General features: G+C 43.4%; 1 non-coding gene across 1 annotated transcript; it reads left to right on the top strand.

The window, feature by feature from the left end:
- Positions 1 to 40,212: 40,212 nt before the first annotated feature.
- LOC104572545 (uncharacterized) lies at positions 40,213 to 42,165 on the top strand. Its single transcript, XR_015914086.1, has 2 exons — positions 40,213 to 41,661; positions 42,082 to 42,165. It is a non-coding gene; the product is annotated as an uncharacterized LOC104572545 (transcript).
- Positions 42,166 to 72,089: the final 29,924 nt, after the last annotated feature.

Raw genomic sequence — 72,089 nt, 5'->3', positions numbered from 1 at the left:
TTATCAGCTGACACTCAGGAAATTGGTGGGATTTATTGAATATCCTTGTATATATCCTTGTATATTGAATATCCTTGTAATATGTACTTTGAGTTAAAACTCCCATATGTTGGCTGCAGGACTAATATTGGTTCAAGCAAATTATACCTTGGTTTCACTAAATGCACATATCCATTTCAGTTGGACTGTTGTAATTTGGTAACAGATACCATATTATTTATTCTGTGGCATAGATCAGGTTATATAAAATTAATGGTTAAACTTCATTCATATGGACTGAATTAAAAAGTATTGGTCAGATGGAAAAGAGAGAGAGCGAAAAAGAGAAAGACCTGGCTTTGATTATATTTATGTCTCTTGCAGTATCAGTACAGCACAGCGATGAACAAATACTGGCTGTAGTTAGTATACATTATTTCAAAAAAATAAATAAAAAAAAGCTTAGCATTTTTGTTTGTTTGTTTTTCTCATGAAAGCTTTCATTTGCAACATACTGGTTTCTGCAGATAGCAGTTTAAGTTCAACTCGTTTTAAAATGTCCAATAATATTTATGACCCTTTAATATCACTGTTTTTCTTTGTCATTAAGAATGACAGATTCAGAGAAATACTCTGAATGACCCGGTCCTGCCATTCCTGTTTATACAAAATGGCCATGATAGTCATGGGGAATTTTGTACTATGTAATCTTGTTCATATATGAAGTATAGAAATCTATAGAGCTGTACTTGAGTGTTACCTAGTAGTGACATCCATTCCCTAGAGACATCTCAATCTATCCTCACCACCACAGTAGAAATTGTACCAGCCAAACCTCTGGTGAATTTGGAAGATAGACAGGGAGGTCTAAGAAATTAGTTTTGCTTTAGATAAGTGTTATTTTCCTCTCCTTTTCTTTTCAGATTACATCCAGACAAACTGCTACCCTGGCCTGCTTTCAGATCCATCTTGTCCCATCTCTCTGCAAAGTGCAGAATGTGAGGTATCATGGACTAGGACACCAGAACCACATGAGCAAGTCTTCCCTCTGGGTCACCTCACTCAAAAATTACTATTTCCAGAATATACTCAAGCTATCCAATCCTTGGCTTCAGAGCTAAAGGAAGAGCAGCTTGTTCTGGCCAAATCTGAAAAACGTTGAGGCGATGCTTCCCTTCCAGTGGTGTCCCCATTCCATTAGAGATTATTGCTATTATGCATGTCACTAAAGGGAAGGCACTTTCTCAGGCATCCCATATGCACTATGGGCATGCAAAATGTCCTCAGACTCGACTAGGATCCCACCATGCTCTGTCTTGTGAGCTCTGTAGCTTTAGAGAGTGACACATCTGCTTATCCACCCCCACACCTCCTGTCTTTAATGACTATATCAAACTGCAGTTAGGCAAGCAACTGCCAAGCTGGGGGGAAAAAAAAAAAAACCACACACACACACACACACACACCCTCCAGCTGACTAAGAGCACAACAGCCCATCTGCTGAACAAGTAGGCTGCTGAAATCACACTGGCATCTGAACTGACACGGGTGGCTTCTCAGATGAAGTGAAGAATTGGCTCCTCAGCATCCAAGAATCCTGGTTCAATTTATCCACGTTATCAGAGAGACCTCACAGGGCAACCACATTCTTCACGAATGGCTTCTGGAGTGAAGCTCGTGAAAGCAGGAGACGGAGGTTTCTTGGCTACTGGTCCACCCTGAGACAGTTGCTTCTGGAACACATCACAGTGACTGTAAACCTCAGCACTTTCAGAACAAAATGTAAAACATTCTTCCATTGACCTAGCTTTCCCACAATAACACCACATAAAATAACAGAGCAAGGAGAAAAAATACAGAGAGCTTTATGAGTGTACTTTAATAAATCAATAGGGGAGTTAGATACCACAGTGGTAGCTGCTGTATAAATACTCAGACAGGAAGATCTTGTCCTGGAAAATTAGAATAGGCAATTCCTGAGCCTGTTATTGTCCAGTTTCACTTGAAGTAGGGGAAAGTCTGTATTATTTTTTCCCTACTGGCAGACAAACGCCTGGTGTCTAATTCGCAGCTGGTATAAATAAATATATCTGCATCACTGGTGCTAGCATGACCTGAGACACTTGCCTGTATGATACAACCAAGACAAGAATCACAACTTGCACTGATATTCTTGATTATCCTCATCTGTGAGAATACTGTGCATATGGCTAAATATACTGTGCATATGGCTAACATTCAAAAAAAAATGTTTTTTCTTCAAAAGAGGGTTTAATTCAATAGGAGTTGGTTAAAATGAAGTGCAGGGATTCCATCAAGGGAATGCATTAAGGAAAACAACTGAAGAGGGAGAAATTCAGAATGATAAACCTGGAGAGCAGGGAAGTGAGCAGAAGATCAAGGATGTACACAGGCAAACCAGAGAGGTATGGGAAGGTCAAAAGACAATTAGAGAATCAAAGCATAAGGGATAGAGTTCTTGCAACAAAGTAGGTGATAATTTCAGGAAGTCACTGTGAGAGGCTCACACTGGCAAAAAAAAAAAAAACAGCAATAATGGTATGTGGCTGGGAAAGGAAGCTGTGAAGAACTGAGTGTAATTGAAAGTAGGAATAGAGCTGCAATGAATGAAAGGGGGAAAGAGAAATGAAAATTAGACAGAAGATCTCTAGGAATGGATTAGCCAAAGTCCATTTTTGCAGGCTGAAAGATGAAAGGACAGAAAAAGCTAGTCTGGGGCTTAATTGTCTCTGTCACAGCTAATGAATTATTAACCAGTAAATTAAGAAATTAAGTAAATCCTCTGTCTCAGCCAGCTCCTGCTTCTGACAGTCACCAGTGAAATTTAAAGTTCTTTTTACAATTCCTTTCCACTCCCTTATGTTGGCAACATATTGTAATTTGATCATTTCCTTCAGATTTGTTGGGAACCTCTCCTGACTCTCTTTCTGGGGTGAAATTCTCCCACCACAAGCTTCCACACTATGGAGGACTTTTCATAAAGCTGTCCTAAAGACTTACAACTATAGCAGTTGCTCCAGTTCTTCCACATGGCAGCACAGGCTTAAAGACTGTGTTATTACCATTTTATTTATCCAAAGCCAGTGCTTCAAAAGCCCAGCATAAAGATGTCAAGAAGTGGGTGCTACCCACAGACCACAAAGTTGAATCCTGTTTCCTCATTTGGAGAACTTCCCATCCAGACTACTATGTGCTTTCCAAAACTTTTACCACAAGCTCACCTATAGTTGCCCAAAATGACAAACACAATAACTGTTGTCATACCTTGAAAGATAATGGTCTAAAGCATTGTCCTAGTTTCAGCTATGATCATTGCATGACGCTGTCTTTTGGGTGATGCTTCTACATTGTTTTGCAAATAGAGGAGACAAATATCCCTTTTCCTGTATCCCTGAAAGAGGAAGTGGGTAAAAACTCACAAGGGTTGGAGGGGAGGAGAGAGAAGGGGTTTGCATTTTCCTTCTTACCTATTACTACTACACCATGAACAAGCAAAGTCTTAGCCGCTCAGTGCAAGAACTCCTGCAAGATAAGAAATCCTGTCTCATCCCCTATTTCTCTACACACAATTTAGCTATTGATGGTTCAGGAAATTCAGAAGGAGATTATATATTTTAAAAGGGGATAGAAACATTAAAAAAAAAATTAGAATTTTAAAAGCTTTTTAAAAATCTAAATCAAAAAACTTTAAATAAAAATGAATATTTTTTTCTACTGCTCATTTTGATCAGAAACAGCTTTCATTGGTAAGTGTTTGCATCAAACATTTACTGATTAGCTTTGGCTTAGCTGTAGGGCTCTATACCCCTGCTGACATAAGTGTAGTATGTAAATTATGTGCTTGGCAAATGTTTTGTGATGAAAAAATGCACAGAAGATACATTCAGCCGGTCCATGAGGTAATACAGACAGCAAAGACAAATCTGTGGCGTCCACTGCACAAAGGCAACCAGAATAGATCACAAAAAAAAAAAGATGCACAGTCAGATTTAGAGAACATGTTAAACATGAGACACATCTATCTGATGCATAAATATGAGCATAATTAACCCAAAGTAAGATCAGTATTAATGGATCAGCAAACACCAAAGGGAAAAATAAGAGGATCCTCTGCTGTTCTTTTTAGCCTGCTGGGATCTGCTGCAGCTCATGAATACTGTGTGTTTTCTTCAAAAGGGGAGAGCAGAGCCCTGAAGCAGTCGCTATCTGATTATGCTGACCAGAAACAAGGCATTGCTCTTATCAGCTCCAACTGTTTTGTAATTTTCTTTCCTCTTTTTATGAGGAGCAGTGCCCTTTTATATGAGAATAAGGAAGAATCAGCCCATTTTGTGTATCTGTGTAAGTACAGTACAGTAATGTGAAAGTAACGGGAGAAATCAAGTAGGCAGACATGGATGTAGGGATCCAGACATATCTTAGGAATAAGTGAGATGAGAAAATTCATATCAGTTGTGGCTACAGAGATTTTCGAATGGAAGTCTTGAAAAAGAAAAAGAAAAAAAAAAAAAAAACCACCACCACCACCACAACAACAAACCCTAAAGCTTCATTCTGTCATCTAATTTCGTATTGAGGTATCAATTCAAGCCTGAGCTTTGTTGCCTAGAAAACAGCACAGCTCCAGAAACTTTGCAAGGACAATCAACTTCTGTCCAATTTCAGCACTCATTTACAGCTGTGTGTGTGTGTGGGGGGGGGTCACCTTGTCTCCCATCCACTCAATAGCACTCACGTTAACTATATTTAATATATATGCAACTGCTGGTAAAGTTATAGGACAGAAAGCTGGTCGTTGTCCAGTTCAGCACTTAGCTAACCTCTCCGCCATCCTGGAGAACCAGGGGCACCTGGTGTGCACTGAAAGAACTAGCTGTATTAAATACAAACCTGCTCTATTGCAAATACCATATCTTTGTCCCTCCCCCACCCCCGTCTCTTCACGGAGCAGCTTCCAGTGCCTCAGTGTCTCCATCCTGGTGGGCTCGGTGCAGAGGACTCACTGTGTGCAGCAGACACAAGAGGGCAGCGCTTCCCCAGGCATCAGGCATCCACGGCGGTGAGCAGCTGTGGGCAGTTGTGGACTCGTCCTGGATGCAGGACTCATCTTCCTCCCTTGGGGGCAAACAGTAGAGACTATCGCTTGCCTCCCCAGGCAGGACATTGCAGCAAGGAAATGCAATGCTCCGCAGAGCAGATGCAGTCATTTCCTTGAAGAGCTGAAAACTACTACGGTGAGGTGCCTGTTGGTCTTACTGCACAGAGGTTCTCACCTGAGGGATGCTTAGGACACAAGGGAACAAACTGTGGGAGCCCATCATTTGTTTTCACAGCGGGGAGAGGAAGTTAGCAGATGGTTTTCCCATGAGCTGCTTTGCAGTCACTGTTATTCAAGGTATCCACATGTGATCCAAAAAGAGAACAAATTCTGCAGGTGTTAAAAATTATACAGGGTGGTCAGATCTAATATCAATTGCAAAGAGACACACGGTTACCCTGCAGTACTGTGTGACTAGCTATTAAAATGGCTGAGAAAAAAAATAATTTCTACTAATGCAAAGTAATGCACATAGAGAAAAAAAATCCTTAACTATCCATACTCAGGAATGGCTCTGAAGAAGCAATTATCACTATACTTTGTATATGTGTTTGAATAGAATTGTATTCAGTTCTGATTGTACTGTCTCATAAAGGATATAGTAGGACCGGAAGAGGTAGAGAGAAGGTGACAAGGATGATCAAAGGCATAAAACACCTTCTAAAAAATAAAAAGAAATAGCTATGAGGGATATAGCAGAGATGTATGGAATCAGGAATGGTATAAAAAAAAAAGTGAGGAAGGAAAATAATTCACTTTTTTTTTCAAGATATAATATCTCCAAGATACCCAAGGAACTAATCAGATGTGAAATTTAAAATAAAAAAGGTTTTGGTTTTGCTTGTTTTTTTTTATGCTGCACGTTGAATTAAACATTACCACAGACGTTTCCTACAGTCAAACATTGCATATGAATTCAAAGCAGAGGTTAGACAACCATGGAAGTCCACAAATCCATCAGCTATCAAACACATCAGTCCATCTGCAGTGTCCAGCTCAGAAGTCCCTATACTTCCTTGCACTGGACAGTGGAAATCTGTCCCAGGGGATCATAACGCACTTTTCTCACAAGCCTGGGCTTTTCTTGCACTTGTCTAGGCATCCACTTTGCCTAGCATTGGAAAGAACATCCTGATAAACATTTATTATGGTCCAGTATCACAGCCCTTCCGTCTTTGTATTATGGGAAGAAAAAATAGTTTGATTAGACTTCTGTATTAATTGTGGTCTGGACCCTGCTGTTTTGCTCCTCACACAAGCCATATGGGCCTGTTAAAACCGTATGACCAATTGTAAATATAATTTGCATAAATGATCACTCTCATTTGCATATAGTTGCTTCTTTTGCTTTCTTCCCTCAGGGACTGACAATCTGTTCCCACTGCAGTAAATTGGGGATGGGCTTGCACCTCAGTCCCTGAAAAATATAATTTCACTTTTTTCTCTCCTGCATGTTTTCACCTTATATCATACTTCTTTTGAGACTCATCTGAGTTTTCTTTTTACTGTATTTCTCCACTCTCCTGGTCTATCTTGCTCTTACCTCTTTTCAAGAAAATTCAGTTTTCTTGTTCAGTGAGTATTTGAATAGGCCCTGCAATGTGTAATAGCAAAGCAAAAAAAGAATTAAGAAACCCTTTATATATTGATATATATTGATAAATATATTGAATATATCTTGATATATATTGAATATTTATATTGAAGCTTCCTCCAACACAAAATATGTAAAATACCTGAAGATAATGTGCTAAACTGTTGGGTACATGAGAAATGCCTCTTGCTCAATCTAGCCCCTCATTTTCCAAATTGTATCAAAATTACTCAAATCATAAATTCAGGAAAAAGAAACTGGCAGGCACTTAAGGAGGTTGTTTAAGTCAACACTTTGCCTCAATAATGAAACTTTCCCAGTACAAGTGGAACAAGTGTTCAAACCAGATTTTGTATTTTGCTTTGTTTTACCAGGAAAATAGAAAAGAAAATTATTTCTTTCTGGTCAACTTAGTCCTTTTCTCAGTTTCTGATTCAACTGCCAAATACAACAAAACAAAGAATATTTTTTAAGGAGCCCTACCAAGATTATTATAAAGAAACAGCCCATTATTGGTCCTTTTTTCACTCTTCCTAGATAACAGGGCTGAGGAAGGTCAGAACACAGATCCTTCTTTTTTTCATCAAGATGTGGTCAGTCTGTGCTGACTCTATGACTGCTCTCTTCTGTGCAGTATGATTTTAGATCTGTCATTCAAAGATTATAGAAGCTGACCTGAAAATCTGATAGAGTCGCATAAATATGAAATTCAGACTAAAAACTCTAAAATTATCCAGAGCTGCCCATGCTTTCTTGGAACATATCACTATTATCAAGTGTCCACTGGGAAGAGGGATACCAATGCTCAGCTAGAGATTAAAAACTCTCACAGTTCTTAATCAGCAGCAGAGTGCTCTAGACTTGGTGCCCAACAGAAAGGACTCCCAACGTGGGGCTATTTGCTGGCTTTGCATTACAAAATCTTGGCATCAAGCCCCATGACAGATCATTGCAGCTGTATTTCCTGATTATCAGACATCCAGCACAGAGGAGATGATAAAGTTATTTGCAGTGGTGACACTTGCTCTTAATGACATAGCAATGATGTCTTGTTTGCTACCTTGCAAATGAGTACAGTTTAAGGGCACTTCAACCATAGGCACCACAACCAACTTCCTTGGCTTCCTTTTCCTGATCTTGGGAAGACTATGTGGTTCATGTGACTGTTATTACTTGTCTGAGGGATTTTATGTGAGACCGCAATTAAGGGACTGACTTCTACTAAATAATTGTTTCTGTGCTCCCATTCGTCCTTTCCCAATGATACCAGATGTGGGGCTGTTGTGTCAATACTTTGCTGTTTCCAAACATGCACATGCATCTCTAGTGAGACATTTCTCCATGGATGTGAAGCTCACGGAGTAAGAGCCTGGCCTCTCCTAAAACACATCAAGAAAAAGTCATGTGCAAAAACAGTGCAAGAAAGGTTCCAATTTACAGACGGCACAGGTGAGGGATGAAATCACTGGACCCTGGTCAAACAAGTTAAATGAGTCAAATACATGCAATGTATGGAGCAAATCCTATTTGGCTAATATCCAGCTGTATATTTTAACCAGAAACAATCCCTTCTCTCCCATTACAGGCTACAGTCATCACCTCTGCAAGTCTAGAGTCATATGTCAGTAGAGACAGTGAAAAGAGGCCAGCTGAGCTTCCCTTCTGTTTCCTCAAGATGCGTGATGCTGTGAAAATACCACAGGTAGTGTGAGCTGGTGCACGAACAGAGCTAACAGCACCATGAATTAAAACACAGTGTTCATTTTAGCTCTTGTGTTAGAAGTCTTGCAGAAAGAGGAAATCCGTAATGATAAATGGCCTCCCTCTGAGGCAGGGGAAGACACTATTAAAAGCTGGTAGTGGTTTGAGTAGTGTGGTCAAAATGGGACAGCGCGGTCAGCTTAAGAGTACCAGCTACATGAACCCCAGTCTCATTTTCAGGTCGTCTCCAGTCTGTGCTGCATATCTTCTAAGGGGGTGTTATTAGTTCATGATAATCACACTCTGCAGTTCCTTTACTGCTATTATAAAAATACTTGGGTAGATGTGTTATTTATTACGTGCTAGGAGGAAATGAAGTTGGTAGTTCTGAATGTTGAACAGCAGTTGGAGCTGAGCTGCACAGTTCCAGGTCCCAAGAACTTTGTCTCCTGTTTCATAATAATAATAATGATTTATCCCCTGTGCTATTAAGCTGTTTGAATGACTCCATGCAGATCTTGGGGCCAGCATTTTATTTCTGTCATCTAAGCTGAAGTTGAAACAGCAAGGGATGACATTTTCTTTTTCTTCCTTTCTTTTGTCCTTTGTCCCTGTTTTTATTTTCTTCCTTCTTTTTTTCTTTCACTCTCTTGCTTTCTATCTTTCCAATTCTTATTTTATTGCTGTCTCTCTCCCTCACCATATTAAATGGCATGTTATAAGACACGTTATGCTATGAATGCACTTCATTTAAAACAATCAAGTTGTTAAACTGCCCCTACACACAGAGAATTCATCCCATTTACATTCCATTTAATTTCATGACTGAAAATGACCATGCCAGTGTGATCCTGCATGCAATTTAAACTCTTTTTTTTCTTTTTTTCTCCTACTTTTGGAGGAGAATGTATGAGGGATGTATGTCTATCTCAGAAAGACAAGAACATGTTAGAAGCAGCATCTTTCTACCCCACATGGTGTAACTCGCTCCCATGCAAAATTTTTGACAATTTACACAATCCTGAAACCTTCCAGACAGGCTCCAGACAGAAGTGCACTGACTGTTCTGGTGTTGGAATCTGCCTCAGGAATTTATTACACCTAAAGGAGATTTTTTTTTTTCCTTACATCCAGGGTCAGTGATGTGTCCTTAGTTGTGCTGCAGATAAAGCTAAGCATTCACTTGCACAAGTCCCTGTGCTGGAATCGCCTTTGTATCCTTTATTATGGATCAACGAAAATAACTAAAGTTATTTTAAATTTGTTTAAGTCTATTTTAAAAACTCAGTTTTAATAAGAATTAATAATCTGGCATAAAGTGGTTAACAATTCATATTTCTAGCAATCCATTGAGGCAGTTCCACTGAAATGTGACCTCCCCCAAACAATGTGGTATCTTTTTCAGACCAAGCTTTTTGATTACTTAGGGTCCCATCCTGTATTCCTGAATATTGAAAATCTTTGTTGAATTCAGTGGGTCCAAATGTGAAATGAGAACTACAAGATAGGACTGCAACTATTCATTCAGCAGTAAAATACCTTGAGTTCAAATCTCTAAATTTTCACTGAAAATCGAAACCATGTTGTTCTTTTTCATCAAAAGTTTGTTTTGGTTTGGTTTACCTGTAATTAATCTCATAAAAACCTTTTGTGTACACTCCAATCTCAGTCAATCCATATATGTTCAGTGAGATCAGCTCATCTTAATTTCAGAGGTGGGATTCAGTTTGCAGATTAAATGTCTAAATGTATACATCTATGTTTATGTAACTTAGTTCCTGTTGCAGTAAGCAGGGGCTTGGGATATTATTTGGTTGCCCTGGGCCTCTGGAAAGAATTTCATAATGATGGTAGAAGATGTTAGTGGCCTTTTGTAAGGATTATTTTTCTCCATAAGAGAGGAATATGAATCCTTTCATTCTTTCAATGTATATGCCACCAACTGTGTAATGAAATTCCTTAAATTATGATAAAATTGCTCATTTCCTGAAGTGAACACAACAAACTAACAGAAACAGTAATTTTTAGTAGATTTGTATTCAATTCAATTCTCCAGATGTTCGCCTATAATCAGTTTAGGAACTAAAATCTCAGAACGGTGGTATTCACACAACAGCTGTTGCAAATTTTTCTTTTGAGTCACACCAATCTAGGAGTGGATTTGTTTACAGGCAGCCTCAGTGTTACATGAGGAACTGAATGATTGCAAAAAAAAAACTCTCAAAAAAGTTCTTCTGACCTTTTCAGTTTTGCTTTTTTATGTTGTATGAATGATTTTTTTATGGACTTTGTATTCTTCCCTATTAATTCAATTGAATACTCCTTTTAAATTTATTGTAAAAAGGCATTTTTTTAGTCAGTTTCCTAATAGGAATGTTTGAGAGAAGCTAAATTTTGAGTCCATTGTCGAGTATTTGCATCAGTTACTCTGATTCAAAGAGTATAATTAACAGCTGCAGTACATCCAGCAATGACTAGTAAAATGTTTAGTCTGACCTTTGGAAGGGTGAATCCAATTACTTAAGTAAGTAAGTGACCCATCTAGGCTACACAAACAATAAGACCATTCCTCCCTTACATTTTAAATCGTTGGGACCATGTTCTCCCAATACATCAAAGCATGATGGATTTTCCTAAAAGTTAGTGGCAATTGGTTATTTTTCTAGAACCTTTTTCTTTTTTGACAAGCTGTCCTATGAAAAGGAATACCTGTTGCCTATTTCCTTTTGCTACTTGAAACTATCTAGGCTTTTCTAGACTCTTTCTTTATTATCTCCTGCAGATCTACAGTTCATTCATATAGATTTGTTCTGTGGTATTGGAGTTACAGAACTGTGAAAAGGACAAAAATGTCCTGCATTTTGTACATATCCTGAATAACCTTACTACATAGAATTCCATCAAGTATTATACATGTCTACAAATATGCGCATGTCTACATGTTCAAGGAGGAGAAGGCGGATATGGCAGCTTAACAACTGGCTGCGCCGCTGGGCTTGGCAACAGGGTTTTGGCTTCTATGACCATGGGACTCTGTTTGATGACCACCAGCTAGTGGGGAATGATGGGACCCATCTTAGCAAGAGGGGCACACGTCTCTGCCAAAAAGCTGGCCAACCTGGTTAGGAGGGCTTTAAACTAGGTGAGAAGGGGGAAGGGGAGTGGCACACTGACACGGCAAGCAATACCGCACAGCCCAGGTCAGATGGCGTCCAGCGGGAGTATGCTAGTGGGGAAGTGAGGATAGGAAATGATCACAGAGGGTCCTCTTTCACCCCTCCTGGGAAACCTGTGGCCTCTGTTGCTTCCCTGAAATGCCTGTATACCAATGCGCGAAGCATGGGGAATAAGCAGGATGAACTGGAGATCTGTGTGCGGTCCCAGCGTCATGATCTCATTGGAATCACAGAGACGTGGTGGGATAGCTCGCACGACTGGAGCGCTGCCATGGAAGGCTATGTGCTCCTTAGGAAGGACAGGCTGGGAAGGCGAGGTGGTGGAGTTGCTCTTTATGTGAGAGAGCAACTGGAATGCATGGAGCTCAACCTGGGAGTGGAGGATGAGTGAGTTGAGAGCTTGTGGGTAAGGATTAGAGGGCAGGCTAATGTGGGAGACACTGTGGTGGGTGTCTGCTACAGGCCGCCTGACCAAGACGAGGAGGTTGATGAGGCCTTCTATAGGCAGCTGGATATTGCCTCACGGTCACAGGCCCTGGTTCTCATGGGGGACTTCAACTACCCCGACATCAACTGGAAGGACAACACAGCCAGGCACAAACAGTCCTGGAGGTTCGTGCAGAGCGTCGACGATAACTTTTTGACCCAGGTTGTGGAGGAGCCGACGAGGAGAGGTGGGCTACTGGACCTCGTGCTAGCAAATAGGGAGGGCCTAGTAGGAGATGTGAAGGTGGGGGGTAGCCTCGGCTGCAGTGACCATGAGTTGGTGGAGTTCAGGATCCAATGAGGAGGAGGCAGGGCTGTAAGTAGCCTTGCGACGATGGACTTCAGGAGGGCCAACTTTAGCCTCTTCAGAGACCTCCTCGGAAGAATCCCATGGGCTAGAGCTCTAGAAGGCAGGGGGGCCCAAGAGAGCTGGTTAGTTTTCAAGCGGCACTTCCTCCACGCCCAGCAACATTGCATCCCTGTGTGTAGGAAAGCAGGCAGAGGGGGCAGGCGACCTGCGTGGATGAGCCGGGAGCTTGTGGTAATGCTCAAGCAGAAGGCAGCGGTATACAGAATGTGGAAAAAAGGACAGATCCCCTGGGAGAAATACAGGAACGTAGTCAGGGAATGCAGAGATGCGACAAGGAAACCTAAGGCACGTCTGGAAGGCAAGCTGGCAAGGGACGTTAAAAAGAACAACAAAAAATTCTTCAAATACATTAACAGCAAAAGGAAAATCAGGGAAAACATGGGTCCGCTGGCGGACGGGATGGGCACCCTGGTTACAAATAACACAGAAAAAGCAGAGTTGCTCAATGCCTTCTTTGCTTCGGCATTTACCAAGGGCAGCCCTTTAGAGCCCCAGGCCCTAGGGACAAGAGAAGAAGCTGGTGGAGAGGAAGACTTGCTCTGGGTAGAGGAAGATTGGGTCAGAGAGCACCTAAGGAACCTCGATACCCACAAATCCATGGGCCCTGATGGGATGCACCCCAGAGTGCTGCGTGAGCTGGCAGATGCCATAGCTAAGCCGCCCTCCATCATCTTTGAAAGATCCTGGAGAACGGGGGAGGTGCCGGAAGACTGGAAGAAGGCCAATGTCACGCCAATCTTCAAAAAAGGCAAGAAGGAGGACCCAGGCAACTACAGGCCAGTGAGCCTCACCTCCGTCCCCGGAAAAGTGATGGAACGGCTCATACTGGCCTCCAAGCACATGGAGGACAAGAAGGTGCTCAAGAGTAGTCAGCATGGATTCACCAAGGGGAAATCTTGCCTGACTAACCTGATAGCCTTCTATGATGAAATGACCGGCTGGATAGACGAGGGGAGAGCGGTGGATGTCGTCTATCTCGACTTCACCAAGGCTTTTGACACCGTCCCTCACAACATCCTCCTGGGCAAGCTCCGGAAGTGTGGGATAGATGAGTGGACAGTGAGATGGATTAGGAACTGGCTGGATGGCAGGGCCCAGAGAGTGGTGATCAGTGCTGCAGAGTCTAGTTGGAGGCCTGTAGCTAGCGGGGTCCCCCAGGGGTCAGTCCTTGTTCCAGTCCTGTTCAATTTATTCATCAATGACCTGGATGAAGGCACGGAGTGCTCCCTCAGCAAGTTTGCTGATGACACGAAACTGGGAGGAGTAGCCGATACCCCAGAGGGCTGCGCTGCCATCCAGAGGGACCTGGACAGACTGGACAACTGGGCGGTGAAAAACCTCATGCAATTCAACAAGGCCAAGTGCAAGGTTCTGCACCTGGGGAGGAATAACCCCAGACACCAGTACAGGCTGGGGACTGACCTTCTGGAGAGCAGCTCTGCGGAGAAAAACCTGGGTGTCATGGTGGATGATAAGTTGACCATGAGGCAGCAGTGTGCCCTCGTGGCCAAGAAGGCCAATGGGATCCTGGGGTGCATTAAGAAGAGCATCTCCAGCAGGTCGAAGGAGGTGATCCTGCCCCTCTACTCAGCCCTGGTGAGGCCGCATCTGGAGTATTGTGTCCAGTTCTGGGCTCCACAGTATAAGAGGGATGTGGAGCTTCTGGAGAGAGCCCAGCACAGGGCCACAAGGATGATCAGGGGCCTGGAACATCTTGCCTATGAGGAGAGGCTGAGGGAGCTGGGCCTGTTCAGCCTGGAGAAGAGAAGGCTGAGAGGGGATCTAATCAGTGTATATAAATACCTCAAGGGAGGGAGTGCTGAGGACGGTCATGGTCTCTTTTCAGTGGTGGCCACTGATAGGACTAGAGGAAATGGCCAGAAACTGAAGCACCAAAAGTTCCACAGGAACTTAAGGAAAAATTTCTTAACAGTGAGGGTGACAGAGCACTGGAACAGGCTGCCCAGAGAGGTTGTGGAGTCTCCTTCTCTGGAGATCTTCAAAACCCGCTTGGATGCAGTCCTGTGCCACGTGCTCTAGGTGTCCCTGCGTATGCAGGGGGATTGGACTAGATGATCTCTAGAGGTCCCTTCCAACCCTAAGCATTCTATGATTTTATGTTGTTAAACTGTGAAAAACCTTACAATACAAATCTGCAGCAGGTAATAACATTGCCCTCATATTTTCACAAGGGGAGTGAGTCTAGAAGAAATACATTACTGTTAAATAAACTTAAATAATTTTCGTGTGGATAAGTTTTCATCATTAAAGTTTTATGTTATTGTTGCTATTATTTTAATTTTGGGCACATTCTTGCATATAGAAATAACTAGAAGCCTTTTTTAAAAAACACTGGAGTAATTAATTAAAACTAACTTGATGAATATCATCATCTGCACCCTAGTTTCTGAGTACTGGAGTTCTAACAACCTGTAATAACTCAATGACCTAAAGGGATATAAGCTTAATATGATGTATGAAATTCAGCAGGCAGCAACTGGAGCAATCTAAACTGATTCAATGCATGAAGAAAGTTATGTATGTGGCTTGTGTAATATGCATGTCTTGTATCTACATGACACTCTTAGCTTTATTCAGATAACTTTTCTGGAGACATCATCAATGAAGTAGCTTAGCTTCATTCAGATGTGATATAAATGACACAGTTATATACATTTGTGGTTGCTGATGAAGGCTCATTATAGCTGCTAGAATTGGCATATGTCACAGAAGAAGAGAGGAGATTTCCAAAAAAGAACTGGTTTCTGCTCTTTTCCTTCCTTTCCCTCATCTCCTTCTTTCTTCTCTTTGGAATCGGACCTCTTTCTATACTTCCATCCCCATATCTCCTCACTTTCTTCTCCTGTTCAAAATTCATCAATTCCTTTTTTTCCGCTGTATGTCACATCCGACCAACATTCCTCCAGAATAATCTCCCCACGATCCCTTTTTCCTTGCACCTTTGCCCTTGCAGATGCTCTTCCCATATCATATCCCAGCCTTGTTCATAGCCTCTACACTCTGTTGCTTCTTTGCTCCAAAATGACCATTCCAATTCTGAACAAATGGTATTATTTTTAAAATGGACATCCTGCTCAGGTAATGAGTATAGCTAAGTATTGTACACAGTGATTGCAGTCATTATCTTCTTTTTCCCTATTTTAGTGTTGGAAATGAATGGAGTTAAATGAATATTTTTTGATTAAACAAATCCTTGTTAAAAATGCTGATTTATTAAGCCTCAGAATGCCTTGTCTAAAAAATTTTGGATTTAGCAGACTTTTGATGTATCTCACGTGTTGTTTCTGCCAGACTTTGTGTGAACTCCTGGTGGAGAGCCACAAAACCAGGAATCCTGTTTTTCTGGCATTCTCTTCTCTGTGACAGGTCTGCTGAAGGGTGTCAGATAGGCCCTGAAAGTTTTTTTTAATCCAACATGAGAAGTCCTGTGGGAATGTACTCTGAGCCTGCGGGCTTTTAATTCTCAAATTTCTAATACAGAGGTTGAGTAAATGAAATAGCTGAACCCACTCAGGTCTCAAGTCCTGGGTGGGCCCCGTCAAGATACTCCAGCTCATTTCAGACTCTAAAGCTCATTTCAGACCAAACTCAAAATACGAACAATCAAAATTTGCCTCAGAATAGAAATCTTGCCAGCTCTAGTGTACCCCAATTTGACAAGGCTTGTATTACATGCACGAAATGGTTATTTTGCCCTTATGGTTGGTATGTGCAGTTATCGTTTACAACAGTAGTTGAGTGGTTAGTGGGTGTAATTTAAGGGCTGAATTGAAAAATCCCTGACTTGAATGGAAAACAAACTCTGATAGACATCAGTGGGGTTTTTTTGGATCAAATTCATATCCTGTTCATTCACTAAAAAAGGTGGCAAATTTTTCAGGATTCCTCCCTGTATAAGTTCACTTGGAAAACAGAAAGGGTGGGAGTATTTAATGAGCAGCTGGGAAAGAGAAATTATAGTCTAATGCTAAAGACTCTCTCTCTGTCCTTGAATAACCACTAAATAGTTCTATGTCTCAATTACCCATTATGAAATAGGGGTAGTAGCATGTCCCTTACTAAGATAGGAAGAATGGCAGTTCTGCAAATAAATTTAATTTTTAAAATGCTAGTGAGGGTTTGGTAGGCACTTGGGGATGTCTTTAATGATACCCTTAACTATGAGGTCTCGCCATTTGTCTATTAATGTGTTGCCTGACATTGGCAATCGACTCCGTCCGCCGAGGCGGCCAGGCACGTCCAACCCGTGCCCGGGCCAGAGAGCACAGACACCAATATGAGGATGCTGCAAATGGCGTTTAATATACGCAGGCTGGATCTTATAAAGGTAGCAAAGGCGGAAGCATGCCTATATAGCCAATAAGCGTTGCTCTTTACCTAATATGGCATATGCCTTAGTTCCCTATTCTTCCCGTACATCGCGAGATCTTCCGAGCGCCGTACCCTACATCTCCCCCTCCCCATGTTAATCTAAGTATCCTAAATATCACTACTTTGAACAAGCTGCTGATAGCGTACATTGTGACTGCCTTGTTTCTGTGAGCGTCGTAGCTGATGCAATACATAGTGGGTTATACATGACAAAATAGACATGCCGCAAAAGACACCAATCAATACCATAATGATAATCAACCCAAGCTTCCACAATCAATCCAATTGAAACAGGATAGTAATCATGCCCAGATACTGTTGCCTATGCTCTCAAGCCATCTCCAGTTTCCTGGGTTACGTCTTATCACCTGTAGCAGATCTGATCCTACGTTTTGAATGGCCTCCGACCTCTTGCCGATCTTCTCGTAGTCTTTTGTGGTCAGGCAACAAACTGTTAGGTTTTTGAATGTTCTGGACCGGCCTCCCCCCACCTGGAGAATCTCGAAGATTACGTTGATGGCCTCGTGATGTGCTTTGAGTATCTTGTTGACATCCCTAAGACCTGCCGCTATCTGTTGAGACAACGTGTTTACTGCTTTATTCGTCCGCAACAAGTGACAGGTCGAGCTTTGAATTTTGTATAGCCCTGTTGATCCTAAAATCGGGCCGAGGCAAGTAATATTAGCATTCACCAGGACGAGGAATGGTGCCTCACTCATATTACCCGGTAAAAAGACACCAGGTGACATGGGGGCAAAAAATTTTACAAGGGTTGGGGGTATTTTGTCTGGTGGTAGGTATGCAGCAGCCAGCAAGCATAGCGCGCTAGAGCAGGAAACGTTTCAGTTGGGGAGAATTATAGTACCGTTCGTCCATCTTGTACCTGAGTGTCTAAACAAGTCTTCGGGTATAATCCACTCCCTGTTTCCTTCATCATCCCCGCAGCTAAATCTTCCCACACTTCTGCCTATATTTATTGTATTATAACTTTCATAGGTGGCAGAGGGGTCTGATGTAATCTTTCTCTCCCATTTCTGAGCCTTCTGAGTGACTATCTCTAGGTACCCTGTGAAATTCACATGATGGGAGCGGTATGTCACATTAACATATGACCCATATGGTGACCATGATTCCCCATACACTGTCCCACTAGGCAGTATTGTGAGATTTGCTGCTCTTCATGTCATTAATTTGCATAAAGCGTTATCTGTTAGCGGAGCCGCAAAACTTACAAAAGCAAAGCATGTTAGTGGATTGTGTGGAAGGAGCGTTTGTAGAAGAATTGTTTGAAAGCGGGAACTGAGAGGAAAACTAGGGCCTCACATAGCTCTGGCATTACAGAGGCCTGCTTGGGGCGCCACACAGCCGCCACCCCTAGGATGGTTGGCATGCACGGGTTCAACTCCTCCATGGCTCCCCGGGCAACGCAATCTGCCCTCCTCGCAGCTGCGAAAGGGAGTAACGGAAGACGGAGCGGGGTGAAAGCTCCGCGGCCAAACTCTGTTGCACTCCCTTTGCTGGGCTGCTGATAAGCTGCACAGTGGCTGTCTAATGAGAGATATACGATAACAAGTCCGGTGCTGAGCCAGCAAAAGTGGCAAATGATGAACTTTGCTTGAACTTTGCTCATTATAATGTGAAAACCGTACCTCCATCTCAGAAGTTACCCGCCTCCGAGGTACGACCGCCCCTCACTGAGCATGCGCTTTAGATTTTCGGTTGACTGTACCTTTAAATGAAAGCGAGAAACTTTTCCACCAATCAACAACAAGGTTAAGTATGACTTTAGTCACTCAAGCTCCACCTGAATGTAAAGAAAAGTATAAAAGGTGAACTAAGGATGAAAAGTCTGGAGGGAAGAATTCATTGTAACTCCTGGGTCAGTTGAGAGGCTGAGCCCCCTTCCCTCCCCTTGCGCCGGGACGCTGCCTGAGGAAACTCGAGACTGGACGTCTTCTCCCATTTTCTGGGGTGAGTGATGATTGCACATTTGTACATCAGAGCTAGCTAAAAACCCCATGCTCTAGTAGAGAATTTCCTGTACTAACATCCGAAACCTGCTTTGTAAATGCTGCACTTGAATAAATCATACTGTTTGTGAACTCGACTATTTGTTTTGGGGGGGGCAATCGGACCTACAGTTGACAGACTGTTCGTGAATCCGATACCTTTTTTGATACCTCCTTCCCCCCCCACCACCATTACCACTACGGCTTTCAAACTGCAACATTTTCAACACAGGTTGAGATCAGGACTTTCCCCTTTTTCCACCCCGGTGGGGAGGCAATAATGGGATGCGCCTCTCGCCCTCGCCCATTGTCGGGCCTAGGATTCTGTGTTTCCTGGTCGACTCCATACAACCTGTATCAGCAGGATAACGCAGGATGGGGTCGAATCCTCCATCACTGAGGTGTATGGGTTGTGAGGTCGTCCCACCAGCCGTTCCTGTAGGGGAAAGCTCATAGTTGCCATGAGTTTTGAGGTTCGGTCTTATCCACCTTTTGGGTACCCATTTCACTACCTCCTGCTGTCTTACGGCCGCGTAGCCCCTTCCCTGGGTTACCAAGTTCCACCCAGACTCCCATATCCCTTTCTCTGGGAACCTGACCAGAACTGGGGGCCCATCCTCTATAGCTGCGACCGCCCAATGCTTATCCACTGGTGCCTTGTTCTCATTTCCACCAATGAAATGATTCAGCGAATATAGCGCTCGCATCAAAATTTCTGGTTGCTTCATACTGGGAATTCTTTGGGTATGACCTTCCCCCTCCCCAAGGATCTTGATTTTTTGTTTGAGGGTTTGATTTGCTCTCTCTACAATTGCCTGTCCTTGGCTATTGTGGGGAATTCCGTGCTGCAGTTGAATTTCCCATTTGTCAGCCCAGTCTTGCGTAGATTGTGCTGTGAAGCAGGAGCCGTTATCTGTTTTGATTATTCGCGGAACGCCTAACCATGCTATAGCCGTTATCCAATGCTGGTGAGCTGCACGCGCAGTAACCCTCTGGTGTTGTGTGGCTATGATCAATCCACTGCATGTATCCACTGTAACTGCTAACCAGGGTCGTGGTTTGAATAAAGGGCATAATGTGAAGTCTGACTGCCAGATTTGATTTGCCTTTAGGCCACGGGGATTCACCCCAGCACCCCATAGAGTCGATCGTTGGCAATACAGGCAAGTGGCTACCACATCCCTGGCTGCTGCAAGGGGAATGTTGCAATGCTTTGCAAGGGCTCTCGCTCCTATGTGGAGGTGCTCGTGTATAGCACGAGCTTGTGTTATTGTCCATACACCCTTGGCTGCTGCATCAGCTTTATTGTTGCCTTCCTGATAATATCCCTGTATACTGGCATGACTTCTCACATGGACTATGGAGGCTGTGGTGCTGCGCTGTTGCAGCGCCTCCTCCAGCATGATGGCTATTGGCATGCCCGCCCATACATTCTCCTGTGTGCACTGATATGATGTATTGAGTAGGCTATATGGATTCAGGTCTGTCCAGTTGCTTTGAGGAATATCTAACACCAGTGCATCAATTGATCCGCTGTCCCACAAAGCCAACAACTCTTAATTTGGGTATAATTAACAATACGCCTAAGTAGCATAACATATCCATTAGTGTTAAAAGTAGCATCAGCTTCTATAATAGCGTTAAAAACAACATTACCTCCTAAAAGCCACAATATACAGCTAATAATAACAGTAACACTTCTTCCTCCCATGTTGTTCTTCTGCAGGCTCACACTTTCCACAGCTAGGGTACCAGCTGCCTGCCTGCTACGTTTGATGTATGCGAGTTTGCTTCCAGCCAAGGTCTCGCCCATTTTTGCTGGCACCCATCTGGTTCCAGTATCTGTAACGATACAAGCATACCCTTTTCCCCAGGTTATTAAGCCCAAGGGTCCCGTCCATTTTCCCGTGTTCCAGTCTCTCAGCATCACCTTACTCGGACCCGACTTTACTTCTGTCAGGCCTCCCTTTAGCCCAGCCCTGTGTTTGACCATCAGAGGGACTAGGCTATCCTGGGGCAATCTCAAAATTTTAAAACATATTCTGCTCTTGCCAATTTTTCGTTTTTCGTAGCTGGCGTTTCAGCGTTTGGTTCATATGTTCCACTATGTCATGGTCCTCAGGATGTAATAGTATGGTGAAAAAACAATCTTTTAAATCGATTATTAAGATGTCCGAATCATTTTGAAAGGTTCTCGATTTCCATTTCTATTTATGTTTGCATAGCTTCAATTTGGTTTCCTCCCCAGAAATTGCTTGGGATTTCTGTATATTAAGGAGGCCCCCGCTCCAGTAGCATTGAGGCTTTTACAATTTGTAAGGACTGTTGCAGGTCCTTCCGTGTCAGTTGCACTGGAGCTTGGCCATCGCTTCATTCTTGTTTCCCATGCTGAAGTACTTCCCTAGTCTCTTTCCAAGGATACAAGTCAGAGTACGGCTCCCAGTCCTCCATCGGTGGGGTGGGTGGGCGGGGGAGGTGGGGGGGGACGCCGTAGTCTGAGTTATTCCTGACTTTCCCACTTTCAAATTCTGGACTTTCTTGTTGTGCTTATTTAGCCCTCTCTGCTGATATATATTACACAATAAAGATCTAAAAACCACACACACAAACAGCACAAACACAATTTCCATCCAGTGGCACGACCTCACGTAGCTGTGCACTCCACTAGTGAGTTCCACTGTCTCAATTGCCTAATCCCATCCTCGCTGCCAATTAGGTTGCGAATGGGTTTGGGATTCGGCAATAATCACACAGAACAAAGTGGCTACGGCTATTCAGGTGAAAGCACGTTAAAGAAGCAAAGTATGCCTAATTACTCGTGAGGTAATACTTGTCGGCAGGACACTGAGACTGAACATTCTCTTGAGTTGGCAGATGAGAGGGTTGCTGACAGGCTCCCAACTCAGCGGGCGTCCCCGCAGAGACAACGTGGGTCTCACTGTTAGGAGTCTCACCCCTCCTTTCTCTCTGCACTGTCTGTTTATGCCCGGTGCATCCTGCCACGTAGGGCCAGTACGTGCCAGCAGGCAGACCAGGGAGCGGACAAACTCCGCCTTCAGTCACATAATCTTCCCTCCTGGGTGCGCAGGTGCGCATCCCAGTAAATTGTCCCAGTCGTCAGTCTGAGGGTCCTGCCTTTCTCATCTCCCTCCCTCTCGGGTGTTTGACCTTCAAACTAATTTAGAGGATGTTTGCAGTTAAGTTGGCTACAAGCCCGGTCGAGCAGCCGCCTTCAGCTGCTTTTGGAGGAGGTCGGCTCTGAGCCTGGCTGGGCAGCCGCCTCCGCACTCCTTATCGCTCAGCCTGGGCAGGCAAACATCTTCTTTCTCAGGGTCTTGGATCCTATTTTGCACAATAGTTTTATGACTCTACAGATCATACAAATTTCCACCTTTCAACCATACCTCGTGTCGGCATCAATATACAAAGGATACAACACATAATAGAGATGAACATAGCAAATAGAAATAATAGCCCTAATAACGGTTTCTGTCCTCACTTAAAGCATTACAGTTCTTCAACCCCCACTTTTAAAAGATGAATCAAATTCCTCTGCACCTCCCTCCTGGCTTTCATCAAGCCCTCAGCAACATAAGTTTCCTTGATCTCATTCGCCTTCTCTTCCCCAGCCCCCCTTTCTCCTTTTTTCAAGGCGATCTAACAAGCGGGAGCGGGGGCACAGACGGTGTAGGCGCCGCAGGTGCAGGCACAGAGGCAGGCACGGGCGGGGAGGTTGGCGATGGATCTCCAAACACCAGCGGTTTTCAGTGGCGTGGCGGTCCCGGTCCTGAAGTGCTTGCAAAGGCTGCCGTGGCTCCGATGGCCACTTTGCTTTTGGCTTTCACATCGGGTTTGAATGCTAGGTGGTGTTCGGCTTTGAACCCATTCTCTCTGCACCAGATCGAAAGCTTGCAGAGGGTCTGATCATCAGCCTCCGTCTGCACTCCCACTGCTTCGCTCTTCCCGAGCACCTCCCGTGCTGCCCTCCAAGTCTCCCTCTCCTCCCTTGCTCTCTGGAGGACCTGCCGTATCACTCCCCATGTCTTTAGATCTTTCGCACTCCCTTTAGACATACCATATTCCGTTAACGCGGTGGTACATCTCTGCCAGTGCTGGGGGAATAAAACTTCCCCGGCACTGTTAACCGCCCCTTCTTCAAGGAGCCGCTCAGCAGCTCTTAACTGCGTTCGATTTCATAGAAATCCCCATTCACGAGCACACGATAATACGACCTTGATTATCGCTTCCATGATCCGCGGATCCCTCGACCGCCTGCGGTCCGCCGCCTCGGAGTATCACGTCGGGGTCACCACTTGTTGCCTGACATCGGCAATCAACTCCGTCCGCCGAGGCGGCCAGGCACGTCCAACCCGTGCCCGGGCCAGAGAGCACAGACACCAATATGAGGATGCTGCAAATGGCGTTTAATATACGCAGGCTGGATCTTATAAAGGTAGCAAAGGCGGAAGCATGCCTATATAGCCAATAAGCGTTGCTCTTTACCTAATATGGCATATGCCTTAGTTCCCTATTCTTCCCGTACATCGCGAGATCTTCCGAGCACCGTACCCTACATAATGTTGTCAACATTTTCTCATGAACTTTTTTCCTATCCATTTGTTTGAATGGAAGACTAGTCCTTTGCATAAAAATGCCACCAGAAGCACCTTAGATAATTGATGGTTCTTAAATCTAGTAATAAAAATTAGTAATAAATCAGAATCATGTTCCAGAAAAGCCTACTTTTCAAATAGGAGTGGCTTTCTTGGAAATAGGAGCAGAGGGGAGACTTATGTAATATATTTCTCGATATTAATAAGTGCTTCTTTTGTTTACACATAACAAAAGAGATTTTAATCACTGTGGTAATCTCACTCTTTGATATGAACATCTCATTAATCTTTGGACAAAAACGAAGTAAATGAGGGTAAAATCTAGAATGTAAAAGTGCCGTCTGGATTCTTATTGAAAGCAAGAATCCTTATTGAAAGCAAGAATCCTTATTGAAACCATCATATTAAAGTGTCCAGTTGTTTTTTTCTTTTTACAGGTGCTCCTTATTTTATGTCTTGAATAGTATTTCCCTAAATAAAATTGCACCATGCAAACTGCCATTATGATTTCCAACATTCATTTCCAGAGGGGCTCCTGCTAGTCCGTAGCTATAACTATGATGAAAAGGGGCTATGGACAACCCGTTACAATAATACTATCTCCTCATCTATCAAGCCAGGCCATTATATGAGTAGCATATCTTCAGAATAGAAACTCAGAGATTTAATAGTCAGTGAGATCTGGTATCTGAGTACCCCTATGAATCCCTTGCTAATGTAAGGATGAGACCAAAATTATTACTATCGTGAACTAAAATCTACTAAACCTACAGAAATGTAGTCAGAAGGGTAGAGGCCAAAAAAAAAAAAAGAGAAAAAAATTAAAGAATGACTGAATATTTCACTGATATTTTCCTTTTTTGATTTTTTTTAAAGTAATATATGCCATTTAGTGCATGATTTGAGTCTTCAAGCTCATTTTAGGCTCCGATTTTGCAATGCAGAAGCTTTAGGGAACAAACCAGTGTCAGCAGTAACCATCTTCTCCCATTACTTCTCCCTCCCTTGAACCAACTCAACTATTGACAACATCTGTGTACGAGATGAGTCAGGGAACTGAGCTTTCTCCCTCTGTTTCTGAAGGAGGATTTTTTGTTTGTGTGTTACTGTTGCTAGTTGTAGTAAATTTTTTTAACCTGGACTATTTCTTTTTCCTGCAATGTGAGTATAGGAACAAGCAGTCAAAGTCCAAAAGAAGCAACTGTAACTCCTTAGTTTGATAGTCCCTCCAGATCATTCTGATCAAAACAAAATGACAACCTGATCCCAGGTTCAGTCCTATCCCAGCCCTGGATTGAGTTTGCATCATGATACCATAATTTTTCGCCTGCTCTGACAGAGTCATCAGATTCAAAAACAACTTCAGCTCACCATGCCCATCATGGCAGTTCACATCAGCCTGGCACCCACTGTCCTCTGAGATGCAAGTACGACCTGCATATACGTCTATTGTCTGTATGCAATTTTCAAACCAATAGCTCATGCACTGAACCACATTGCCTTTCATAAGCAGCAAAATATTAGAAATCACTTCAGCCTTGGCTTCACCGTCTAGATTAGATAAGAATATTTAAAATGACGAGGAAAGGCTTTTGTCCGTAGTTGGAGGTTGGGTTTTGAAATCTTTGCAAACTCTCTCTCTGGGGAGAATGTGTAGAGAGCGCCATCCTTTCAGCTCACCCTTGAATGCACTTTGAACAAGCAGCTGCTTTTACTGTAAGCATATTATACATACACAAAGATCATTTTATTTCTCTTACTGCACATGTTAACAGAAAACAGCAGCTAAAATCTTGACTGACTTGATTATTATATGTCAAGGATCTCAGGAGTATTTCACTCTCATTTTCTAAAGCGGAAACGTGCTTTTAGATACCTGTGTGCAGAGATCACAGCCTATGGTTGCAAATAATATCCCAAGATATATTTCTGTATAATAATATTCATGCAGAAGAATCTGCAAGGAGAAATTGGCCACACCTAGAAATATGATTTTTCTGAATTTGGCTATGGTTGCTATTAATTACTTGTATCATGTTGAATCAAGTGTGTGCTGTCTAAACATTTTTGCTTGGGATCCAAAATAAGTCATGGCCACTGGTTTGAAAAGAGAAGGAAAGAATAGGGAAGGGAAAGGAAGGATGGTATTGCATTTGTAGAAAGAACCTTGAGAATACAACACAAATGCACTCGAAGACTTTTAATACCAAAATCTATATGAAAGAACACCCAAACATTTTGATATTTCAAGAAATCTCCTGACTTCTGAGGATTCATGTTTTTGTAATGATTTTAGGAGGTAACTGTGAAACTCTACTCCTAAATAAGTGGCAAAATTTTCCAGAGAGAATAAGTAGAGAAAATAACCAGCATATATACTAGAAGCTGTAAGGTATGAGTGAAAAATCTACCTACTGAGCCAGAAGCATAACTGTATTATGCACTATATTTACATAACATTGCTAATAATACCCATTTGACTACTATTCTCTGGTTCCCTCGCATCATTTGTGGAACACTCTAAATATTCAAATTCGTAGTTGGAAGCCTAAATACAAACTGAGGTATTGAGGTACTGTCAGCTTGAAACTGCTCTCTTGACTTTCCAACCTGTTTTCCAACAAGAGTATTGCTTTTTCCTTTCATGTTTCATTTACTGTAGGAAAAGTGCGAAGCAGCTGAAAAAAAAAAAAAAAAAGAGCCCTCCATGAGGTGCAGGTCTTTGTGTCTTTTGCCCATAAAGACTTAGATATTTATCTGTTGGCTGCTTGCCTTCTGTAATGGGCTATGGTTACCAGTGTGAACTTCAGCAAGAAAGCTGTTACATTTTTATTTCAACATTATGTCCTACATAAAAGTTGGCAATAAGAGAAAGTGCTCGGTACGATATGACTCCCATACAGATTCTTCCTTCATACATTGACATTTTTTACATGTTAACAACACTCAAGTGAAGGTACCTATCAAGAAAAATAAGGGAAAAAAAAAAGACAGAGAGGGAGAGAGAAAAAGAAGCGAAGGGAAGAGAAGAGAAAAAAGGGAAGGGAAGGGAAGGGAAGGGAAGGGAAGGGAAGGGAAGGGAAGGGAAGGAAAAAGAACCTTCAAAACAAGCTCAAGTAGCTTCCAGTCTCAATAAGTAATTCAGATGTTCTTCAGGACTTATGTTGCCCTAAATATATTGCCTTGTACTTGGCTCCACTGAATTTCAACCTATTAATTTCAAAATATTTTCTTAATATATTCAGGTCATTTTGAATAAAATTATTTCCACCAAAACACTTCAAGATTTTTTTAATCTGTCTCCTGTCTTGTAATTTATAAGTCATATTATATCTCCCCATATATACCCCATAAGGCATGTCAGACATATTGAACTCCATCCTTCCATTTTTACTGTGGAGATTTGATCACTGCTCATTCTGTAGTTGCATTATATTGTGCTTCTGAGGAAATAACTTCTAGTATTGGTTTACCTAGGCAGTACTTTTTGCTCCTGATAAGCTTCACAGATCATTGGGATTTCCTTGCAGAGATGGATAGACAGATAGAACTACCAAGCCTTTTACTTTTTTTTTTTTTCAATTTCTATAGCATACCAACAATTTTCTTGTTCATGAGGATGAGGATCATTTGCATTTGCTCATCATAAGTAGCACCACTATCTCAACCCGTTTAAAGGAATAGATTACTATAAGATGGATTAAAATGTAGTGCAAAAGTTTGTAGTATACTGTATTTAAAGGATTGTACTCCCTCCTTTTTTTCCTGTGATTATCATGTTCTCTTTTATTATCTTAACTACTTTCTGTTGTCAGAGAGCAGTTTCATGCACTCCTTTTTTTATCCTTCTTCCTGTTCATAAAAATGAAAAAGATATGTCTCTTCAGCTACTCCATTGTTTTGTCAGTACAGTGTTCTCTGTAGTATATTTTGCAGTACTTTTGCTATTTGTGTCCTTCTTTATTCTTAGTGGTATATTAAACATTGCTTGGTCATGAATGTAATTACTGTGTTTTTCATGATGTGGTCCATAAATTCCACCACGGGGGCCTCACTCACATTTATATCTTAAATAAGAATTCCTTTTATCCGATTAGTTCACCAAGTGGTTCCTTGAGATCTATTAGGCTAGCTGTCCTGAAAAACAACCTTAATTAACTCACAAAATTAAAAGCTATATTCAAGAAATTAAAAGTGCTTGTGTGCTCATCTACAGAGAAATCTGCAAGCTATGAATGTACAAGCTATGTAACTGAAGTGGTACTGGGTACACTTAGCAAAACAGCTTTGCTATAGAAACATGAACTGTCCTAGCCCTTTAAGCTCCTTAAGGAATGGTCTCCCTGAGAACGGACAGCTTATTATTCTTCTCCCTGCTGAGTTACACTGTTCTGTACACCCTAGAGTTAAAAGTAAGAGGTAAAAATGCAGCAAGGTCTCAGAGACTGATAGATTACACTTTCTCGGAAAGAAAATTGGGCAACTTCTGCAAACACACTGAGGATGTAGTGAAGGTTTATGCGTTATGAGCCAGATCCTGGGGAAGACTATATTGTTCCATGAAGTAGGTTTTCAATACTAATCTCTCAGAAAAGCCCTCAGTCTATGAAGTAGCACTTTGCCATGAAAAAGAGTGAAATTTGGAATTTATGGGAATGGTATGCTGGGACACTAGCAGTGACAACACAGTGACATAGCTTATATAGATAAGCTTCTGGTACTCATACTTCTTTTCCCTTTTTCTAACTTTGTTTCCAACTTTTTATGGGTCATACTCCCAGTCATAAGTTGATCAATGTTACTTTAGTCTGTGGGCAAAACCCTCAGAGAGCTTAAATTAGAGTGGCTGTATTGACTGCTATGAAACCATAGTTCTTTATCTCATCTGAACATCTGCTTGAATAGTCAAGTCAATGGAGTTAAACTGATTTATATCAGCTGTGTCAAGCAGGACCATGCTCCTCAAATATCAGCAAAATCCACCCAAGAGTTTTTTTGAGCACTTTTTGGGTACAAGTTATCATGGTACTAAGGGTACTAAGGGCCACATTAGACCTTAATTGCCCTGACCAGCCTCCCCTGAAGCTTCTATCTACACCCCCTGCCCAGGAAGCTCATTTAAGCTGGCCCTGGGTATTTAGTTTCTGCTGAGTCATCTTCTCGGGATCATCACTCTGCTCTAGTCACAGTGTAGGAATGCTAGTGTTTTAGCTTGCCTTACCTCTTGCTTTCCCCCTTGGACCTATGCTGTGGCTCACTCATCTCCTGGATGAACATCTTGGATGTATGTTCTGTCTCATCTCCAGTCCCATCTCTTGTTGGGATCCCCTGGATGGTTGCTGGACCTCGTTTGTCCTTTTGTTGTGTGGGGGGTGGTTAATTGACCTCAATGCTATCCCCAGCTCTGTCTGCTGTGTTGGGAACCCTTAGAACTGTGCCTTGACTGTGGGAGTACTGTCTGTACTGGGTAATTCTTGGCTTCTGTCTCGTTCCTACACTGTGATTCAGCCCTGCTCTTTCTGCTCCTTGACGGAGGTAACAATAAATGTTACCAGTCATTAGCAATTTAGATGAAAATAAGCTTTTGCTGCTATGAGGAAGTTGGGAATCTCTGCTGCATGTTGCTTATTTCCTCAAAGCACAATATCTCCTTGAAAGTTCTTTGCATCAGCCAGAATTTTGGAGATTTTCAATTGTCAATGACTCAAATTCTTACACAGCTTTGCACATAAAGGCATCATCCTGTTAAGGGATGTCTTGTAGTTCTGAAATGTAAAAACTATAATCTAGAAAATATTTCAAGAATTTCATTTGACTCTTACTCCAGCAACTGAAAAAAAAGCAGTTCACAATCCACCTGATAAATGACAGCGATGGGGTGAGTGATGATAATGCCAGAATGGGAGGAGGACTGGAAGAAATGAAGAAGCCAGGTTCCCAAGGGTTCTTCTTGTGTGTGTATGGGTGTGTGTTTGTGGGTTTTTTTGTTGTTGTTGTTGTTTGTTTGTTTGCTTTTTTGTTTTGTTTTCTTTTTCTTTTTTTTTTTTTGCATGACAGATTGGAGTATACAACAGAGCAATATTGCAGAATAATGAAATGGCTTGTGAACTCTGAGAAACTCTTAAAACTGGGCACACTGGAGATGTCCGTATTATGTTGCTGAGGTGAAATGAAAGCTTGCAAGAGCTGCTGAGGACTTGTCACTAACTGGATAATGATGAAAGAGGATTGTTTTGATGTTAAGAGTTGGAAACTCTTAACAAGTAAAAGATTTGTTCTACAAGCTTTGGCTGTCCCTTTTGGGCAATCTTTCAGGTCAAGTTAACAGTGTCGGTCATGAATTATAGCAATATGTATCTTTTCACATGTTAGGTTTATTTAATTGCTGATAGAAGTGTCAATCTTGCAGTCATTGAGCCAAGACTTGCTTTCATTTTTGTCAGCTGAAGTCTAGAGAAAGTCCTCTGAAGTCAATATAAATTCCTTCAATCACATGAAAGTTGTCTGAGACATGTATTTGGCTCATGAGTATTGTAGGTGAAAGAGGACCAGCATCACTAAACTTGCATGTGTTTCCATTGTGGAAGAATTGTTTGAAAACAGGAACTGAGAGAAAAACTAGGGCCTAACAGAAGTTTTGGCATTACAAAAGCTTGCTTGGGGTGATATGCGGTTGCCACTTCCAGGATGGTTGGTAGGCATGGACTCAGCTCCTCCACAGTTCCCTAGGCAACACAATCTGCACAGCTGCAAAAAGGAGTAACAGAGGATGGAATGGAGTGAAGACACCGCGGCCAAACTCTGTTGCACTCCCTGTGCTGGGCCGCTGATAAGCTTCACAGTAGCTGTCCAATGGGAGATATACGATAACAAGTCCGGTGCTGAGCCAGAAAAGGTGGCAAATTGTGGGAGGATATCTAAGTAATGGAGGCTTCCCGATGGAAGATGGATACGAAGAGCCGGACTAGGACCAAGGTGAAAAGATTGTGGGAAAGTCACCAGCTGGAAGAACAGAGAAGTAGGAGAGGGAGAACCTGTAAACAAGCTTATCAGTGCAGAATAGAGGACTGTGTGCGGGCCAGTCATGTAAACGTGTGCCCCGATATCTACAACCAGCCAAGTACGGTAGAAGACGTGTGGACAGTAGTATGTAACCAATTGCAATGTAAGCATACACGTGGCTAGATGACTTAGCAGAAATGTATTAGATAAATAGAGTGCTGTAATGTGGAATAAAGCGATTTCTGTTTGACTTATATTTAGCCTTCAGGAGTCGTGTCTGGCTTCCCGCAGATGGTGACCCTGACGTGATGCGATTTCAGCGCATTTGAAGAGGGACACCCCGATGGGAGCACCCGGCTGGGGAACGGCTCAGCAGGACCGAGGTCTGGGACGGATTGGGTGACAATCCGTGAAGATTTGAAGATTTGTTGCAACGGTCACCTGGTGGAGGTGAGCAGCCGGGGCAGGAGATGGGGCAGTCGGTAACTAAGGAAGAAAGTGCAATTGTTAAGCTCCTCCTGCATATTCTCTCTAAGAGAGGAATCAAGTATGATGAACAGACCCTCTGCAAGCTTTTGATCTGGTGCAGAGAGAATGGGTTCAAAGCTGAGCCCCACCTAGCATTCGATGTGGAGACATGGGAGGATGTAGGGCGACAGCTCTGGGATCATATCGCTGACGGGGATAAGCAGGACAGGGACCATGCTACTACATGGCAGCTGGTCCTATCTACCTTATCCGATATAAAAGCAGAAAGAAAAGTGGCCGCTGGAGCCATGGCAGCCTTTGCGAGCACTTCAGGGACGGGACCGCCACGTCACCGAAAACCGCTGGTGTTTGGAGATCCATCGCCAACACTCCCCCGCCTGCGCCTGTGGCGCCTACACTGTCTGTGCCCCCGCTTCCGGACCCCCGCGTCGAGCCTGAGGAACGGTCCGGCTGAGTCCAGGACTTGTTGGATCGCCTTGAAAAATTAGAGAAGGGGGCTGGGGACGGAAAGGCGAATGAGACCAAGGAGACTTATGTTGCTGAGGGTTTGACAAAACCTGGAGGGGTGGTGCAGGGAAAAGCGGACTGTGATCCCCAAAGTCGCTGGAGGGAGATAAGACTATCACTAGCGGATCAAGGAGCGTTGTCAGCATTTCCTGCGATAGCGGGCCCCCCAGGACAGCCAAACCAGTGGAGACCTTTGCTGTTTGATTTAGTGAAGGAGGTACGTAAATCGGTACAGCAGTACAGCTTACACGGTCCACAGACTGTGAATCTGATACTGAGAAAGATATGGGGGAGGATGTGCCCCCATCGCTAGAAGATCCGGACTGGGACTTGCAGGGCGCTGCCAGTTATGCAGCATATCCTTGATAAATCTGGGAGGGGTAAGGATATCCAGCCTGGCGATTTGATCCATCTTTTAAAGTGGGCGTTGGAGAATTGTAATGCTTTAAGGGAGGACAGAAGCTGTTATTAGGGCTATTATTTCTATTTGCTATGTTCATCTGTATTATGTGTTGTATCCTTTGTATAATGATGCTGACACGAGGTATGGTTGAAACTGCTATGAAAATGTTATCTGTTCGGGTCCTTCGCTACAATAGATTGACCTCTACAGATCACAGGGTGGCATGTATTGGAGGTGGAAATTTGTATGACCTGTAGAGTCATAAAACTATTGGGCGAAATAGAATCCAGATCTTGAGAAAGAAGATGTTTGGCTGCCTGGGCTGAGCGATAAGGAGCACGGAGGCGGCTGCTCAGCCAGGTTCACAGCCTACCTCCTCCGAAAGCAGTTGAAGGCGGCTGCTCGACCGGGCTTGTAGCCAACATAACTGCAAACATCCTCTAAACTAGTTTGAAGGTCAAACACCCGAGAGGGAGGAAGATGAGAAAGGCAGGACCCTCAGACTGACAGCTGGGACCACTTACTGGTATGCGCACCCAGGAGGGAAGGTTATGTGACTGAAGGCGGAGTTTATCCACACCCCCCCCGCCCCGCCCCGGTCTGCCTGCTGGCATGTACTGGCCCTACGTGGCAGGATGCACCGGGCATAAAAAGACAGTGCGGAGAGGCGGGGAGCGAGGCTCCTAACATGGAGGCCTGCGTTGTTTCTGCAGGGACGCCCGCCAAGTTGGGAGCCTGTCAGCAACCCTCTAATCTGCCAACTCAAGAGGATGTTCAGTCTCAGTATCCTGCTGGCAAGTATTACCTCAAGAGTAATTATTCATACTTTGCTTCTTTAATGTGCTTTCACCTGAATAGAGGCTCGCCGTAGCCACCTTGTTTTGTGTAATTATTGCCGAATCCCAAGCCCATTCGCAACCTAATTGGCGATGAGGATGGGATTCGACATTTGAAACAGTGGAACTCACTAGCGGAGTGCACAGCTACGTGAGGTCGTGCCACTGGATAGAAACTGTGTTTGTGCTGTTTGTGTGTGTGGTCTTTAGATCTTTATTGTGTAATATATATCAGCAGAGAGGGCTGAATAAGCACAACAAGAAAGTGCAGAATTTGAAAGCGGGAAAGCCAGGAATAACTCAGACTGCGGCACCCTGCCCACCCCGCCCCCCCCACCAGTGGAGGACTGGGAGCCGTACTCTGACTTGTATCCTTGGAAAGGGACTAGGGAAATACTTCAGCATAGGAAACAAGAATGAAGCGATGGCCAAGCTCCAGTGCCACTGACACAGAAGGACCGGCAACGGTCCTTACAGATTGTAAAAGCCTCAGTTGCTACTGGAGTGGAGGCCTCCTTAATATACAGAAATCCCAAGCAATTTTTGGGGAGGAAACCAAATTGAAGCTGTGCAAACATAAATAGAAATGGAAATAGAGAACCTCCTGAAATGATTGGGACATCTTAATAATCGATTTAAAAGATTGATTCCTTACCATACCATTGCATTCCAAGGATCATGAAAAAATCACGTTCTCTGTACCTTCTGTTAACAAACAAGCCCCTATGCAGTGATGTCGTTGGGTAGTGCTTCCCCAGGGTATGAAAAATTCGCCCACCCTGTGCCAGCTCTGTGTCTCATGGGCATTAACTCCCATCCATCAGATACACCCTGAACTAATGATCTACCATTATATGGACGATATCTTAGTAGTCGGAAAGCATCTGGAGGCAGAAAGTCTGCTGACAGAGATGGAGAAGATCCTAGAAGAGGGAGATCTACAGATAGCGCCAGAGAAAGTACAACGGCAGCCAGCTTGGCACTACCTGGGCTGGGAGATTACAACAACAGCTGTGAGGCCACAAAAATTCTTTCTATGAACAGGAGTCACTACCCTAAACGATGTGCAGAAACTCCTGGCCATATTAATTGGGTACGCTCAGTCTGCGGTATTTTCAACGCGGATATAGAACCCCTCGTACGACTCCTTCGGCGGGGGGGGGAGGGCGGGGCGGAGTTGATGCCCTGCGTAAGCTTTCCCCCAAAGCAAAACTAGCACTACAAAAGGTATCCGAAAGGGTATCAACCGCATATGCCAGTGGCTGGGACCCTGATAAACCGGCGGGTTTGCTCTTGATAAACTACAACCACTACCCGCTGATGCTATTAATGCAATGGTTTGACAACAGAGATCCCCTTCATATACTCGAGTGGATTTTTTTTGCCCATTCAACCCAAGCGTACAGTGACAACTCGTTTAGAAGCTTTTGCACAGCTGATAATGAAAGGACGATCTCGGGCAGTGGAAATAGCAGGATTTGAACCCAATTTTATCGTTGTGCCATTGGCTGCGGAATACCTACAGTGGGCTTTACAGAACTCAGTGCCACTTCAAGTTGCCCTCTTGGACTATCCAGGGCAGGTTAGAGTCCACCTGCCACCCCATCGTTTTATGGCCGCGGTCAAACTTGGACAGTTCAAAGAGCGCCCTCCTCAGCGATCTCCGATGACGTTTAAGGGAGTGACTGTTTACGAACGCCGGAGGGAGATCACAGAATTCAACATTAACCTGGAAAGAGGGAGACATCTGGAAGGAGGTGGTGCTATTGGACTTTAGTAGTTCCACTCCATGTGAAAATGTTGCAGTTTGAAAGCCGTAGTGGTAGTGGTGGGCGAGGGGAAAGGAGATATCAAATCAGTATCGGATTCACAAACAGTCTGTGGACCGTAGGTCCGATCGCCTTCCTAGGAGCGAATCGAGTTCCCAAATAGCGTATTCTTCCACACTCAACAACTAGAATTACATGCTGTCGTCATGGCTTTTCAACGCTGGCCGGATCAGGCCCTGAATGTGGTCTGTGACTCCCTGTATGTAGTAGGTATTGTTCAACGCATGAAACACGCAATTCTGAAAGAAGTTAGCGATGCAGCTCTGTTTGCCCTCTTTAAAACACTCTGGCTCACGCTCAACATACGAGAGGCACCATATTTTATTACACATATTCAGAGTCACACGAATTTACCAGGTGATCTGTCGAAGGGAAACCAACAGGCGAAGCGGCTGGTAGCTCCAGCATGGACGGGCCCCACGCCGGATAAGTTTCAACAGGCTCAGTGTTCCCATCAATTTTTCCATCAGTCTGCCAAGGCACTACGACGACAGTTTAACCTGACGGACGCTGAGGCATGAGGGATTATACGAACTTGCCCTGATTGTCAGCAATTCACGAGTGGCCGCCCAACTGGGGTGAATCCCAGAGGTACCGGTCCGTTGGAATTGTGACAAACGGACGTTACCCATATACCAGAGTTTGGCAGACTAAAATATGTCCGTGTGTCAGTTGACTGCTTTTCTATGGCCATCTGGGCCACGGCACAGACGGGTGAATCCAGCAAATATGTCCAACGCCACATGCGGGTGGCTATGGCAGCATTGGGGGTCCCACAAAGGGTAAAAACTGATAATGGGTCTGGCTATGTTGCACGAGGGACACAAGAGTTTTTCCATCTTTGGGGCATAGAGCATGTTACGGGCATTCCACACTCCCCTACTGGGCAGGCCATAGTGGAACGTATGAACCAAACGCTGAAATGCCAGCTTCAAAAACGAAAAGGGGGAGAATTGGGAATTATGCCTGCAGAGAGATTGGCAAAAGCAGTATATGTTTTAAATTTTTGTGGTTACCCCAGGACAGCCTAGTCCCTCCGATGGTCAAACACGGGGCTGGGCTAAAGGGAGCCCTGACAGAAGTAAAGTCGGGCCCGTGTAAGGTAATGCTGAGAGACTGGGACACGGGAAAATGGACGGGACCTTTGGACTTGATAACCTGGGGAAAAGGATGTGATGCTTGTGTCATTACAGATACTGGAACCAGGTGCATGCCAGCAAAGTGGGTGAGACCTTGGCTGGAAGCAGACTCGCATACATCAGACGTAGCAGGCAAGCAACCGGTACCCTAGCTGTGGAAAGTGTGAGCCTGCGGAAGAACAACATGGGAGGAAGAAGTGTTACTGTTATTATTAGCTGTATATTGTGGCTTTTAGGAGGTAATGTTGTTTTTAACGCTATTATAGAAGCTGATGCTACTTTTAACGCTAATGGATATGTTATGCTTCCTAGGCAGATTGTTAATTATACCCAAATCAAGAGTTGTTGGCTTTGTGGGACAGCAGTTCAATTTGATGCACTGGTGTTAGGTATTCCTCTAAGCAACTGGATAGACCTGAATCCGTATAGCTTACTCAATACGTCATATCAGTGTACACGGGAGAATGTCGCAATGGAAGGAATGCCTTTTATACTTCAATTGGTTAGTAACACAGTGCCTTATATATATTATAACTTATCAGGCCCGAATCTAGTCACCTTTCAAAACAAAACAGGCCATTGGACGACCATAAAGCTTAAATTGAACCATAGTGGGGATATAAATTCTGCAAGTAGCTATTCTGTGAGAGTAGGAGACCAACACTGGGCTGACTATTTATGGGGAAGAGCCACCACGAATACATATCTAAGACTACACGCAACCTGCAACTTGCCAGGGGGTCACTGTTGGCTGTGCGGAGACCGAGTTGCCCGAAAACAGCTCCCAGGCAACTGGTCAGGAGCATGTACTATGGGAGTTTTAGCCCCCTCGCTAACAGTATTTAACCATTCAGACATGAGGGGGATAGTAAGGGGCCTTTGGGGAAAGTCTAGAACCAAATGAGAGATTGGTAATCCCCTAATAAGATACAATACCGGGTTCCATAGCTTTGTTAGGGTGCTTTTGCCAGCCCTTGGTATTGTTCAATTAGAAAGGATGATTCTGAATATTTCAGGTGAAATGGAAATCATCGCTAACAGAACAGCAGAAGCAATTTTTGGATTGCAAACAGAGGTGGATTCCCTGAGAAAAAAAGTCTTACAAAATCAAAGGGCCCTTGACATCCTAACTGCACCGGCTGGAGGAGTAGGTACCCTGATAAATGAAACATGTTGCAGCTATATTGATCAGTCCGACAAAATACTCACGGATGTCCAAGATATTTGGGATCACGCAAAGATTTGCATAAAGTCACAGAGGATGAGGGTCTGTCATGGTTGGACAATTTATTAAGTGGATGGGAAATTTCGGGACGGTTTCGCTCGTTATTTAGAAGTGTTGGGATGGTGTTGTTGATTCTATGTTGCATTCTACTAGTTGTGCCTTGTTTATTGAAACGTGTATCCAATATGAATGAGAATGCTGTAAAGAAGGTTTGGCTGGTTCAAGAACAAAAAGGGGGAATTGTGGGAGCATATCTAAGTAATGGAGGCTTCCCGATGGAAGACGGATACGAAGAGCCGAACTAGGACCAAGGCGAAAAGATCGTGGGAAAGTCTCCAGCTGGAAGAACACAGAAGTAGGAGAGGGAGAACCTGTAAACAAGCTTATCAGTGCAGAATAGAGGACTGTGTGCGGGCCAATCATGTAAACGTGTGCCCCGATATATACAATCAGCCAAGTACAGTAGAAGACGTGTGGACAGTAGTATGCAACCAATTGCAATGTAAGCATATGCGTGGCTAGATGACTTAACAGAAATGTATTAGATAAATAGAGTGCTGTAATGTGGAATAAAGCGATTTCTGTTTGACTCATATTGAAGCCTTCAGGAGTCGTGTCTGGCCTCCCGCAGCAAATCACTCCCTTTGGATGAACTTTGCTTGAACTTTGCTACTTATAAGCTCATTATAATGTCAAAACACACCTCCATCCCAAAAGTTACCGCCTCCAAGGTACGACCACCCCTCACTGAGCATGCACTCTAGATTTTTGATTGACTGTACCTTTAAATGAAAGCGAGAAACTTTTTCACCAATCAATAACAATATTAAGTATGACTCTAGTCACTCAAGCTCCACCTGAACGTGAAGAAAAGTATAAAAGGTGAACTAAGGATGAAGAGGAGGAGGGAAGAATCCATCGTAACTCCTAGGTCAGTCGATGTGCTGATCCCCCTTTCCTCCCCTCGAACTGACGCGCTGCCTGAGGAGACTCCTCGAGACTGAGAGCCCTCTCCCATCTTCTGGGGTGAGTGATGATTGCACATTTGTACATCAGAGCTAACCAAAAAACCCACGCTGTAGTAGAGAATTTCCTGTACTGACACCCGAAACCTGCTTTGTAAATGTTGCATTTGAATAAATCATACTGTTTGTGAACTCGACTACTTGTTTGGGGGGAGGCGATCGGACTTACACTTGACAGACTGTTCATGAATCCGATACTGCCAGAGTCAAGCTTATAGGTGATTACACTATTTGGGAACTCGATTCGCTCCTAGAATGGCGACCGTACCTACGGTCCATAGACTGTGAATCTGATACTGATTTGATATCTCCTTCTCTCCCTGCCGCCTCACCACTACGGCTTTCAAACTGTAACATTTCACATCCATCCTAAACCAAATAAGAAGTTAAGGTATTAATGTTTTGTGGGATGAAAGCTTCTTAGATCATATAGGGAATTAAATATTTAATTCCTGGTATTTTTGACATTAGCTTTCATCCACCTAATCACTGCTGGGTTTAATGGGTGTTGTACTCTGAATGTCACAAGCACTGTGGGGCTCCAGTTCTTCCTGGACTGTGTCTATCATTAGATAGGCACTCATGTACTCTGCCCAATTAAAAGTAGAAAAGAGCAAGTCTGAGGATTAAAAATAAATAAAAACATAAATGACTGAAGTTACAAAACTCCAGTGGAGTTATATATCTATTAATATCTATTCATGCTAAGTTATATTCAGGCTGGAGGAATGTGTCAATGGTAGTATTTTTATAGGGAGTTACTCTGTTTGAAGGAGAAATCCCAAGGGCTTAATTGGTTTTCTTCTTCCACTCCCTGCTCTGCTAACCTTCTTGAAAGTGACCGGAATCATTCTGAATCGTGTAGGAGTTTCTAATAAGGACAGCTGTTATGACAACATTGAAGAGCTGCAATAGGGGCAAGTGACTCCCTAGGACTGTAATCTCAGCTGAGCTCATCAGCTCATTTTAGAGACAATTTCATTTTGTCTGGGTGTATCAGAACAGTTTCAGAGCTTTTTCTTACACTTAATGCTGGATGAAGGCAAAACCTTGTTAGCTGATCATATTACATAAAGAATGAACTGTATGGTAACACTGTCTTGCACTTTTTAATTCTCACAAGTAACTCAGCAAAGTTGGACTGAAATCTGACTGTTTCCAGGATGTCTGGTCCTTTACAAGTCACCTTTGGAAGGACTTCTCAAATCAACCATGGAGAAAGGAACAGTGGTCAACTCTATGAAGGCAGGGATGAGGGGAAATTCTAGCTCTCCTGTGAACGTGTAAGAGACTGTTTATGGGTTGTGTTTGTCTCGACATCGTTGACACACCATTTACCTGGACAATGCCCTGGCATCTTATCTCTGGGAAGGTCTCTCACCATTTACCCCTCATAACCCTGGCATCTTATCTCTGGGAAGACTGTAATAGCAGCTATCTACTTGGCCTTGGAAGATCAACTGGAGACCTGAACAATGACATCCTTAGCAGTGCCCACCAGAGCAGTTTGCATGCGAATCGGGGGTGAAGAGGAGCACACAGGAGCACACAAAGCACACAGCAGGCACGGCAGGAACAAGTACCAGAAGACTTCAAGAAAATGGGAGAACACTTTGAGAAGGGGGAAAAAAAGACTATGTATTCCCACATTGAGGTGCAGAACATCACCTGGGCCGGGCATGCGCAGCCTTCTGCCTCTGGATCATAACCTGCACTGAGATGCACAGCTTCTTTCCCTGAACATCACTTGCACCGAGGTGTGCAGAACATCACCTACACTGAGGGGCCGAGGCACCTGTACCTGCATGGAGGCACCAAGGCACCTGTACCTGCACCAAAGCAGAGCCAACAACACTTAGCCGGACTGGTGGTGGTGGTAACAATAATCTTGTTGCATCTGTCTCGCTTGCTTATCTTTCTTTCCTTTTCTCTTCTTCTTCTCTCTGTCCATTTGCGCTTATGAGAATAAAGCTAACAAGCTTGCATGACTTGCATTTGTGTCTTAATCTCGCTCTTGGGATCGTATCAAAACCTCCTCCGACACTGGATCGGGACATTTCATTGGCATCAGGGACAGGATCCCTGGAGATGAGAGTGTCCTGCTACTTTGTTGTGAAACTTTTGTGTTAGTATAAACTGTGGTCTCCTGGGAGCGCATAGGGGAAACTTGGATATTAAGGTGTGACCCTCTCAGGACGATAACCCCTTTGCTGTGAAACTTTGGTGTTAGTACAAGTTGTGGTCTCCTGGGAGCATATAGGGGAAACTTGGATTTTAAGGTGTGACCATCTCAGGATGATAACCCCTTTGTTGTGGAAATGGCCGCCCAGCAGGCAGCCGATGCTTGTGATAATGTGCCCCCCTGGGTTGAAGGAATTGAGAAATTGTATGATCTTCTAGAGGTGCACTGATCTCGCCCCTCACCGGAGGGACAAGATTGGTCAAAGAACCATTGGTTTCAACCACAGAGTGTGGTAGATAGGATAAGAGTATTGCAGAAAGAAGCTAAGGTTAAGAGGGGGAAGGGAAAAGCTATAATTTGTGCAGTGCTGGGAGCGAGCCTGGCAGCTGCGGTGGAAGAGAGAAAGCAGAAGTTTTGTCAATCTGATACTCTGATAGACTCCCTGCAAGTGGCAGTAAATGCCCTGCAGGAACAGTTAAAGGAGAACAAACAATTGTTGGAGGAGGAAAGGAACCTAAATATGATATTAAAGCAAGAGTTGAGGAATCAACTTTTGAGGGAAGGAGATGCACCGTCAGAAGTAGGAATGATGTGTGCAGAGAAAAGGATACAGCAAATTTATCCGCAGGGAAGTTTGCAGAAGGCCAAAGAAGCTGCAGAAAGCCCCTCCCATATGTGTCCGCTGATTAAAACAGAGTATGTGTATGAGGACGATAGTGATGACCGTCCTCAGGTTATCACCAAAGAAGTTCCATTCACTGCAACTGAATTAGCAAAGCTGAGAAAAGATTTTGCAATAGCTGCAAAAGAATCAGAGACAGAATATGTGTGGAGCATGTCTTTCTCAGGAAGGGATGGAATCTTGTTGTCAGAGAAAGAAGCAGAAGGATATTGGGGTCCGGGTGTGTTTCTGACCACAGGCGACCGCTGAGCCCCATGGTCATTGACTCAGAGAGCTGCATAGTGGGCCAGAGGGCTGAACCCCTTGGAGAGGGGAGATCCCCTTGCCATAACAGTGACAGTGGATCAGTTAGTGGAAAGTGTGCAAAAGGCAGCCTGTCTCCAGATGATGTATGATCAGGAGCTGAAGCCCAGCCAGGGTTCCCCAATGATACTGCCTGTGGACCCAGAGAGGATGACTCCCCTGATACGAGGACTTCCTGACTCCCTGAAACCCATTGGGATTCAATTACAAGGGAGGGTTCAGAACATCCCCGATGGAGAAAGAATTATGGCTGCTCTGGAGGGGATAGTGACCCCTGACTATGAGCGGCCAGGGAGGAAAGTATGGACATGGCGGGAGGTAGCCCAGGAGTTGATTAATTTTGGGAGAAAATACGGCCCTGTTGCTGGACTGCCCCAAAGAACTGAAACTAGGGTCCTACGAGCTGCAGAACAGGTTAGTGGGAGGCAATCACCCTCCAGGAAGCGCCAAGACTTGGGGTCAATCCAAGATCATAATTCCGGGAGAGAGAGACCCCTAACTCGACAGGAGCTGTGGCTGCTAGGTCTTCAGAAAGGTATTCCCCGGGATTTGATGGATGGACTCTCGACCAAAAAATTAAGAATGAATAGTGCAGGAATGGTCAGGGCAAAGGGCTGTTTTCAGGCCAACTCCCAATGCCCCGCCCCCCCCCCCCCCCCCCCCCCCGCTTAATAGACCTTGAGAAGGAGATAATAGCGGGAAACTAATCCCTCCGCCCCCTGAGGGTGAGGAGGGAGGCGGAGGATGGATGTTTGTAAGACAACTCACCTGCAATACAAAAGGGGATTTTATTGATTACTATTGCTGTAGGACCAAGGAAAACACCCGTAACTTTTTTAATTGATACTGGAGCACAAATTACTGGGCTAATGTGGACCGAAGCAGAACAATGTGGAATCTCGATTCCATCTAGAAGTCTAACTGTTTTAAATGCCTTGGGAAAATTAATAAAATTCACACTAAATGGGTTGTTCCCTCTTTCTAACCCGAGAAGCGAGTTTGTCTTTTGTTTCATTTCAGGAGGAAGCAAGCGACCCAGATGTGCCCATGGAAGATGTGAAGCAGGTCATGGAATGGATTAAGAGGATGGGAGACCACCACTGATGGGAAATTTTCTTTGGCTGGTCACCCACAGCAACCGGCATCTTCAATGCACTGCTTCATGCTGTTGTAGTTATACCACTAATGCAAAGCTGTGTGCATGTGTTGTCATGATAGCAACTTGCTACTGCATGAGGCAGGGGAGACACTACCGTGATGACCAGCTTAAAAGCCTGGGTCTGGCTAAGCGCCTCCTACCATAGTCAAGGGCAAGACTGGGTTGGCCTCTGTGTTTGCCACCAAGAAGAACCTCGAGCTCTGCTGTTGGCTGCAATCCATTAGGCGTTGAGCGGTGGGGACACATGCCATGCCAGACCTTGATGTGAGTGATGGCCACCTCTCTCTGAGGGCCATCTAGGAGGCGAGTGTAGGCCAAGCAGCCTGCTGTTAACATGAATAACTTGTGATTGAACATCCCACTCCCAAATCATTGTAAGATGTGCATTTGCCACCTTAATATTTTTGCCGTGTATCATCCCTTGTTTTATTCAATTAATCCAACATGTTGTATCTAATATGCAATTTCTATCTACTGTCTCACCTGATGGTGTGAAACAGATTTGTGTCATTCACCAATCAAAGCCAGCAGCTATATCAATTATTTAGTGAGCTGGAAGCTTCCAGGCCTAAACTATACATGCGCTCTGGGCTGGGGACGTGGGGACTCTTGCTGCATATCCAGATCTCCATCCCCACGGACCAGGCTCAGCCACCTGCTCCACGACGGTCTGGACAGTCAGCCTTGCTGAAGGGAAAAATTGCAAGAGAAAAGGCAAAATGCTTATAACTTTGTTAACATTTTTTTATTTTGGGGCATTTGTTTTGATAATTGTTTTTGTGGGGGTTGCCTTCTTTAGCTAACTCCCCCCCAACTCGAGCCATAAACAAACAATGTGACTTGGGATGCTTGTCCTAACATCTTATCTCACCATTTTATTTTATTTTATTTTATTTTATTTTATTTTATTTTATTTTATTTTATTTGTGTGTGGTAATCTCATTTTGTGTGTATAGGTTGACTTTGTAATTATTTGAATGATCTTTCTAGAAAATTAAGGTTTCATATTGTGCGGAAAATCTCGCTGTCAAGAACTGAATGTCCAAAAAGGAGACAGAGGAGTCCTAAAACTTTATTCGAATAAAGGGAGAGTCCACCGGGCATATCCCTGTGGGGTCTCTCAAATTGCTGGGGGACGCAGCCCCGCTTTTATCCTAATTTCCCGACTGAGGGACGCCCTCTCCTTTTCCCCACTGGCCAAGGTACTCAGAAGTTACAGCCTTCCCGGCCTGCCTACACTGAACTCCTGCCTCCCATCATCTGTTCTCACCTAAGGTCACCTGACTCCTTTGTCCCCCTTGCTGAAGAATGTGGGGGAATTCCCCTATTTCCCTCCTTTGTAAAGGCCCCCATCTCCTTGCAGATGGCTCTTTTTGTCCCACTCCCTCATGGCTCCACTCAGTCTCCCCTCCCTTTGTCCTGCCTCTTCAGCCAAACTGGAGAAATCCCCTTATTGATGAATACAGAAACTTGAGCATTCCGCTCAATATTGAGTCATTTTTTGTAAAATCATCATTGAATCGCCTAGCAGACAATGATGTCCAGAGTTTTACATGGTGATGTATCTTTTAAGTGTTTGAAAAAACGCTATCAAGATACTGTTGCATGCGCTTCTTTCTTCTCTCTATCTTTCACACCACCACAAAACAGCAATGTCGAGCCAGGGGGTGGTGTAAGAGACTGTTTATGGGTTGTGTTTGTCTCGACATCGTTGACACATCATTTACCTGGACAATGCCTTGGCATCTTATCTCTGGGAAGACTGTAATAGCAGCTATCATCTACTTGGCCTTGGAAGATCAGCTGGAGACCTGAACAATGAAATCCTTAGCAGTGCCCACCAGAGCAGTTTGCATGCGAATCGGGGCGGTGAAGAGGAATACAAAAGCACACAGCAGGTACGACAGGAACAACAAGTACCAGAAAACTTCGAGAAAATGGGAGGACTCTGAGAGAAGGGGGACATAAAAGGAGCACATATTCCCCTCCCCGGCGATGCGGAACATGACCTGCACCAGCATGCACGGCCTTCTGTCCCAGAACATCACCTGAACCGAGACGCCTGTACCTGCACCGAAGTGGAGACAGCGACACTTAGCTGGACTGGTGGTGGTGGTAACTATAATCCTGTTGCATCTCTCCCGCTTGCATGCTTGCTTATCTTTCTTTCCTTTTTTCTTCTTCTCTCCGTCCTACTGCGCTTATGAGAATAAAGCTAACAAGCTTGTATGGCATTTGACCCCCTTTGAGTCTTATTCTAGCTCTTGGGATCGTATCGAAACCTCCTCCGACACTGGATCGGGACATTTTTATTGGCGTCAGGGACAGGATCCCCGGAGACGAGTGTCCTGCTACCTTGTTGTGAAACTTTTGTGTTAGTATAAACTGTGGTCTCCTGGGAGCGCATAGGGGAAACTTGGATATTAAGGTGTGACCCTCTCAGGACGATATCCCCTTTGCTGTGAAACTTTTTTTTGTGTGTTAGTAAATGCTGTGAGTATTCTAATATTGTTCGAGTGATGCAAGAGATTGAAGTATGGAACAGTGATCCTTTCTTTTTTTGACTGATTCCAGTCTTATAATTGCATCTCTTGGGTGTAAAAATACTGTTTTAAAATAACAGAAACCTGTTCTGGATCAAAATTGGTTGCTTCCCACTTCACTACCATGAAAATTCAGCAGAAGAAATGCATTATTTAAATTTAATTACTGTGTTATTAGTGTCATCTGCTGTCAGGCTCATGTATCCATAGTGTTAACTGGAGAACTGACTCTAATATATACACATATACATGTTTTTGGTGTACTCTATAAGTGCTCTGCTTGCTGAAGAACTAAGCAGCCAGCCTGGCCTCAGTTCAATGTGGCCATATGCACATATACTTTCCTAGTAGGTTTTGCTTTCACAGCTTGTCTACATGGGGAAGTTAGATTAGAGAATGAATTTACAACACCAGCTACTGCAGCTGGTTGAGGCACAAGCTACACTGAACCCTGTGAGCTACATGCTTTCTGTTGACTTTACTGGCTGCTAGGAGAAGCTAAAATTAGGAATAACTGCAGGGAAAATGCCAGTAATGTTTGGTTCTGTTCAAACCTGTTCCCTGAAGATCCAGGATGGCTTGGGTCCATCCAGGATGCCAGACGAGCTTGAGTTTTACCTTATAGGAGAGCTTTAAATAAAAAGGAACAACTTTAAATGTCTGCCAGCCTTTAAAGAGGATTTTTAATTGATGTTGAGGACAGGCAAAGTAAATGAAGGAACATTTCTTCCTAGCACTCATGGAAAAAGTGGTAGTTGCATTACTGAGACCTGTGTTCTCTGTAGGAACTGAATGGGAAGAACTACAAGGACTCAACAGTGGCACTTAATCTCTTTTTTCTTTTTTTTATGTGCTGTGATTATGTGTTAGAAAGATATAGTCCAATATACATGGGAATATCCTGGAGCTACATCTGATTTTAATGAGGTTGCTGTCAGCAAAAGGGTCCACTTAGGCAGTATGCTAAAGAAATAGGCTATGCTAAAATGCTTCAGTCTCCAGGTATTTGAGAATATACATAGCAATGACTAACATGCCTTACTCATTTCATATGAAAACAAAATCAGATCTTTGCTTATGAGATTTAAAATGAAAATATTCATTTTTCATTTTCTTTATAGACATTTGTTGTCACAGAATAAAAATTCAAACACTCTTTAAATCCTATTCATGCCGCGGCCCACATATAAATCTAGGTATACATGTTTGAAACTTCAGTGTAGTATTCCCCTGCCTTCTGGCCATTACTCTAGTCTTTGTAAAACAAAGCAAATCAGAAATAAATGTTTATATTTCTACATTGCACTACTGGCAGAATCAACAGCTCTTATCTATTTCTGCAAGACTTGAAAGTAGCTGCAGAGGCTTAAGAAGCATCAGTGTAAGTGGACTTGTTAACTGGAAATTTCTCAACTGTGCATTTCATTATCATGAGCTACCTGCCTGATGAACTGGTGATGTGACTTCAAGCAGCCATGGATTTTCAGGGATGACTTAAGGACAGATGGTCTCATTCTGCTGTTATACCTCCTTCCATTGTAGCTTCCCTAATTTTAGAGAAGTATGTGGATGTGACTACAGTCCTTTCCCTTTCTCAGTCTTTGATTCTCAATCAAGGATAATTAAAGACAAATTGTTGATATTCTTTAGCATACCTGAGGCATAGTATACTCTAGGAACTGACAAATCTCCGCACCCTTTGGAGATGAGAAGACTGCATCTGACTTCTGTACCAAAAACAATTAATTGAGAGAGGAAAAAAGACTTAAGGTAGGTTCTGCAAAATATGATATGATGTCTGCATCTAGATGGCTTTAGACAAGCAAAGATGATAGATGGGAGATGGGCCAGCTCTGAAATCGTGAATGGTAAAAGCGGGCTGAGTATAACCTAACCCCTGTAGTGGAGAGAGCTCTCCCAGGCTCAAGTTTATTGCACAGAAATTCAGGAGAGCCCCTATTGATAGCTGCTGAAAAAGCTGTCTGTAGTAAATTTCTTTGGACTCGAGAGCACTTACCAACTGCTGAAGGACTTCTTTATAGTTAATTGATTTGTCTAGCGTAGACAATGGCTTAAAACAACCCCTGGCTGTCTGCAGTGAGTTGTTCTGTGTTTGTTAGTTTTGTCTTTAGTTACTGCCTCTTTTATATGCCTTTTGTGTATTGTTCATCTGGAAGTTGAGTACTTTCCTGCTTGCTCTGTCAGCTTTTTTCACCCCATAATGGGGTCACCTATGAAAAGCTTTGAAGGTTTGACTCGCAGACATGGAACAAAATTTGCTTCAGGTGATGATGTTTCCCAGGAGGAGACTGTTTGGATTGTTGGAAAAGTAGTTTGTTATGAGAATATAAAATCGATTTCCAGGATGAACAAGGGAATTGTTTTGTTTCTTTGCAGTGCAGAGTTAGTGAGCAATAGCCTGAGGGGATCAACTCTCAATCAGGCTGGATAATTCTTTACTTTCACTTTTGTATCCTTTTGCCTCTATGAAACCCAGCTGTACAAAAATATTTTTCTTGCTGTATATCTAACAGGTCTTTGGAAAGTAAAGTTCAATATTGCAAGTGTATGGCCTAGAGATATAAAATTGAGCAACCAGGTGATATGGACAATGCATGAAATACCATGGGTGGATTGTAAGATCTGACAGCATGACCAGGATCAGGGGCAAGGGCATGACATCTCCAAGTGAGGGAGAGGAAACTGATTTCTCATACTTCCCACAGCTGACTGTGACAAATAGGATATCTAGAGTAGCTTCTTTGAACTAACACCTCCCCCTGAACACTGCTCATCTTCAAATGTCAGAGGTTAGACTTTGCCAGCCCTTGAGATTAAATGCAGAATCTAACTCTGCTAGTAGGCTAGAGCTTTCTGTAAACCAGTACAACTTATTTGGAATAAATATCCTCAGTGAGTTATCTAGTCTGTCACAAGTGTCTGAAACTCGGTAAAATTCTAACAGATGTAATAATAGTAAGTGTTGTCTCAGTGCCCCAGCTGCCTCACCAAGCAGCTCCTTCAGAGATGCAACAGATGTAAAGAAAGAATTTGAAATACTTTTAAAAAAATTAAATTTTGCCCCTTAGGTGCTGCTTAAAGGAGAAATGTTCTTGAGATAAGGAAGGAAATAAAAATAAGTTGTTGGAAAGCAAGTCATGTTGTCTTAATGCAGAGGGACAAGATTTGCTTCACCTAGCTTTAGTTTCACTATAAACTACACTATACGTATCTAATCACCCTTAGATCCCTCTAGTGAAGAAAATATTAAGATGTGATTCATCTCGTTATAGTGTATATTAAATCAAAATCAAGTGGATTCTAAAATGATCCCTTGATAATCTGCAACGTATCACATCTGAAAACCAGATTCAATTTCTAGTCTACCCTATATACTTTTCTTATGCAAACTATTACATTCTTCCGACAGAAAAGCAACCTGTCCCCACATTTTATTTTTCAGAATGAATCACTTCTGGGGGAACTTAGTTTCCTCTAAACTCCATGGTTTATTTTCAGTGCCTTTCCATCCTGCCTCTAACACTGAGGTAACTTTGTAAACCGATAAAAGCCATTTAGAAGCTCTGTGTTGCACCTTGCGAAAGAACGGACTCAGTCTGGGATGCAGAGTGAGACAACTTTATTCTCAAACCAACTTCTTTTATACTCTCTTAACACGAGTTTTGCTAAAATTACAACCGGTCAACATCTTGCAGGTTGTGCAGCTGTGGTTATCTTCTTTTCCTTGTTTTGTTCCTCATCTGCGGACAAGACATTCCACATGCGGTTGTAGTCCTCCTCCTTTTCCTGCTTTGCTCCTTGCTGATAAGACATTCCTCCTTGCAGTTAATTGTTTACTAACAAGGCATCTGGTACTAATGTCTCTGAAGTGGGCCTCCGCATCTCCCCCTTCTTTATTTATCTGTTGTATTGCCATAGCTGTTTTTAGTTGAACAGCCATAACTTGGTTAAATGATCAATCAATCAATTGTTGAACACATAATAAGAAACAAGGCACACACACTAACAATAAAAAAAATACAGCTAGTACAAATGAACAAAATACAGTTAGTATAGAATCATAGAATCATAGAATGCTTAGGGTTGGAAGGGACCTCTAGAGATCATCTAGTCCAACCCCCTGCATCCGCAGGGTCACCTAGAGCACGTGGCACAGGACTGCATCCAAGCGGGTTTTGAAGATCTCCAGAGAAGGAGACTCCACAATCTCTCTGGGCAGCCTGTTCCAGTGCTCTGTCACCCTCACTGTTAAGAAATTTTTCCTTAAGTTCATGTGGAATTTTTGGTGCTTCAGTTTCCAGCCATTTCCTCTAGTCCTATCAGTGGCCACCACTGAAAAGAGACCAGCACCATCCTCTCCACTCCCTCCCTTGAGGTACTTATAGACACTGATTAGATCCCCTCTCAGCCTTCTCTTCTCCAGGCTGAACAGGCCCAGCTCCCTCAGCCTCTCCTCATAGGGCAGATGTTCCAGGCCCCTGATCATCCTTGTGGCCCTGTGCTGGGCTCTCTCCAGAAGCTCCACATCCCTCTCATACTGTGGAGCCCAGAACTGGACACAATACTCCAGATGCGGCCTCACCAGGGCTGAGTAGAGGGGCAGGATCACCTCCCTCGATCTGCTGGAGACGCTCTTCTTAATGCACCCCAGGATCCCATTGGCCTTCTTGGCCACAAGAGCACACTGCTGCCTCATGGTCAACTTATCATCCACCATGACACCCGGGTCTTTCTCTGCAGAGCTGCTCTCCAGAAGGTCGGTCCCCAGCCTGTACTGGTGTCTAGGGTTATTCCTCCCCAGGTGCAGAACCTTGCACTTGGCCTTGTTGAATTGCATGAGGTTTTCACCGCCCAGTTGTCCAGTCTGTCCAGGTCCCTCTGGATGGCAGCGCAGCCCTCTGGGGTATCAGCTACTCCTCCCAGTTTCGTGTCATCAGCAAACTTGCTGAGGGAGCACTCCGTGCCTTCATCCAGGTCATTGATGAATAAATTGAACAGGACTGGAACAAGGACTGACCCCTGGGGGACCCCGCTAGCTACAGGCCTCCAACTAGACTCTGCACCACTGATCACCACCCTCTGAGCTCTGCCGTCCAGCCACTTCCTAATCCACCTCACTGTCCACTCATCTATCCCACACTTCCGGAGCTTGCCCAGGAGGATGTTGTGAGGGACGGTGTCAAAAGCCTTGGTGAAGTCGAGATAGATGACATCCACCGCTCTCCCCTCATCTATCCAGCCAGTCATTCCATCATAGAAGGCTATCAGTTTAGTCAGGCAAGATTTCCCCTTGGTGAATCCATGCTGACTACTCTTGAGCACCTTCTTGTCCTCCATGTGCCTGGATACAACGGCCAGTATGAGCCGTTCCATCACTTTTCTGGGGACGGAGGTGAGGCTCACTGGCCTGTAGTTGCCTGGGTCCTCCTTCTTGCCTTTTTTGAAGATTGGCGTGACATTGGCCTTCTTCCAGTCTTCCGGCACCTCCCCCGTTCTCCAGGATCTTTCAAAGATGATGGAGGGCGGCTTAGCTATGACCTCTGCCAGCTCATGCAGCACTCTGGGGTGCATCCCATCAGGGCCCATGGATTTGTGGGCATCGAGTTTCCTTAGGTGCTCTCTGACCCAATCTTCCTCTACCCAGGGCAGGTCTTCCTCTCCCCCAGCTTCTTCTCTTGTCTCTAGGGCCTGGGGCTCTAAAGGGCTCCCCTTGGTAAACACCGAAGCAAAGAAGGCATTGAGCAACTCTGCTTTTTCTGTGTTATTTGTAACCAGGGTGCCCATCCCGTCCGCCAGCGGACCCACGTTTTCCCTGATCTTCCTTTTGCTGTTAATGTATTTGAAGAATTTTTTTTTATTTTTAACGTCCCTTGCCAGATTGCGTTCCAACCGTGCCTTAGCTTTCCTTGTCGCATCTCTGCATTTCCTGACTACGTTCCTGTATTTCTCCCAGGGGATCTGTCCTTTTTTCCACATTCTGTATACCGCTGCCTTCTGCTTGAGCATTGCCACAAGCTCCCTGCTCATCCACGCAGGTCTCCTGCCCCCTCTGCCTGACTTCCTACACACAGGGATGCACTGTTGCTGGGCGTGGAGGAAGTGCCGCTTGAAAACTAACCAGCTCTCTTGGGCCCCCCTGCCTTCTAGAGCTCTAGCCCATGGGATTCTTCCGAGGAGGTCTCTGAAGAGGCTAAAGTTGGCCCTCCTGAAGTCCATCGTCGCAAGGCTACTTACAGCCCTGCCTCCTCCTCATTGGATCCTGAACTCCACCAACTCATGGTCACTGCAACCGAGGCTACCCCCCACCTTCACATCTCCTACTAGGCCCTCTCTATTTGATAGCACGAGGTCCAGTAGCCCACCTCTCCTCTTTGGCTCCTCCACAACCTGGGTCAAAAAGTTATCGTCGACGCTCTGCACGAACCTCCAGGACTGCTTATGCCTGGCTGTGTTGTCCTCCCAGTTGATGTCGGGGTAGTTGAAGTCCCCCATGAGAACCAGGGCCTGTGACCGTGAGGCAATATCCAGCTGCCTATAGAAGGCCTCATCAACCTCCTCATCCTGGTCAGGCGGCCTGTAGCAGACACCCACCACAGTGTCTCCCACATTAGCCTGCCCTCTAATCCTTACCCACAAGCTCTCAACTCGCTCATCGTCCACTCCCAGGTTGAGCTCCATGCATTCCAGTTGCTCTCTCACATAAAGAGCAACTCCACCACCTCGCCTTCCCAGCCTGTCCTTCCTAAAGAGCACATAGCCTTCCATGGCAGCGCTCCAGTCGTGCGAGCTATCCCACCATGTCTCTGTGATTCCAATAAGATCATGATGCTGGGACCGCACACAGATCTCCAGTTCATCCTGCTTATTCCCCATGCTTCACGCATTGGTGTACAGGCATTTCAGGGAAGCAACAGAGGCCACAGGTTTCCCAGGAGGGGTGAAAGAGGACCCTCCGTGATCATTTCCTATCCTCACTTCCCCACTAGCATACTCCCGCTGGACGCCATCTGACCTAGGCTGTGCGGTACTGCTTGCCGTGTCTGTGTGACACTCCCCTTCCCCCTTCTCGCCTAGTTTAAAGCCCTCCTAACCAGGTTGGCCAGCCTTTTGGCAGAGACGTGTGCCCCTCTTGCTGAGATGGATCCCATCATTCCCCACTAGTTGGTGGTCATCAAACAGAGACCTATGGTCATAGAAGCCAAAACCCTGTTGCCAAGCCCAGCGGCGTAGCCAGTTGTTAAGCTGCCATATCCGCCTTCTCCTCCTTGAATCCATTCCCCTCGTTGACAGAATAGAAGAGAACACTATCTGGGCACCCGTACTTTTGATGGCCATCCCTAGGGCTCTGAAGTCTTGCTTGATATCCCTCATTTTCCCCATGGCATCATTAGCACCCACATGAAACAATACTGGAGGACTCCTGGACAAGCCTTGGGAGCCTTTCTGTAACATCCTTTATTTTGGCCCCTGGCAAGCAGCAGACCTCTCTGGATGAGGGGTCCGATCTACATTTTGGTGCCTCCGTGCCCTGTAGCGTGGAGTCACCCACGACGATCACCCGCTGCTTCTTCCGGGTGCTCCTTTTCTCTTTAGGGGGAGCAGCCTTGCAGCATGGACCAGACTGCCTCTCTGGAGAGAGCCCCCTAGACGGGCCTTCGGTCAAGGCCTCCTCTATCTGATCCGCAAGTTCCAGGGCCTTGTACCTGTTGAATGTGGTTACAGGTGGAGGTGAGGTGGGCCGTGGAGGGGATCTTCTGCCACCTCGAGTAGTACAATAATTAGAAACTTTACAACTTATGTTGACATGACTAAGCAAAAGGTTGTTTAGTTTATTGCATTTGCTCCCATGCTTTCTCTTTTATCAAGCCTTGCTTGCTGGACCAGGGCCTACGCAGGGTCAGGGTTAGTAGATTGGCTGCTTCAGCATCTTCTCCCATATCTCCCCCTTTTCTATTTTGCACTTGTACTGGCTGTTAAGTCCGGTTCCCAACGCGCGAGCGAGAGAAAAGCAGAGAGGCCCATAATTGCAGGATCCAGCTTTATTACCAGCTAGCTGGGGTCCCCGGCTCACCCTCAAGGGGGGAATCTTGCACAAGGACCCCCCTGGTGCCGCGTGCAGGGTTTATATACCAGCAAGGGGGTGGGCGGTTACACAAAAACTAGGTATTTCCTTTTAAGGTCCGACCGCTCCGGATTCTCTTCGGATTGGTCGTAAGGAGTGTCTCTCCTCGAAATCTTCCCGCGCCGTCGCGGCGGCTCCGCCTTCAGCAGCCACTCAGCCCTGCCCGGTGGCCAATGGCAGCGCCCCGGGCTCGGCAGCCTCGCGCCAGATCCCGCGTGGTCGCGTGTGGCGCCCTCGGCCGCCATGAGCCCTGCAGGTCGCCGTCCACCGCGGGGCACCATGGGTGTAAGGGTTTTGCAAAAACATAATGTTCCGTTCTCACACTGGCAATACTTGCTTCAGAGCGCGTTTAACAACGGGTTGCATTAACTTTGACAAGCATGGAACACAAAGCATAATCCCGAAAAAGATTAAGAATAGCATTGCGGCAACAACCAACAGTCTTTTTAGCCAAGGACCCAGATCAGGGAAGAGTCCTTCAAAGGGGTTCCAACCATCTGTTATTTGGAGCCTTTTTGTTAGCTGTTACAGCTCTTGGATGATTTTCTAGATCAACTTTGAGTGATCAGATAGGTTCATGCAGCACAGGCTGTCGAAATCCTCACACCTATGTCCTTGAGCTAAAAGCAGAAAGTCAATAGCCGCCCTGTTTTACAGAATGGCATGTCGGACTGAGTCCCCGTCCATTAACAGGCCAGAGAGAGCGAGTGACGTTGCATTATTTCGTTTAGCAAGCCAGCCTTCAAGCTTAGCGAGGTGATTATGAGTGGCTGCAGAAGCAACCTCTGGCTCGAAAATAACTGCAGCTATTTCACCAGGGTTCCAGAACTGTACTTCGTCACTACATTCGTCATATTAAATGCATGAGCTCTTGTACGATTTAATATCATGGATATGTTTGGCATCAGGAGCATCAAGCGCCCCAGACTACAAGGCCCTCCACGCAAGTGGGAGGGGATAGTATTCCACGCTCTATCACCGCAGATAAGAAACACCCCAGGCAGTAAGGCTGTCGGGGTGTTAGTTGATACCGATGCATTTTTACTTGTATGATTACACCAAATAGTGTTGTTTTTATAGGCAGGCAGTGATGAAATAACGTTCTGGACTGGTTTTCCCAGAATAGTTGAAATATACACAGTAATCAATCTGCAAGGACCCCAGCAGAATGATCTCCTAAGGTTCCAGAGGACTTGGGGTAAGGTGTGCCCTACCATGCAGGGTGGCGTAAGCAGTCTGGCAGGCCTGCGCCCAAGTTAGCATAAGCAATTTACAGGCAAGTTCTGTGTACTTCTACAAAGGCAGAGCTGTATTCAGCTGTAAGTCAACTCTTACCTGGGCCTGGGGTTCAGGCCCTAGCACTACAATCAGTCCTTTGACTTACAGGTGAATCTCAGCTGTTCTACGTGTGGCATATGTTGTTGGTTGATCCGTTTCTTCAGATATGACTGCCACCCGCATTCCCTGTATTGCACTCTTAATTAATTTTACACCACAAGGAATTAAGGAATAACAATCATAAGGAGGATAATTGGGGGTGCAACAGTCTAACCCAAAGATAAAGTCTGTTATCCAGACGCACAGGTACTGCAAGACAAAATTCTATATCATGGCTAAGCATTCAACAATGCATTTTGTATGATTTTTTTTTTACCATCTAGCTATTCTCATGAATAACATTTCATTGTGGGGACATGTTCCCATTTTCTTGTTCGATTTTCACGATCAAGATGGTGTTAAATTCCTTTTCCATTTTCTTCTAAAGACACGAGCCTTGGCTTTCTTTAGGCCTTTTCTGCTCTGCTTAAGGAGTCTTAAATCACACAAGAGCAGCATCTTATGATGATGATTTGGGGGTGAGATTGAGCGGAATGCTCAAGTTTCTGTATTCATCAATAAGGGGGTTTCTCCACAGTTTGGCTGAAGAGCAGGACAAAGGGAGGGGAGACTGAGTGCAGCCATGAGCTGAGTGGGACAAAAAGAGCCATCTGCAACGAGATGGGGGCCTTTCCAAAGGAGGGAAATAGGGGAATTCCCCCACATTCTTTAGCAAGGGGGACAAAGGAGTTGCTGAGCTCAGGTGAGAACAGATGGCGGGAGGCCGGAGTTCGGTGTAGGCGGGCCGGGAAGGCTGTAACTTCTGAGTACCTTGGCCAGTGGGGAAAAGGAGAGGGCGTCCCTCGGTCGGGAAATTAGGATAAAAGGGGGGCTGCGTCCCCCAGTAATTTGAGAGACCCCACAGGGATATGCCCGTTGGACTCTCCCTTTATTGGAATAAAGTTTTAGGACTCCTCTGTCTCCTTTTGGACATTCAGTTCTTGACAGCGAGATTTTCCGCACAAGATGTTCAATCACCAGTTACTTATGCTAACTGTCACTCAGGTCAACAGCAGACCGCTTGGCCTACACTGACCTCCTAGATGGCCCTTAGAGAGAGAGGTGACCGTCACTCACATCAAGGTCTGGCATGGCATGTGTCCCCACTGCTCAACGCCTAATGGGTTGCAGCCAACAGCAGAGCTCGAGGTTCTTCTTGGTGGCAAACACAGAGGCCAACCCAGTCTTGCCCTTGACTATGGTAGGAGGCGCTTAGCCAGACCCAGGCTTTTCAGTTGGTCATCACGGTAGTGTCTCCCTTGCCTCATGCATTAGCAAGTTGCTATTATGATGCACAGTTATTAGATTCTTTTTAGCCTCTGCCTTAGCATTTTCTAGCAGCTGTTGTAACTTTGCACGCTCTAACATCTCTTTTACAAGCAACAAACCCATATTGACTGGGGTTGGGTTTATGCCATGACATAGAGTATAGTTTCTAATTAACAATTGACTGGTAAACACAGGTGGCTTATGCACAAAATCTCAGCCTCTAATAACAACTACATTGCAAGCACACGTATTAGAGCCATTAAACACAGTCCGGTTATAAATTTCATTACTTAGCACATATTTACACCTTGTTCTAAAACACACACATCCTTTCCCTACATAAACTAATGCAGTTTTGTTATTACTCTGTGGATTGATTTCAAAATAGCACACACCCTCTTTGGTATCAAAGCAAACATCGCTTGCCTTAAGGGCATCATCTTCGCATTTGAACCCCAGGCCCATTGTAAAACACAGGCTTCTAGATCTACCGATTGCCATTTTTTTATCAGACGCTCTTGCCCATATTCGATGGTCCGAGCAGGGAGGAGGGCAGGTAGAGCACAGATTCATTGGTGTTAATTCCCAGGGCTACAATAGGGTAAACCTTCTGCATGGTGACATCCGCCACGGTCAGTACGTAGGTGATGACTGTGTCGAGGACCTGGTTGTGGGTGAAGGTCACAGATCTCCACTATGCTTGAAGCTGTTGCTCTTTCTCTGTGGCTGCATCCCACATGATCTTTCGGATCTCAGTGGGGAGGACTCTGTTGTCTCCGTCTTTCAACATACCTGCAACGACACTCTGCACCCATGTCTGAGCCTGGATGCAACTAAGAGTGAGGGACACGTTATTTTGTTCCACTGTTCGATGACAGATGGTTGGACTGTGCAACCATCCCTGGGGCAACCTGGTGAATGTATATTGTCGCCCCTTCTAGGTAAAGGCAAACTGTTTACAGTGCTCCTCTGCCATGGGTATGGTAAAGAAAGCATTAGCCAAATCAATTACTGCATACCAAGTTCCAGAATGCTTCTGGATTTTTTTCTATCAAGGTGACAATACCTGATACACCTGTTGTAAGAGGTGAGGTGTGTTAATTTAATTCTCTGAAATCCACATTCTCCATGACTCGTCACTCTTTTTGACGGGCCAGACAGGGTTATTCCAAGATGTGGTGGTGGGTTTTTAAAACTCCTGCATCCACTAGGTCTTTAATTGTCTGTAAAATGTCTTCATGCCCCCTCCAGAATCTTGTACTGTTTCATGGCTATCAATTTAGTTGCGACATGAATCTGCACAGGGGGCATTTTTACTTTTCCGACTAAGATTGTGCATGCACTAATATAGTTCTTTGTTCCAAATTGGTACAAACCATCAGAAAGATTCAAAGTTAGTCCCTTTAAAATATCAATCCCAATTATATATTCAGGGACGGGAACAATCATAAGTGAACACAATCGTTTTGGAAGGCTCCCTATTTTCATTTCTCTTTGTGTTTGCACAATTTCAATTTGTTTCCCCCCAGTAATAATTACAGGTTGCCCTTTATGTAAAGGAAGTCTCCACTCCAGTATCAATTAAGGCTTTTACAATTTGTGAGGCTTTTTTTTTTCCTCAATATATTTGAAGCTCTACATGGGGGCGCCGGTCCTTCCATGCCCTTCACACTGGAGCTTGGCCATCACTTCATTTTTGTTTCCTATGCTGAACTGTTTCCCTAGTCTCTTTTCAAGGATACAAGTCAGAGTACGGCTCCCAATCCTCCTTCTCCCCCGAACATCTGATCCACTCATGGCGGGGGGGCAAGGGGAGGGCGGGGGGGGGGGGGACAGTCTGAGTTGTTCCCAGCTTTCCTGCTTTAGAATTCTGGACTTTCTTGTGCTTTTTCAGCCCTCTCTGCTTATATATATATTATACATTAAAGACATAAAGACCACAGACACAAACAGCACGAACACAATTCCTATCCAGTGGCATGACCTCATATAGCTGTGCACTCCACTAGTGAGTTCCACTGTTTCAATTGCGAATCCCATCCTTGTCACCAATTATGTTGTGGATGGGCTCGGGATTCAGCAATAATCACACCAAATGAGGCCGCTATGTCGAGCCTTTCACGAGGTAATACCTGCAATCGGGACACTGAGACCAAACATCCTCTCGAGTTGGCGGAGTAGAGGGTTGCTGACAGGCTCCTAACTCAGCGGGCGTCCCCATGGAGACAACGTAGGCCTCGGTGTTAGGAGTCTTGCCCTCCCCCCCACACACAAACACAATTTTATTTTTATGCCCGGTGCATCCTGTCATGTAGAGCCAGTACGTGCAGCCGGAAGGCATACAAACTCCTTTGTCACATAACTTTCCCTCCTGCATGCGCAGGCGTGCATACCAGTAGGGGGTCTCAGCCCTCCATCTGAGGGTCCTGCCTTCCTCATCTTCTTCCTCCTTCTCGGGTGTTTGACCTTCAAACTAGTTTAGAGCATGTCTGCAGTTAAGTTGACTACAAGCCCGGTCGAGCAGCCGCCTTCAACTGCTTTTGGAGGAGGTCGGCTGCGAACCTGGCTGAGCAGCCGCCTCCGTGCCCCTTATCGCTCAGCCCAGGCGGGCAAACGTCTTCTTTCTCAAAGTCTGGATTCTGTTTCACACAATAGTTTTATGACTCTACAGATCATACAAATTTCCACCTCCAATACATGCCACCCTGTGATCTGTAGAGGTCAATCTATTGTAGCGAAGGACCTGAACAGATAACATTTTGGTAGCAGTTTCAACCATATCTTGTGTCAGCATCATTTTACAAGGGATACAACACATAATACAGACAAATATCATGAATAGACATAATAGTCCTAATAACAGTTTCTGTAGCCACGGCCAACTCCACTTCCACTGTCTGAATGGATTCCCATCATCATCAACTCTCAATTGACAAGTCAGATCCTGTAAGGTCCAAATCTAGGCATGTATAGCGCTTTATCCCACAAGTGGACCCCAATCTTGTCCCACATCTCCCGATCAAATATATTCTTACTGTTTACGGAAGGGTCATTTCTAGATGCTCAGGCAAGGACCTTTTGTAGATCTTCCTCATCTATCTGCTTGCCCTGTTGTTTTAAGATCTTAAGAAAGACTTCTAATACATCTTTTTGTTGCTTAGTTAGGTGTGTCCCCATAGTCCCCAGCTGCTTACCTCTTTCCTTTCAAGAGGCTTTTAGTGCATGCACAAAGGATGCTTCCTTTCAGCGTGAATCCCGGTGTTCAGCTGGGCGGTGCAACCGGAGAGACAGCTAGTCTTCGAGCCCCACCCCATGTTGGGCGCCATTTGTTGCACCTTGCGAAAGAACGGACTCAGTCTGGGATGCAGAGTGAGACAACTTTATTCTCAAACCAACTTCTTTTATACTCTCTTAACACGAGTTTTGCTAAAATTACAACCGGTCAACATCTTGCAGGTTGTGCAGTTGTGGTTATCTTCTTTTCCTTGTTTTGTTCCTCATCTGCGGACAAGACATTCCACATGCGGTTGTAGTCCTCCTCCTTTTCCTGCTTTGCTCCTTGCTGATAACTGCTAATTAATTAACTGCTCCTTGCAGTTAATTGTTTACTAACAAGGCATCTGGTACTATTGTCTCTGAAGCAGGCCTCCACAGCTCTGGAAAGACTTTTTTTTTAAGCACCACAAGGACCTGATAAGATCATTTTCATCAATGCCTATCAAATATGAGGAATGCACTGACGAGCTGATTATTATCTACCATCCTACTGAGACTCTTAAGATGTAGCTATCTTTCCAGTTTTTCTTTGGAGTCTCTATGTCTGGATTCCTTGAGCTTTATTAGTTATTGAAAGAAATATGAGTGAGTCTTTAGTGTCTTTGCTGAGACAGGTTTGGTATTTGACTCTCCAAAAGATAGAAGAGAAAGGAATGATCAAGAGAAAGATCAACTAAATGATAGTTAATCATATAGTGAATTCAACCTCCTGAATCTTAAGAGAATTGCTTAAACTGAAGTTCAAATCACTCTAGCTTTTTCTCAGCAAGATAGAGCAGATAATACATGAAAGACTGTCATGGCTTACACTGACCCAGTCTTACATTGTTAAAGTGTTTTGTGTTTGTTAAACAAACACCAGTATTATTTTTTTTGTGCTTTCTGGCTTCCCAAAAGAATCTTTGATTATTTATTGTCCAATCTTTGATTTTTTTTTTTTACGTGAAAAGACTCAAAGGTCAGAAGATCTTCCTTTTGATTCTTTTTCCTCTGGTCTCTTAAGTCATTGACTTGAATCTTTGGACCAAATTTCAGAACTGGTTGCAAACCCAGTGGCAGTTTGATTCTAGTTCAGTGAAAGTCTAAAGTGTCTAAGATATAGAACAAAATCATAGCTCAGTTTATGGCAAACCATGTAAGGAAGTATCCAGTGCTTCTCAATGGTCCTGTCTCAGCAAAAAGTTAGTAGCCCATATGCCTATGTATGACTTTAAAACAAATCTACTCCTGAAAGGATAACAATAGGGTGGTAGTAGTCTTACTGAATTTAAAACATAGGCAGTTTAGGTATTAAATATTGACAACAGCCTTTTTATACAATGCTCCTTGCCTCTCCCATTTAAAACCTATGGTGAAGATAGCCCTGCCCTTTGCCCCAACTCCCAGTAATGGAAAATACCTGAGAAAAGCTTACTAGCAGATTGTTACCTGAAATGTTTATATATACTTACCTAACATCCATATGTGCACATACATGTGCTTGCATACAATATAGATCTACATAATCTATTGACACCACCTCTATTCCTGATCTATCCTATTGAGGATACTAATTTTACTGACTAAGCTCCATATTTCAATACATTTCTGTACTGTATCATGCTGACTGTCAATTCAGATAAATGTTCATATAGGCTTCAGAATTTACCATTGTTCATTATAGATGTGGCCTTTTTAACTATCTACAACAGACTCATTACAGGCCAAGCCCATGTTTGTTAAGTCTCCGAGGAGATGCAGTTAGCTTTTATGGGAAAAGAATTGGATTGCTAATGTAATATCTGTAGAACATGATCCATCTAAAACTTCTTGAGTTTTGTTCATCATTTCAAGGGGGAGAAATACTAATTAAATCTGACAGTATTTGCATATGTAGTCTAGTAATTAGATGAACGATTTGTCTGAGTAATTCTAGAGGGCAATAGCAGAAATTATTAAAGGAATTTGAGAGTTACCTGGAGTAAATAGTTAACAAAATATCCAGCAACCATAATATTCAGTGTTTCAATTTGCATATATAAATGGCTATAAAATTTCTCATGAAAATCAGAGATCTAAATTAAGAAGCTTTTTAGTCTGAGCTTGATCCAAAGCTTATAGAAGTTAAGGATATTTGATGACTATAATGGGTTTTGAATCAGGTTATAATAAAAATCATTCTCTAAAAGTGAATTTAACTTGAGTGAAAATTGAGAGCCGCTCAGAACCTGTTCCTAGAAAAGCCTCCACTATCCTCTTTAGCTATAGAAAATTTGTCATATATTATCGCCAATAACCTATTATTTCCTATAGACTTATGTCTATCTCAAGTGGTTAAAATATTGCTGTCACCCACTTTGAGAAGAGCATGCCACAATTTCTTGTCTTCTGGGGGCCTACAGTTATAAATTGGTAACTCCTTACAGAGAGCTTACTGCTGGCAAATCAGAAGCATGGATCCTTAATGCATAGATCTCTGCTATCCTCTGAGAAAAAGGAGAAAAAAATAGCTGAGTTTTTTAACCTGTGTGCCATTTTTGCTCAGAAATTCTTCATGCCATTAGGAATTTACTGAAGTTGAGGGTCAAATTAGCAAAGCAAATAACCAAATAAATGTTCAAAATGGTTGTTTTTCTCGACAAAGAAAATGTAAAGTGTTCAGTAGTATAATGTTAGTAGCTTTAAGAAATTATTTTACAAAAGAGGTTCTATGATAGAATATGGACAAGTAGTGAAAAAGAACAAGACAAGTTTCTAGTTCAACCAGTTTAAAGGCCTGTCTATCCAGAAACCTGTCTCCAGCAACAATCAGTAGTACATGTATAAAGAAAAAGAAGGGCATGTATATTCTCCATTTCCTAGTTTTGTTTAAAATTTCCTTAGGGGAATAATTAACTTTGCAATCTGGTTTAGGGCTCCTTTTTGATCACCACCATTCTGGAGCACTCTCTTCCAAAATGTTTTCATCCTCTTGATATGAAAAATCCTCTTATTTTGTGTCTTTGAACTTACTGTCTGATACTTATCAGGTTCTTATACTGTCATAAACAGTAGAAGCTCATTCTGTATTCAGCTTCTGTACCCAACAATCAATACTGTTCATGATCTTTTTAAACCCCTCAATTATCTCCTTCCCAACAAGAAAAGTCCTAGTCTATTTAGTCTCCCATATAAAAACTGTTCCAGACCTGTAATCCTCCTCATACCTTTTCTTTGACAAAGATATTGTGGTGTGTGAGTGAGATTTTCATTCCTGCTGTTAAGTTTTTTCTTAGGGTTTTGTGTGTGCGTGTTTTTTTTTTAAACCCCCAACTTGATGTTTTAGCATCTTTTTACTGTAATAAAGCTCCCCTTGTTTTATATCTCAACCAATTAGCTGTGAGTGAAAAATCATTGCTTCCTATGAGCATTCATTATTCAGCTTATAAAGGTTTTTAAGGAGGGGCAATCCAGGAATGAACTCTATTTTTCAGAGGTGATCCATGATGTTGCTATAAACCTCCCCTACAGGCAAGGTAAAAGAGAATAGCTGTTTGGCAAAATGAATGAGAGCTGAAGGATGAAGAATGAAAAATGATGCAGCCATGCTCAAATTTATTTTGGGTGAATGGTCAAGGATATCATTAGTTACTATACAGAAAATTATTTGGAGGCCTCCAAAGCTTTGTATATAGTTTCTTCCTCCAAGGAGTCACAGATGCTAGATAACAGAGATCATTCAGTCCCTCCACCTGGCAATACCCACTTATTCTCTGCAGTGAATTTTTGAGGGGGTTTGTAAGTATTTGGCCAAAACTCTCATGATACTTTTGTTGATTATATAATTATTTACCCTGGCTGAAAATTTAAAATGTCCTTTCCCTGGGAGTCCAGTTCCTGAGGCTTTTGAGTTACTCTGAAAATGCTAGTTTGCACTACTCAGCCTATACTTCTAAGGAAATAAGATTCTGATCTGAATTTCTTCATCTTCATTATTTATGTCAATGATTGTACAAATTTAGAGAAATAAAAATTAAGTTAAACTTGATTGTCTTAATTTTCATAATATGTAAGAAAGCTTCAGAGTTTGTACTTTCAGATGATAAAAGGGGAAACTTTCTCTTTTCAGACTACATAACTAATCTGCTGCTGCTGTAGCCATAAAAGCTGAGATTTATCTAATGAAAGTTAGATGGCTGAACCTACTCACTGCCTGACCTTGTCATCATAGCTTGTCACCACTCAGAGGGATGAAGCCAGCATATCAGGACAGTAATCATGGAGAAACTTGGGTTGGAAGGGGTCTATGCAGATCATCTAATCCAATCTCTCCTAAAACCAGGCTTCAATATAAGATCTGGTTACTCAAGCTTTCTGTGAACTCCTAGAACTCTTAAGGCTGTGGAGATACCATAACCAATCTGGGCTCCTGTACCATTGCTCAGATAGCCTTGTTGGGGAGGATTTTTTTTCCTACATCCAAATGAAACTTCCCTTGTTTCAAATGGATTCTGCTGCTTCTTATCCTTTCATTGAGCACATCCGAGAAAGATCTTGATTAGTCATCTCTATAACCCTTTCTGGTAGATAATCTTCCATAGCCACATCCAATCTTAAAATGAACCTCTTGTATATGTCAGTCTCTTGATCTTCCTTGACTACATTGGAAACACAGGATAACCACATGAGTAGCAGACATATACAGTGTAAGCATCTACACAAGATGAATCTCTGTCATGGATGAGTTCGCTGAATATAAAAGTTATCACTGTGTGATAAATTAGGGGAAATTATACTTTGCTGTTTTTATTTGCTCACTAGTTTGAATCCCCCAAAGAAACGAACCAGTTGCTGGAATCAACTAAGATTTTTAGCCCCAAGCTGCTTTTGGATGATGGCTGGAACAATATGATATTTGAGCAGCATTCGTAAATAACAACTAATGATTTCAGAATTAAGGACAGGGAGGAGGGGTGGGGGGCAAGTCAAGCAGGCACCATAGTATTGCAGAACTGGCTATATTAGTTGTGATATCTCGAGCCATTAGACTTACAGCCAACTTTAACAGTCCATGTGGCAGTAAAACTCCTAGAAAATGTTCAACTGTATGCAAAATGACAATACTCTGAAATAATTAATTGGTGTGCTTGGTAAGTCCAGTAACAGTTGTGTGGGTGCTTTCCCTGGAGCAAATCTGGGCAAATCCACTATCAAGCAGCCCCTATTTTTAATGGCTACTCTAACCCTACAAGCAATTTAGTGCTTAATTGTCATAAGTGGGAGCATTCTAAAATGTTTGCTCATAGCAACATAGGGGTGAAAAAAAGCTGCTGTTGCAGTAAAATGAGAAGGAGAACCTATTTAGACTATGGTTTTAACTGGGTTTAAATCCTTATTTCTAAGGAGTGAGGTTTTGTTTGTTTGCTTGTTTTTCCATTATTTGCACTTTCTATTGAACTGGTGGACTGAAGATCATCAAAATCTTGAACTTCTTTAACTGAGCCTAAAAATCTGTTTCGGAATAGATCGATTTGCTAGCTAGGTCTTGTTTAGACACCTGTCATCTTCTATGGTCAAAGGAGAGAAATGGATATGTGCAGACATGAATTTATCTGAAGTATCCAAGAGGTCTATATGCACATCTGTTTCTTCACTGATGATGGAGGGGAACAAATGAACTTAGATTAGATACCTAACACTTAGGTAACTAACAGTGAAAGCAGCTTAATCTCTCTCACACACACGAAAATTAAAACACACACACACAAAAATTTCCCTTAGTTATGCCTTCAGACCATGTATTTGTCATATTCTTTCCCCTTCTTTCTCTGCTATCAATTCTGAGACTTTTTTCAATTTTTTGCAAATCATTTCTGCTGCGTTTATCTTATTCCATGTTATCTGGTAGTCCAGAATATTCTTCTGTTCTTGGGAACCTATGCCACATAACTTTTCCTTTTTTAATTCTATCCTCAAAGCAGCTGCCACTTTACTGGATATCAATAAAAAATAAATAAATATCTATTCTGAATGAGAATTTTATCCCACATTTCTATCTGGGTTAGAAAGCTTGTTGGGACATGGAAAGAGAAGAAAGATGTTTAAGGTGATATATTGTCATCTGTCCAGATACAAACATGCTGCCTGAGGTTTTCAAATCCTGTATGTAGTAACAGCAGAAAACTTAAGGCTATTCTCAGATGTATTTTTAGGCAGATTTCTTTTTGCATTTCTAAAAACATTTTAAATCCCTCCAGGAGGAAAAACCATGTTTCTGCTAAATGCCAGATTGTCTTCAATAGAGTTGGCTGTTCATTGGCCAAAATAACTGGTATGCATCTTGTGATGAGCTGACTTCATGTGGAAAAGTAAACAGGGGTATTTAGAGAAATACAAGCAATAACTCATGAGGGTTAGATTTGATTCTTGTGCAACACTGATTACTCTTACTGCCTGAATGAATCTGGTCCTAGGTTTCATAACCTTGGGATTTCTAAAACTAACAGAGATTTTTAGATTGCACCCTTTATATGTATATCACACTGTTTTCTTGCTCTACTTTCCAATTAAAATTTTCCTTGTCCTTAATGTTTACCTGTTTCACAGTTTCTTCTCAGTTTCTCATGAATTTTCATTTTCTTTAATAGCTGAAACCCCACACACTCTTGAATGTGCAGAACCAATGATCTTTTCAACATAATTCTTTTCAAATTCTGTGTGTTGAATTCTTACTAACACAGCTGGTACATAGTTAGTGTCTACTTCATGAGAAATTTCAAGGCCGAGACTCTTTTAAACCTCCATCATGACAAAAACTCAAGATGATCACTTTCCTGCAAGAAAAAGTGCCTAAAAGTTGCAGAGATACCAAACCATTTCCATGTGAGATATGAATGAATCTACATGATGTTTTAACACAGTGCCTCATGCTGGGTGTAATTTTTTTTAACCTTTTCCTTCACAGCAGACTTGGCAGCTAAGGTGGACTCTAATTCCCATGATGTGTTAGGGCAATGAAGCTCCAATAATGCACTGCAGCTATGTGTTGCAGGAGCTGCTGCCATGGAAAAGAGCAGAGACATCATCTATGTATGCTACCCCACTCTTCAGGCAGAGTTATTTCATGTGTTGAGCCAAATTATAAATCTTTTAAACTTCCTGAGCCATCTTGAATTCAATACAAATATAAGGTATATATATAAATGTATTAAAATGAATAGAAGCAAAACATTTTCCTTTCACTTCCCAGAAGGGCAAACTGACAACTTCAGCGAAATTAGATTCCTTATAAAAATTTCACAGAAACCACACAGGCTTAGAAAAATAACTCCAAGAAGCAAGGGCAGTAAATCCTACTACAGGTGTCAACAGAGGCAGTAAGTCTCCTTCTCTCTATTAACTGCACAGACAGCAAGATTTTGGCAGGATTGAATTGGAGACAACCTTCACTGATCATTACTTTCTTGAACTCAGACATAATAGGCAGGATTTGTCTGCTTTTACTTAGGCTGCTACAAGTGTTTTAAGTCAGTGAGTAGATCCCTCAGGTCCATTTACATTCAGTGGAAGAAGGCAAGGCATGTTCAGAGAGCCCTTCACTACATCTTATAGGAGGAAGCATGAGTCATCTTTGGGCGTGCCAATTCCCTTCTATTGCCTTCAAAAAGAGGCTGGAATAACTGGTTCAGACTTGCATTTCCAGCATGATCAAGTTTAGGTAAGGAATACCTTACCCGGGTAGAGACAACACCTATAGTGTCTTAGCTAAGCACTGGAAACAGCTGGCCTGGATTGACCCTGTTGTCACTAAAAATCACTGCTGTTATCAAAGAGTCTGTTTTGGCACCCCTCTACCTATTAAATTATTAACAATGATGAGTTTTCAAAATTCACCAGATTTAAAACTTACATTTTTATTTCATTGTTGGTCAATTTGGGAACTGTTGCAGATTCCATAGCCAATAGCACAAGACTATTTTTTCTTTCCATTTTGTTAAAATCATCTTCTTGAGGGTGGGTTTCTAAAACAACTCTAAAGTAAAAACTTTGCATTTCATGTCAACTTTGGTGAAGGGATACAAGTTAGCAACAAGAGAAATATTGCACCACCAGTACACATGGAGATTTTTACTCTTTCCTCATTCTTTGTACTTGTTTTATGTGGGCATTAGCATGCAGAGCAACTAAGAATGTGGAAAGTTGAGAATTTTCAGGAAAGAGTTCAGTTTAACAAAAATAAATGAACAAAAAAGAACTCAAGTTGCTCAAGAGGGATTGGAGGGTTAATTCACAAAACAATATAGCGACCTTTTCTGTTGTCAGAAAAGAAGGCTCAATAAACTCAGTGAAGACTTATGAAGATATAGTCAATGTTTATTTAGATACTTCAGGTATTATAGTGCATGTAATATCCGGATTTGTTTTTTCTTTAAGACTATGATTACTGTGTTTTAGTGCAATTATGAGTACTTTAGAAGCACAGGATTTTCATGACTTCTTCATCTCTCTGATTATGGGTATGTCTTTTGGAATGCCTGTCAAGAAAATTTGAGCAATACATTTCAACAGCAATAACCTTTAGAGCAAAAAAGTACTTGCTATAACCTGCAAAAAAAGCCAACATTTTAAGTGTCCAAATCAAAGAAGGTAAAAAAAAAATCATGCTGAAGCATCAGGGAAGAGTTTGAATAAATCACTTTATTTGGAGGGACTATTTATTTCTCTGTATTTTTATCTAATAACAAAATCATGGATTAAAATCTATTTTCTAAAGAGAACAATTCTAATTATTCTTAGAATTAGTTTAAACGAGCTTATGCTTGGCTCAGTTCTTTGGAGCTTCTGTTCTGAAGTTTCCCAAAATGTTGTAAGAATTAGATATTATTTCAAAGAAACCATTTCCGTAGTAACGGCTTGTGTTGGAGACATGGTCTTAGTTTGAAGAATTACAAACATTTGAGGGGAAATACTGAGCCCTTTGTTGGAAATGGCACAGACAAACCATGGGGGAAGGCAACTAAGAATTTTTTTGTTTATCCTTGAAATCTTGCCATCATGGTCTATGGCCAGAATGTGTTGTCCTGATTTTTTATTTTTTTTATCAGCATACCAATTTCAGGTTTCTGGTTCCATGCAGAGTTAGCCAGATTCAACAGAATGTATTAATTATTAACAGTATTTATTCATTTTTAATAAAGAAAATATTTGTTAATCATTACAAGTTTTTGTTAACTATAACAGTATTCATTTAACAGTATTATGTGGATTTGTGCCATCTTGCCACCCTCAGCTAGTGCCATACCTAAGTAGTAGGACTCAGGTCTGGAATCAGAAACCTAAATATAGCTGTGTGGTTGTAATGTGGCTCTACTTAGTTGATTAAATATAGGTTTCTAGTGCCATTTGAAATGTTTCTTAGTGTCCAAGATATCTTCAAGGGGTTGGCAGATTTTTCAAATGATGTATATATACCCATGACCTGATTGAGTACTATTTGGAGTTTATGCAGGACATCCCAAACCATCTTAAATAGTACAAGCTGCCTGTGTGTATGAGCAACTGAGATGATCCCTGGAGATCTTTGCAGACCACTGCAGTATTGGATCGGCCACTAGAGACAACATTCAGTTGCTTAAACATGGTATCATTTGACCTGTTCTCTAGGCTCTACTGACTTTACTGGCTCCATCTCCATCAACTCTGCATGTATAGGCATGTCATTTTAGACACATCAACTAATCAGTTGCATTTAGGTTTGTAAGTCTGGTGTTGAATCCCAACTCATGTGTCCCAGCAGTGCCTCTGGATTATGCACCTGGTGGCACTGCTAACCAACTCATGTTCTCATGGCTTAGTAGCTCACCATGAAAGCAGCTAGGCAGCTCCCAAATCCGGGCAGTCTTAGAAAGCAAGACTGCTGCATTTAGGCAGTATTAGTGAAAAAGTTCAGTCTGATGCCATCTTCAGAGAGCTATCTCAAAGTTACGGCAACTGTAAACTGATTGGTACTTAGTGCTATAAAATTAACCAGGGGGTTCTTTTGATTTAATAGCAATTGGGAAAAGTGGTACCAAGCTCACAAAGGCAGAAGGGTCCTTCATATTCATATATCTGTACCTACATTTCTCTCTTACCCCTTTTCCACAATTACATGTGTGTGAATTCTTGCTAGTTGCCAACTCATATAATGTTTCATGTTCCAGGATTGGGGCCATATTAATGAGAAGAAAACAAGCAAAGGACAGGAGTGACAATAGGAGACAGATGGGGACTCAGAAAACAGTCTATAAAAACTTGGGATTTTTCCCTAAATTCTAGACCTAGATTCTATCATCATTTTTCTTTTATACTGCATTTATTATTTTTCTGGAAGTACCTGAAAACAAAATCCTATATATATAGTTGCTAAAACAGAGTTAGAGTTGTTTTTAAAGAATGTTTTATACCTTCCAACACTAGTCAAGTAAGAGCCATGCTTTCCCCATGATTCATGGTTAATAGCATACTTTCTTTAGACAGCTTTATTTATCCTACAACAACATACAAAATATGCCCCAACTGGCTTTATTTTTAGCCATTTTTATGTTGACATTTCTTTAACAGCACATGGAGGGAGGGGTATAGGGGGAGTCGATAAAGAATGTGAAAATGTGTCCTATAAAAACCAAGCCTGAAGTAGCAGTTGGACTTTGGCACATGTGTGGCCTATTATTGCCTTCTGTCATAATCAGCCTTCTGGCAGAGCAATAACATCAAGGTGTTGTTTATACACTATAAAATGCTAAAATGGCATTGTAAAGACTAGCTGGAAGGTGAGGGTTGTTTTGTTTTCCCTTCCCCTTTCTATTCTTGCAACAGAGAAATACAGCACATGAAAATGACTTTTCTCAATACTTTCAATGGCTCTTTAATGGAAAAACTGTTACCTGCAGAGAGAGAGTGTGACCCAAGGCCTAAAGGGACTGAGAAAAAGGATATTTTGCTTCAATCTCCTGTTTTCCCACAAGTGTGTTTTGTGACCTAGGTTCACATCACCTCTGCACGCCTTTTACCTCCACCAGAGCTCAGCACAACTGTGAGTTCAGGCACCGAGGGCCCTAACAACACTATTAAGTCACTGAACTACAAACAATTTAACATAAGATAAGCATCAACATTATTATTATTATTTTAATCTTGACCATTGCTGTGGGTGTAAGTTGAAACACAGGAAGTTCCACCTCCATGTGAGGAAGAACTTTGTGAGATTTCTGAAGGCCAGTGGTCATGTTGTGAGCAAGACAGATCTAGGTGAAAGGGCAGAAGGACTGCTGACTAAGGGATAAGGAATTCAGCCGAGAGTCAGATAAGGAGTAAAAGAGCTGAGACAAACAACTAGAGAGGGATGGTCATTAAATGTAAGGACGCATGGACACTGCTAGTTAGCCTATCACACTGTATAGTCAGACGCGTGGACGCGGGGTCTTAACCAATCATTGTAAAGAAGCGCTCGCGTGTTCGGGGAAGCCTTGCATATAAGCACGCTTGGAACCCTGAATAAACTGGCACTGCTTGATCACATTGATCGTGTCTGTGGTGTCCGAGACCCCCGCGTCGACAAGTGGCGCCGAAGGCTTCCCAGGAGCGCTTACCAGCGGCGGTACCCGAGGGTGCGGGAGGATCCAGCCGAAACAGGCGCTGCCCCGGCGCCTGGAAAATCGCCGGCGTAAAGACGACTTTGGAATCTCACCCAGGAAAGGTGAGCGGCTGGGGAGGAGATGGGTTCCACGCTAAGCTCTGAGGAAGAAGCAGTGGTTAAGCTCCTCCAACATATCCTTTCTATGAGAGGACTTAAATATGATAAGGGCACCTTAGAAAAGCTGCTGATATGGGCCCGGGAAAGGCAACTGATTCCCACAGTGAATGCTGCTTTCAAGCTGTCTACCTGGGACAGAATAGGGGTGGAGGAAGAAGCAGTGGTTAAGCTCCTCCAGCATATTCTCTCTAAGAGAGGAATTAAGTATGATGAACAGACCCTCTGCAAGCTTTCGATCTGGTGCAGAGAGAATGGGTTCAAAGCCGAGCCCCACCTACCATTCGATGTGGAGATGTGGGAGGATGTAGGGCGACAGCTCTGGGATCATATCGCTGACGGGGATAAGCAGGCCAGGGACCTTGCTACTACACGGCAGCTGGTCCTATCTACCTTATCCAATGTGAAAGCCAAAAGGAAAGTGGCCGCCAGAGCCATGGCAGCCTTTGCGAGCACTTCAGGACCGGGACCGCCACGCCACCGAAAACTACTGGTGTTCGGAGATCCATCATCAACTCCCCCCGCCCTCGTCCGTGCTCATGCCTGCGGCGCCTACACTGTCTGTGCCCCCGCTTCCGGACCCCCCCGTCAAGCCTGAGGAACAGCCCGGCTGGGTCCAGGACTTGCTTGTCCGAGACCCCCGCATCGACAGAACTTCTTTACTGTGAGGGTGACAGAGCCCTGGAACAGGCTGCCCAGAGAGGTTGTGGAGTCTCCTTCTCTGGAGGTTTTCAAAACCCGCTTGGATGCCACCCTGTGCCCCGTGCTCTAGGTGTCCCTGCTGGAGCAGGGGGCTTGGACTAGATGATCTCTAGAGGTCCCTTCCAACCTTAAGCATTCTGTGATTCTGTGATTCTGTAAAAGTTGTTGCTGTATCAGTGCTGTGCCTAACACAAATGTAGTAACGAGATGTTTTGCAATTGTCATTTGGGATTCAGTTTTGTGGTATGCTGAGGTTCTGTGTGGAAATTAAGATAATCACCAGTGCCCATGGGACAGCAACATAGCATCACTGAGAAGCATCCAGCAAGTCACTAGTCTAAGTTTCCAAATCCAGCAACCCAGAGACATTGGGTTCACTGTCTCTGAGTCAGTTCAGCCCTTGTGTATATGAAGTGTAGAGGAAGGGGGGTTATAACAAATTACTGATTCTAGTTTGAATAGAAACAACTGTGGTCAGAACTTCCTTGGGGTAACACACATCATCTCCCTGATACTAGGAGAGGATAAGACTGTTGCTCACAAGCGTGGAAGAGATATTTACTCTGGGCTTGATTCAGCTGCCCACAGATTAGATTTATAATGCCATCTGAGACACCCTAGACTGTTCAAAACATTTTTGCAGAGCTCACAGATATGATGCAGAAACTATAAGACTCTCCTGGTGTGACAGCTGGAAACCAGCCAGGACATATACAGAATATAAAATGGCATTGGATGCTTATGCGTGGGCAACTGAATCAAGCCCCTTGTGTCTTCTCCCACATTTCCCTCATAGTAATAGCTTATTTT

This window comes from Tinamus guttatus, unplaced genomic scaffold (genome assembly GCF_059628265.1).
Source record: "Tinamus guttatus ecotype Peru unplaced genomic scaffold, ASM5962826v1 Tinamus_guttatus_pri_ptg000847l, whole genome shotgun sequence".
Classification (NCBI taxonomy): Eukaryota; Metazoa; Chordata; class Aves; order Tinamiformes; family Tinamidae; genus Tinamus; species Tinamus guttatus.
This window is presented reverse-complemented; position numbering and strand designations above follow the sequence as displayed.